General features: G+C 39.9%; 3 protein-coding genes across 5 annotated transcripts; all 3 read right to left on the bottom strand.

Moving 5' to 3' along the window:
* Window positions 1-11,562: 11,562 nt before the first annotated feature.
* On the bottom strand, window positions 11,563-23,610 carry LOC148049499 (membrane-spanning 4-domains subfamily A member 15-like). Its single transcript, XM_087714811.1, has 6 exons — window positions 23,086-23,610; window positions 22,210-22,338; window positions 21,969-22,025; window positions 20,556-20,672; window positions 16,464-16,577; window positions 11,563-13,710 (listed from the first exon to the last, which is right to left on the bottom strand). Exons 1-6 carry the CDS (start codon window positions 23,293-23,295, stop codon window positions 13,597-13,599), a joined length of 741 nt encoding a protein of 246 aa, XP_087570937.1. The 5' UTR covers window positions 23,296-23,610; the 3' UTR covers window positions 11,563-13,596.
* Window positions 23,611-37,800: 14,190 nt separating this feature from the next.
* On the bottom strand, window positions 37,801-47,002 carry LOC148049498 (membrane-spanning 4-domains subfamily A member 8-like). 3 transcript variants are annotated; one of them, XM_087714776.1, is made up of 7 exons: window positions 46,933-47,002; window positions 45,571-45,818; window positions 44,719-44,847; window positions 44,026-44,082; window positions 42,705-42,821; window positions 40,953-41,066; window positions 37,801-38,603 (listed from the first exon to the last, which is right to left on the bottom strand). In XM_087714776.1, the coding sequence occupies exons 2-7, from the start codon at window positions 45,784-45,786 to the stop codon at window positions 38,490-38,492; spliced, it is 747 nt and encodes a 248-aa protein (XP_087570902.1). In that variant the 5' UTR covers window positions 45,787-45,818; window positions 46,933-47,002; the 3' UTR covers window positions 37,801-38,489. The 3 variants fall into 3 exon arrangements, with proteins under 3 accessions (XP_087570902.1, XP_087570908.1, XP_087570916.1); XM_087714782.1 differs by lacking the exon at window positions 46,933-47,002 and adding an exon at window positions 46,362-46,448; XM_087714790.1 differs by lacking the exon at window positions 42,705-42,821 and having other exon boundaries at window positions 40,953-41,104.
* Window positions 47,003-57,728: 10,726 nt separating this feature from the next.
* On the bottom strand, window positions 57,729-66,905 carry LOC148049497 (membrane-spanning 4-domains subfamily A member 8-like). Its single transcript, XM_087714800.1, has 6 exons — window positions 66,613-66,905; window positions 65,750-65,872; window positions 65,520-65,576; window positions 64,083-64,199; window positions 62,082-62,195; window positions 57,729-59,503 (listed from the first exon to the last, which is right to left on the bottom strand). The coding sequence occupies exons 1-6, from the start codon at window positions 66,820-66,822 to the stop codon at window positions 59,390-59,392; spliced, it is 735 nt and encodes a 244-aa protein (XP_087570926.1). The 5' UTR covers window positions 66,823-66,905; the 3' UTR covers window positions 57,729-59,389.
* Between the last annotated feature and the right edge of the window lie 4,825 nt (window positions 66,906-71,730).

Raw genomic sequence — 71,730 nt, 5'->3', positions numbered from 1 at the left:
AAGGGCAGTGATAAATACCTGGTCAGGTCCAAAGACCCAGTTTTGCACAAATGGGTTTTACAATGGATGGTTTTTCAATCTGCAAAAAAACAAAGAGGGGGAAATGATACTAAAGACTTTGATCTCAACTATATTTGTATCAGCAAGTCAAGAATGGATTCTGTTCTGGAATGATGAAAAAAAAATGTTGGAGGAAGCAGGACTAATAAAATGCACTTCCAAGCTTTAGAACTAAATACTCCTTTAGACCATAGGAATAGAGCAAAAATACTTCTGAGATACCCGGGTATTTTGATATGTTGCAAAAAGAATTGAATACAGTGCATTATTTCAACTGATCAGCAGAGGGAATCTTTCCCCAAATAGTACTGCAATTGGCAAGCAACTGATTGATAAGTTGTGTAAATTTACAAAACAAATAAGCATATCTTATCTAACGCTATTAGATTTTTATGTCCACTAAAATCTATTTTGATAAGATCTGCATTTGCATAAATGAACCTTCACCAATCACTATACTAGCTGGGAAATCTTACTTTATTACCCGCTGAGTTAATTTTTTTCCAATTGTTTTGTTTCTAGGCAACACACCTGGTACACTCTACTTATTTTTACTATAACTTTGTGAAGTAGAACAGACTATGAGAAAGTGATGAAACTAAAAGTGATTCAGTGAATTTTGCACCCACATCACATACAAACCTGGATCTGTACATTAATTGTAACCATACACCACCCTGGCAGTTTATTCCATGTCTGTTACAGACAAGGTAAAAGATGAAGGATTGGATGGATGAAAATTATCTCATCCAACTTCTTCATTCAGAGAAGATTCTCTCCCTTATACATGCATAATTAGCTCTTTCAAAAGGTAAAGATTTTCCCTGTCCAGTCATGTCCATCTCTAGAGAGCGATGCTCATCTCCATTTCTTAGCCAAGGGAGCCAGCATGGCCCAAAGACCTTTCCATGGTCATTTGTCCAGCATGACTATATGCAGAGGTGCACGGAAGACTGTTACCTTCCCACTGAACTGCTAGGTTGGCAGCACCTTTGCCTTATCACAACTGTATGATTAATGACATTTGAACCACCATACATTAGCTAAGCTTCATATACAACATCAGCTGTATTTCATAAATACTGATTTCATTCAGTTAAAGTTCTGTTGTTGTGCTCTGTGTGTAATAGCAGTAGCACTGACACTTATACAGCAGTCCATAGTGCTTTACAGCACTCTCTGAGCGGTTTACAAATGTCAGCATATTGTCCCCATCAATCTGTCCTCATTTTTCTTACCTCAGAAGGATGGAAGACTGAGTCAACCTTGAGCCAGGCATGATTGAACTCCTAGCTGTAGACAGAATTTAGCCTGCAGTACTGCACTCTACCTACTGCACCACTACAGCTTATGGGAGAATCAAATACTTCAGGCTATCCCTACCTGGTCCTAACCCCTATCCCCAGTAGACTGGAGGAAATTCTTACGATGCTTATCCAGGTCAGAGAAAGTGACTTGAAATGCAATATGACTGGAAGGTGGTTATGGCTGCCTGGATAACCCTGGCTCCTTCCAAGAAGAAAAAAAGTGCTTTCTGGCAGCAAAATGGCTCCATCAGCTGCTTTGGGGTAATAGCAAAATACATCTAGATATCCAAATTATCTCCTGGACTGTTTACTTTGTCATTTTTTTTCTTTCCATAGTAAATTTGATGCTTTTTCATCACTTATTTAATAGTGCCCCAAAGCTAGAGCTATTGAAGGTGTGGAGGATAATTGTGCATTAAAATTGCAATATGCATCTTGATTTTTCTTGTTGGAATTAAAGCCAATTTTGCTGACCTCCCTGCTGGCCTTTAGGGTTTCCAAGGAATTGCAGCTTTCCATAAAGGATGGATAGGGGCACATGGAGGATGCAGTTTACAAAGTTAATTTTTTTCTTCAGTATAATACATAAAAAAGAGAATTACTTTAAAATACAGAGAGCGAAGCCTTAGAATCTCTGTCAATTCTGGAAGTGATCATTCTAATGCACATAGCAAACATGAAAGAATGTTAACTGGATTTCCCAAAACCAGAATAGGATCAAGTGACATCTTTAACCACGGTGACACAGTGATTAGAGTGCAGTACTGCAGTCTACTTCTACTGACTGACAACTGCCTGCAATTTGGCAGTTCAAATCTCACCAGGCTCAAGGTAGACTCAGCCTTCCATCCTTCCAAGGTGGGTAAAATGAGGACTCATATTGTTGGTGGCAATAGGCTGACTCTGTAAACCGCTTACAGAGGGCTGTAAAGCACTATGAAGCAGTATATAAGTCTAAGTGCCATTGCTATTAACATTAAGATGCCACTCTTTGCACAGGAAATTTCAGAAAACTACATTTGTTTTAGCTCTTTGATTGTCTCCAAAGTGTATGACTGAAATGCCACTTTTCCCTCCAAAGTATATTAGAATAGCCAATCAGGATTCTCCCCAAAGGTGGGAAAAAAGGAAGGACATTTGCTCCCTTGTGCTGCTGTGACTGCTACTCTAGTAATCCCTGGGAAAGCATCAGTTAAGCACAAGATTTTTTGTGACCCAAAGTGCATATCCACCCCCAAGCTCCCATATTACTTCTTTCAGACAAGGACTCAGAAATATCCTCTGCAGTTGCATGCCATCATCTGTATAATATGCTGTACCATTTACTAGTTCTGGATATTTATTTATTCATTACTTGTTATAATACTATGTGTTATTCTAATTTTATGATAAATGTTCTTATGTATCTAAAATATTATTATAATTGTTTTTCAGAGAGAGGGGAGGGAGGGAGAAAGACACAGAGAGTGATGTCACAGTTCTATTACTGAATATTTTACTGTATCTGGCCTGATGGCTACAATAACTCTGATATGACTCTATACATGAACACACACACAGGACTATTCCCCCTGTAGAGTAACAGGAAAAAATCTGCTCTCCATCCCCTTGTGCAGCTGCACGGTGGCGCAGTGGTTAAAAGCAGCACTGCAGGCTACTGCTAGATCAGCAGGTCAGCGGTTCAAATCTCACCGGCTCAGGGTTGACTCAGCCTTCCATCCTTCCGAGGTGGGTAAAATGAGGACCCAGATTGTTGGGGGCAATATGCTGACTCTCTGTAAACCGCTTAGAGAGGCCTGAAAGGCCTATGAAGCGGTATATAAGTCTACTGCTATTGCTATTGCTATTGCAAGTTTTTCAATCAAGATTCTTCCGGTCACTCATCACATCAGGGGGTTTCACCCTCTGCTTAGATTCAGATTGTCGCCGTTCCTAAGAGGTGTGAACATGGCTCTTTCCACTTCATGAAAATCAGGAGTCTAGATAATTAGACATGTCAAAGAAATACTTTGAAAAGCTTTCCTCATCCGTTTCTTGGAATTATACCTGGACTTGTTTCTCATTGAATGGCCATCACACATGATGCATGGACCCCTCCTGGGGAGAATCAGAAGGCAGAAAAGTGAACAATTTCTGAGTATCTTCTATCCACAGAAGGGCAGGAATGGATGGCTCTGACAGCTTTGACAATCTGGTGTGACAAAAAAAAAAGGCCATGTAACAATTGGTCCAGTCCTAATTGTGGGAATCCTATGTTCTTAGGTGGCATCTTCTAAATTATGTCCAGACACAACAAACTTACTTGAATGAAGCCAAGTATATTTTCCCACTAAGAATGTTTGGACAAGCCCATATATCTGCCTACATGGCAGTCGTGCTTTCCTAAGTAAGGCAACCACAGAGTTCCTTCAAATTAGGCATTCTCAGTTCCCTGAGGAAAAAATGTTCCTCTTGATGATCTGCAGTGGGAATATTATGATGATGTCGAACATTTCTTCAATTCTCCAAAGGGAATTCCATCTAAATAAAAGTTCTCTAGGCAAACAATCATCTTTCAACTTGAGGGCCTTAGAAACTCATCTACAATCATGTGTTTCAGAGCCTTTTCTGGAAAATAATTCTGATGTAATAATAAGCTAAGAGATGGAACTCAACATGGACAATTTGTGTGTTCATCATTTTTCTCTAATTGAAGGTACCTAGTAATGTGTTTAGCAAACATATTATCTATATATTAAGCAGCATTTCAAAATAATCTAGTCAAGATGGCATCCCACATCAATCTAATATATATTGTGTAAATAATTTTACAATAGCAGTATGGCCCATGGAACAGCAAAAACTTTGATGCAACAAGAACCAAATAAAAAACTCGTAGAAGAGTTTAAAATAATGCATTAAAAACAAATTGTGTCCAGCATTCTATGTGGGGCAAAGAAAGAGTGACTCTTCCAAAAGATGTCATTGGTAATTGTATGATGGGAAAGCCTCTGTTTCATTCTTCAGTTCACAAAAGGATAGTTTGCAGAAATAAGCTTTCAAGCAATTATGATAGGAACTGTTCCTTGGCTATGGACTTCATCGTCTCTACATGCAGGAGGCCTTTTCATTGATGCAAAAGGTCAAATGAACTGTTGAGAGCATTACATCCCCTTTGGAATGTTGCATCACTTCCTCCCTAACCATAATTTCAGATTTCACCCTTGGTGTCTCCTGATGACTAGAGATCTGACTCTTAATGTATAGTTCCATTAAATTTTCTAGGCAACATTTTCAGAAGCAGCTTGTTGATAATCTCAAAAGTATTTCTGATTTTTCTGTTTATGCCTCAACTGCATGTTGATCAACTCATGATTTAATTAAAAAAACTTCTGGGACATTCCAGAATTGTTCCAGACCATCCAGGTCATTGAGGAAATTAAGAAGACCTATCCCAGCAGATATTTCTCATGCAAAAGCCAGGGGATTCTCCACAGGAATATCTACAGCAGTTGATGTTGGGACCTGTTTGATTTCCACTTCAAGAAACAGAACCAATAAATCAGGTTAAGTTCCTCTAGATAGCTTGCATTCACCACATTCTGTTAAATATTGTTAATAAGATAAGTGCTTTGAACTTGCTATATCCTTCCGACTTTACTTTTAAGTTATTGTAAATGGAATCAAAGTATTAAAGTCTTTGGTGTCCTGAACCTGACAAAAATCTGCCTTAAAAAGAGCAGGAAGCCATTTTTCACTGTTTTATTATAAATTTAATAGGGAAAAAACCACTACAGATGTAAGAAAAATAGGACTTCATATTTTAAAATACTTTCATAGTTGCATTTTTGCGGGGGTTTTAAAATTATGTATTACCTTTTTATTATAAACAGTAAAATGTAGATACATTTGTAATTGAATTAAAAAAAATTGTGAAGTTGAAAACCTTTTCATCTTTGCTTAAATGAGGCATTTTTATGCATAAAACCAACATCTGTGAAGAATTTCCATCCTATGGAGAAAAGCAAAAATGAATTGTGATAGAATCCTTACTCCACATAAAAGAGAACTCATTCTGGATTGCTTAAATGGTGAAAGTTATAAACTTGTCTGGGCCATGGTGCAGTTGTGACTCTGATTGTTGCACCCCAACATGCACCTTATCTAACTGAACCCTCCCTGACTCTCTGACAATGAATGAAAGGAGCTATGTATTGACCAAAAGGCTACCACAAGTGATGGGAAGGAAACATCTTCGCTTGTATAAAATATTATAAAGGTAGTCTTCGGGTTATGACTGTAATTAAGTCAGCAATAATGGTCGCAGGTCACGAGGGTCCTAAAGTGGGTCACCACATAACCCAGATATAATTTTATGACCTTTTTTGTGGTGGTTGTTAAGCAAGCATGTGACCCATTGTTTGTTTGTTTGTTTAGAAATTTTATTTGCTGCCCATCTGTATCCAACGACTCTGGGTGGCTTTCAGCATAAAACATTAAAGAAGAAAAGACATTAAAATCGACAGTCATGGCACACAGCTTATAAAATCTTTCACAATTACAAACCATTAAAACCATTCGGGAAAGGAGGGAGTCAGGTCTTGAGGCTCTTTTGAAATGACAGGGGGGATGAGAGCCAATCTCACCTCAGGGCTTAGGATGTTCCAGAGGGCAGGAGCCACAGCAGAGAAGGTTCTTCTTCTGGAGCCCACTAACCAAAGTTCCTTGCTTGATAATCCTATGAGCATGCCCTCTCTGCCAACGTGGGTAGTGCAGGTGAGTCACATCGGGTCCTCAAGCAGCCTGGACCCATGCCATGCAGGGCTTTGAAAGATGTGACCTACACGTTGAATTACACCCAGAAGCATAGTGGCAACCTGTGTGGCTCCCAAAACAGTAGTGTAATATGGGCCGCTCTAGAGACCCTAAAGACTGTCCTCACTGCTGCACTTATATTCACATATCATAATCATAATCATAAATGTCACGTTAAAAACTATTAAACGTCTCATTATACATGAAGTGGAAGCTTTAAAAAGCAAGTATTTGAAATATTGTTGCTTGCAGATACAGAGTTGTGGTCTGAAAAGTTATTTTCATAGGTAATGCAATATGTATTGAAATGGTAGCTTGAATTGCAGAATAATGCCCCTTGTCAAATGGCTGATTTGTGTAACTGGAAAATCTAAGAGGGCCAAAAATAATCCCCCTCACTCCACATGCTCTATTGAGTCAACTAACATCTTAGGTGGGGTGGGGAGGAAATTTTCACCCCAACCTAGTTTCCCAGACCAAATAAGCTGCCAGTTGGATCTAAAATTATATGTATATGGTCCAAATCTTCCTTCTCCGAAAATCACAACCTCCCAGCATTAAATTATAATTGAAATATGTACAAATTAATGAAAAAAAATAAAATAAAGGCCATAATCACACCGGATGCTGAGAATTTGTGAGATCACATTTGACCACTGTAATCTCACGAGAGATTGCAAAGGCAAAGGTATCAGCAGTTTTAACAATAAGTTAACGGTAAAGGTTCCCCTTGCACGTATGTGCTAGTCGTTCCTGACTCTAGGGGGTGGTGCTCATCTCCGATTCAAAGCCAAAGAGCCAATGCTGTCCAAAGACATCTCCGTGGTCATGTGGCCGGCATGACTAAGAAGCAAAGGCACACGGAATGCTGTAACCTTCCCACCAAAGGTGGTTTCTATTTTTCTACTTGCATTTTCACATGCTTTTAAACTGTTAGGTTGGCAGAACAAGCTTTTATTTTTAAACAATTTTAAACAATATTTTTAACAACAACAGGACATTTTTTTAAAAATCAATTTCATGTTCATTTTAGAAGTCGCAACTGGCACTTTGAGAAGGGTTGATAAATGCCCAGATGTTGTCTCTCCCTGCATTAGAAGCTGTCAGTGGAAACTAACATTAACATAGATGGTGAGAGAATGATAGTTTTCACTAAGCTCTCATTCAAGTTGATAGACTGAACCAGCTGACCTATCCTGAGCATGTTTCATGTTCTTTCCTTCATGGAATGCTGTGTCTACAGAGGTCTAGCTCTACTATTTTTTCTGACTCTGACAGAAAGACCACTGAGCAGAAACCTGGTCCCAAGAATGCCTCACAGGGTGACCTGCCCATTGGGCCTTTTCTCCCCTATCCAAGGCTGACAGAAAGGTCATTGTAGAGAGAGATGGTCACAAAGAATTCCCTTCCTAGAGCGATCTGCCTGTCAGTCAGACAGAAACAGAGCCGACCCACAGAGCAACTGACCTGCCGGGAAATTAAAACTGTGCTGAAAGGAGGCAGATACACAGCAGTTTTGTTTTTTTGTTTGTCTGCACTCTTGGTGGGGCTGCTCTTCTTCTGGGATCATGTCTGTCCAGAATCACAACCACAGATGCCCCCGGATGGAAGTCAGCCGCCATGCTATCAGTGAAGCAATGCAGATTGTGCATATAGCAAGGGCTGTGATAAGGGAAGATGGAAAACATGATTTCCACCTTGAATGAGAGAAAGCCAATGGTAGCTGCCCTCAGCTATGGACTGGAAATGAAAGGGAGGCTGTATCCCACAGATGAGTCCTTAAAGAATGGCTTCAAGAAGAAAGTCAGGAGGCTGTGTGGATGTGCTCATTCTCTCCTAAGCACAAATCTCCTTGGGCTCAGGATGAGGTAGATTGTCTTCCAGCACTCAAGCTACAGGCAGTTCTCATTTAACAAGAGTTTCTGTCACCAAAGGCTTCAGTGAGGCCTACGCCTCCATTTCTAAATGCAAATTTTTGTAATAGGCTGCTGTCAAGCCATCTGTACCCGATGCTTTCCCTGCTTTTAGCTATTTAATGACCTGAAGAATTTCCCCCGAAGTTATTGGTTGGTTCAGTCTTTCTCTCTGCTCGTCTTTAACTATAGGTATTTTTTCTTTATCCAGGTATCTAACTATATCTAAACTTTGGGTTTTATCCTTCGTGTACAATCCTATAAAGAATTCGCGAAAAGCCCTTTGAATCTCCTCCAGTTGGTACACTTCCTTCCCTTTAAAATGTAACTTAGATATATTATGGGACTTCTGCTTTTTCCTGATCAGGTATGCTAGCCATCTACCAGATTTATTTGCATTGCAGAAAGTGTTGTGTTTTGCATATAGCAGATTAGTAGCCACCTGATCTGACATGAACATATTAAATTGCTCCTTTAATAATGTGATTGTTTCTTTAATCTTTTTGTCTCCTGGTTTTAAGATTAGCTCCTGCTCTCTCTTCCTAATTTCATTTTCAAGTTGAACTTTTCCCCCTGTTTGCATCTATATAGTCTATCTATGTTTATCAGAACCCCTCTCATATATGCTTTACTTGCATCCCATACCATTTCCATAAATGTATCCTTATTCATGTTCAAAACAAAATATTCTTTTAACAACTTTTTACATTCATTAATATTCAATTAATTCAGCTTTCAAATCCTTCCTTAAATAAATGACTATACCATTTTTCTTCTCTGTGGCAGAAGCTATAAAATGTTGTCCAAGTCTTGTATTGATCAAGTATTTTTGATCAGTTAATCTAATATGAGTTAGATCAGTTAATCTAATATGAGTTTCTGCAGGCAGATTATATCATTCTTGAATTGTTTAAGATAGTGGTTTATTTTCTTCCTTTTCTGTGGGGAATTTAAGCCATTGACGTTCCAAGTTAGAAACTTAGTTGCCATCTTTAGCTCCCTGAAGCTTTTTAAGAGCCATCTGAACATCTTGGAATTTGGCCTGGCTCCTCCCATTGCTTCTGAAGTAACACCTGTAGGCTCTTGAACGGTGGCTTGTGCTTGTTGCTTTTTTAATTCCTGTTCCATTCGCCTAGTAACCATACGGGTTTGTCTTTGTTCCTTAACTTCTTGTACCTCTGAAAGAACAAGTTTGTCCGCCCTTGTTAATGCTTGAGTGGTTTGCTGTCTATCATGTCCTTCTTGCTCTCCTCTTCTGGATCTAGCGGGGGGGGGGAGGGTGTCCAGCCTTCAGTATGTTGCTGTAGAAATCTTGGGCCTTCCATACTGAATTGAGGCGATATCTTTGTCCACGATAGCTGAATGCAATGCCGGCTGGCGCATCCCATCTAAACTGTATCTGGCGATTTTTAAGCTCTTCGACTAAAAAGCCATAGTCTTTCCTGGATCTCAACATTTTAGGTGGTATCTCCTGCAATACAGTCACCTCCTGACCCCCAATTTGAAGCTTAGTTTTGTAGGCCTCCTGTAATATCGTATTCCTCATATCTCTAGTAGCAAAATACACCACTATATCTCTTGGTAGTTGCTTTTGTCTTGCAAGCCAGGAGTTAATGCGATAAACCTTTTCGATTTGCCAGTCAAAATTCCCTCCTGACCTTCCCATCATCAGGTCAAAGGCTTCAGAGAGAATCTGTTTCAGGTTCTCTTGCGTTTTCTCCAGGTGGCCCCTTATCCTTAAGGCAAATTCCATTTGTCTATACTGTAACATTAGGATTTCATTTTCTGCATCGCTGACCTTTTGCTGGATCACATCCATCTTCATTACCAAGTTCATATTAGAGTCACTAAGATCTTCTAGCTTTTCTTCAAGTCCGAGTGTGTAGCCTGATAGGGAGTTCAAAGCCATCAGGAAGTCCCCTCTAATCACTTGATTACATGTCATAAGCTCTTCCAACATCTGTTTGTTAGCAGCAGATATCTCTTCCTTGATTTTTACTTCCATCGTATCAGCATGGTTTTTTAATGCATTGATTAATTCTTTCTGCAAGATTTCTTTTGTCAAGGGCTCCCCTGCAGAAGTAGGAGGAAGTAATGACTGTAATTTAGTAGAAGGCGCTGGTGAGCTCCCGGCACTTTTCGACATGGGGGGAGGAGGGGGAAAATTTTGCTTAGAAGCAATCTCAGGTTTAATCTTCTTTGGTCAATTAAAAAGTCCAGGCAGTCCAATTATACAGCAGTTGCTATTTAGTTTGATAACAAATCTCTTCTAGGCTTCGCAAAAATGCTATCAGAGTCTCGCCCCTCCTACACAGCTCATACACAGCTCGGTGCCATTTTGTAGATCTTTCAGCAAGTAATTATCAGAGGGAATTCTTTACAAATGGAGCTAAGGATTATACATAGAATTAAAAGTTCACAGGTATTGGTTCAGCTCGGCTTGAAATCTGCAGTAAATCATTCATTGTGCTGAGGATGAGCGAAGACTTTCGTTCTGCAGCAAAAGGCAGAATGAATCCTGTAGCGAGCTGCTATGCTGCCGGTGCCCTCCCCCTTTCTCCCAGATTTTAGGCTGAGAGGTTTAGTTAGAGGGCTTCCAAAGCATAGCTTCTCGCCTCCCCCTTCTGAGCCCGAAGGGGAGGTAAACAAACTGCTAAACAGTTTGATGGATTGCTGTTTAAACAGTTTAACGACGGCAAGATTCGAGAGCTGTTAAAAATAACAACTCCCTGTCAGGCGCCGCCCACCGGAAACTTCTATCTCTGTTCAAGCAGAATGAGGAATCAACATAAATCATAAAGAAATAGTTACCTACAGAGGATCTTTTAGACAAATAAGCACATCTGAGAAGTGGTCTTGAATCCATCTGCCTTAATTTAAATCTAGAAACACTTTGCTCAAAGAGAATGATAATAAGTCTGTCTCCAGGGGTTGATTTGCCCAAAGGAGGTGGGTGGGTGGCAACTCCAGCTGGATTAGGCATCTATTGATCTTTGTATGGCTTAGTTAACAATGAAAGGGATATCATATTCAGAAGCACCCTATTAATCTTGCAGAAGTTACAGAGTGGAACCCTGGATCAAACGAAACCCTGTTCCTTCCATTCATTTGACTCCTATACATCTATAAGAATACTTCTCTACACATTTCTTCTAAGCTGCACCGACTGAATCTACCCACAAAACAAAGCATAAGAAAGGAAATAGGGTGACATCAATTCAGCTGTGGCTAGATTCAGGATGTAACATGTTGAATTTGTTTTCCTGACTAAGTTCATTTGTGAGCTGCAATTAAAATGAAAACAAGCAGTTGCATGAATTAAGTTCTTTATTTTTCACCCAAGAGCAACTACAGCAAGATAGGCAGTTGTTAGCTAGGCAGTTGTAAAGCCCTCCCCCCCCCATCCAACATGGTTATACATATATTATAATCAGCCCTTCTTATAGAATACCATCTGCTACCCATCTCAGCATCCTCCCTCCCTCCCTCCCTCCCTCCCTCCCTCCTTTCCTTCAGCTTATTACTTTTCTGAAAATATATTTAGCTAAAGAGAAGCTATCCCTGGAATGTACACCTTATCTCACTTCCCTGGTCTTTCAAGGCCTGAGAACAGTGGAGAGCAAGGAGGCCAACAAAATCTTAAAAATTCAGAAGCTTAATAAAAGCATAAATGTTTTAATAATATATTTTAATACTATATTCTATAAAATGTTCGGAGAGGCCCATCAACCCAAGCCTCAGAAACTGCAAACATGCCTTTTGCACACCTGCAAAACTCATTGCAATCATCAAACGTTTCACCATGCTAGTATAGAATCTTTCAGAATCTTCTAGGAAATGTCAGGTGGAAGAAAAATCAAGCTCTTTGTGGCTTTATAAATTACTCCATGTAAGTGAACCTAATCTATTCCTATGTATTTATTAATTCAATAATGTGTATCAGTTGGGCTCCTCAAATGTTTCTGTTGCTGGTCTCTTTTTGGTCCCAGGTCAGCCACTAATTGATGCAATCTGTCTAAAGTTCCTAATTTAAGGTAGGGAGGAACTGAGCTGTATGAGAAAGCTAAGATCATTCCAATAGCTGGTTTCTCAAGGAAAAGGATTTACATGACTTAAGTTAGCAATGAAAGGGGTATCTTTTGCTCATTTTCTGAAGCACATTCACACATTTCAAATGAAACCCCATTCCTTCAATTTATTGGATTCCATTCCTAATACTTACACCACAGTTTTCAAGGTGTTACTTCTCAGCTGCACCCAGTGAATCTCACCACAAACTCAGAAGAAAGTAAGAGTAACCTCATTGCAACTGTGGCTAGATTGCATTCATGATGTTGCCTATCAACTTAAACTTCAAAAACTCTGGAAATGTACATTTTGAACCCCTGTAAAAGTCATTGCAGGGGTCAAATTTTTCACCGTAATTATTGATAAGCAAGCAACTAATCTTCTATACATTTTGAGAGTTCAAGTTCACACACGCACAGATACACACACACACACACACACACCTTCTCTGAAAATATGAATGGCTTTGATTTTGGAATTGTATATTTGCACAACTGTAAACTCTTCAAGGATGCAGCTAATGAACAGCTTCCCCTGTTGGAGAGAGAGTCAAAAAATCAAAGAATGGCAATTTGCATGCATTGTATCTGTGTTTTTGATCAGCTAACAATATGGAATATTTTTGTTATATGCAAACTTCTTGTAATCTGTTTTGGGATCATAGTGATTAGCCACCACTATTACAGAGTTCTCAACTTACAACTGATCATTTTGTGACCATTCAAAGTTATAACAGACTTGAAAAAAAGAGACTCATGACCAGTCCTCACGCATAGCAGCATCCCCATGGTCATGTGATCAGAATTCAAGATGCTTGGCAACCAGCATGTATGTATGACATTTCTGGCATGCCAGAGTCAGTGATTGCTATTTGTGACCTTCCCAGCTGGATTTTAAAAAGTCAGTGTGGGAAAACAGATTAACTTAACAACCAGAATAATTCACTTAACAACAGTGGCAAAAAAAAGGTCACAAATCAGGCACAATTCACTTACACTGACTCACTTAGCAATGCACGTTCTGGTCCAAATTGCCGTCATAAATCAAGAACTACCTGTATTGTATCAATGACATGTTTTATTAATAATTTGTGTTTTAATTTAAGTAGCTGTTTTTTATCTGCATCACATCTCCTTAGTTCCATATTTGTCACAAAGAAAACCCGTCATCCAGAGTATAAACAAAAGGATAATAAAAAGCCTCCGTCATCCACTGTAGAGAGAGAACTTCCTCATAAGTACACTGATGATTTCCAACACAAGTTCTTGCTTCTTGGGAAGCATTATAACTAGGTATCAAGTAAAATAGAAGAACTTTCAAAACTTTTCACCATTTAATTTGGTGTTTAAAGGCTACAATTGAAAAATAAACAAGCAAGCTGGACAAAATAAAGTAATATGGAATTCATCTCCTGAAACCTCATTTGCCAACAATTCTCATTTTTCCTTCTTCTTTTACTGAGATTCGGTAACCATATTATCGAAAGTTGGTGGAGCAGGAGGAGGATTTCGTTCAGCTGCGACTGCTCCACCTCTGATGAGTTGGAAAGGCATAAACAGCACTGTGCGCTGTAACAGAAAAGAACAATCAACACAATAAGTACTCAGGGACACATCTGTTCCTCTAGTAGGAGGAATAGATTCTCCAGTTGTTTGTTTTTAACTGTGATGCTACCAGTCTCACCAAGAGGCTGAAACCCTTGATAGTTCAAATTCCTGATAGAGAATTCTTTAAAACTATAAATTAACAGGCAAATGATTTAGTGCCTGAGCATTTAAGTGACTTTTATTGATCAAATCTGCCAGCCTTTATCCACATATTCAGAGAATGTCTGCTCAGGACCTCCCAACAAACCCCCTCTACCCCATCCCCAGTGAGTGTTCTCTGTGTGGAATAGATGATCTTCTGAAATAAAGATGGTACCAATTGGGATGGTCCTCTGGGAAATGATAAGAGAAGTGAACTGGCTTCTCCTGAGCACTTTTGGGGAGTGATATTATTTTTTGCTTTAGTTTTTATTGGAGTTTTACATTGCTTGTATTTTATGTTTTTGTATTGGTTACTCCTAAGATCCAGCTTAATTGAGGAGCAAATAAACAAATAATATTCCTGTGATTTATTCACAAAAACTACCAGATTATTAACTGAAGAAGATGGATTTCCCTCCAGGGGAGGTTATTTTTTGATTTCTGAAATGGCTCCAACTGATAGTGCTGTGAACTGATACAGGAACCGATAAAGGACAATATTTGGAGCTCAGGGTTGAAATGATGGTCTCTGAGCTTGCTTGTTGTTTGCAAATGTTTCACTACACAAATAATAAACCAGCACTTATGATGTTACTTAGTTTGTGTAATGAAACATCAGCATGAAAACAACCAAGCTGGAGACCACCAAGGACCCCAAGACAGGTATCTCTGTATGCTGATTTAGCTGCTTGCAATATTTTTAGAGTTCTTCTGTTTTATAAGGTCCAATCATATCACCCCTTTCAGTCCTTCTTCGGTCCCATTTTCAGCCTCTCCAATTAATCTAAAGCATTTCTAAAAGGTTGAGAGTAGCTTTGTTATTGGTACAAAAAGAAGCCAATTGTGGTTACTGTGGAACAGTGGTGTCAAATTCAATTTCATTGAGGGCCGCATCAGGGTTGTGTTTGACCTCAGAGATCCAAGGGCTGGCCGGGGATATGGTGTGGCCAAGGTGAGCGTGGCCGGGGTCCATGACAGCCATCGGCTTCCTGCCGCACTCTGCCAGCCAAAACGGGGCATGGAGGTTAATTACAAAATGTGGGCTTTGCTTTCTGACATCCAGATCCAATAAGCAAGGGGTGTGAACTGCACAGAAAATATACTTTTGTTTCCTTATGAAGAAACATCCCCAAAGTCAGATGTAGACTAAATGTAGACTGACTTTTAGCTACACCCCTTCCCAGCAAACAGCAAATTTTGAAGCTCCAGGTAAAGAGGATTCATTTTAGGAGGAGTAACCACTTTTTGCATGTTGGAGATTCCTAAAGGAATGCTGGGAAACTCTGTACTTCAAAGAACATTTCAGGGAGGGATGCAGAATAGCCCTTCTCTGCCTTAGGCTGTAGAGACCTGGCACCAATCAAAACACTTTTTTTGAAGCAACTGATCAACACTGACAGGATAAGCCACTAGTACAGCGATGGCGAATCTTTTTTGGCTCACATGCCATAAGTGGGGGAGCTCGGGGGTTGGGGGTCGTGTGCGGGCGTGCCACACCCATAATGCAATGCGTGACCCCTACCAGTGCACATGCCCGCAGTACAGGAGCGACCTCCCTCATTTTTGCATGCTTTTTTCACCCTCCCCAGGCTCCGGAGGCTATATAGGAGCCTGGGGAGGGCGAAAACAGCCTCCTCTGCCCCCCTGGAAGCCCTCTGGAGGCTTCATGGACCTTCAGGAGGTTTCCCTGAAGCCTCTGGAGCAATCAAAACAACCTTCTGAGCAAACAGGAAGTCTGTTCCTGAACTTCAGGTTTGCCCAGAAGGCTGTTCCCGAGGTTTCAGGGAAGCTCATGAAGCCTCCGGAGGGCCTCTGGGGGGCGGGGGAGGCTCTTTTCACCCTCCCAGCCTCTAGAGCCTGGGGAGGGCAAAAATGGGTTTTAAAAAGGGTGAACGCAGCACCTCACGTGCCCTGACAAATGGCTCCGTGTGCCACCTGTGGCATGCGTGCCATAGGTTCGCCATCACTGCAATAGTATATGAAAATAAGAGCAAACTCCACTCCCTTTTAGTACTAATGATGTTACCCAGTTTGGTAATGAAACATCTGCAAAAAAAACCCATCAAGCTCAGGGAGCACTAAGGAACCCACAGTTCAACCCTGAGCTGCAAATAAACTCCTCTATCAATAAACACTTTTTGGTTAGAGGGACTCAGAGCCTGCCTTATATGAGATGGCTCCCAGTCGATTTCAAGGAATGTAGAATTATAATGGCTGAGAATTTGATCCTTCATACATTGAAAAAAAAAAACAAACTGAGGGATAAACAAATAAAAAGCAATTTTTTTGGGGGGGGGGGGAAGCCCAGGAAAGAAAAAGAGTTAAAGTGTATGTAAGAAAAAGGAAAGAAAGAAAACTGAAAAATAATTGCATCCAACTTTTTTTCATACAGTTATAAGTAAAAATATATCAGACTGTTACTCTAAGATTAACAGTTCACGGTAATAGCAAAAAAAACAGCAAATGGTCAGGTTAACTAGAGTGCAGATATAAAGAAGAAAAATTAACAATCTTCTTTACATTCTTTAACAATAACAACAGCTAAAGCTATTATTGGAGTATTAAATATTTACCTGGTCATCACTTAAGCAAGCTGCCTGGCACCCGAAGTGAGCCAGGGAAACAGCGATGCAAAATTCCAGCAGGCTGAATAAGAGCAGCACACTGGAGAGGCCAGAAGCGACATTCTGTGGAGTAGGAAGACATGTGAAAAGATTTACTGAGAAATTAATGTAATGGTATGTATTTTATTTTATTGTATGTGCTACACCATTAAAAGGGATTCCCAGCTGCTCCCTTCGGAAACACTGGGAGGAACAATTGCATTGGGAAAAACAGAGACACTGTACAGGTAACTCTCGATTTAAACCACAATTGGGATCAGAATTTCCACTGCTAAACAAAGCGATTGTTAAGTGAGTTGTTACCTTTTCTGCCACTGTTGTTAAGCAAATCGCTGCAGTTAAGAGAACCATACGGTTGTTAAGTGAATCTTCCCCACCCCAACTGTCTTTCTTGATCAGAAGCTGGCTGGGAAAGTTGTAAAGGAGATGCTGCAACTGTCCTAAATAAATTGCTAGTAGCCAAGCCCCTAATTTTGATCATGTGACTGTGGGACGCTGCAGTGGCTGTGCACACGAGGAGTGGTCATATCTTTGGGTGCCACTGAAACTTTGAATGGTCACTAAATGAATAATTGTTCACTCAGTTAAAGACTGCCTGTACAGCCTATGTGAGATGGGGAAACTGCATCAGGGAACATTGTTAGCATCTCTTATGTTTTGCTGAGTTGCTGAGTCTAGTCAGAGCTGAAGAAGCTTCTTGGATGAGAAACGAAATGTCTCCATGGGAAAACAAGAAAGTCCAATTGCCACCTGAATAAGCACCTTTGGGATGATGGAGGAGAGAGCGGATGGATAGGAGACCTGAAGAAACAAAGTGCTGAAGGGAGAAGGAAAAAGAGAAATGGTTAAGACAGAGGCTGGCTAATCCAAAGAGGAAAAGCGACAGGACTTCCCACTGTCCTAACAAATCCACTCTTGGCCACCTGACTTTTTCTCCAAGATAATGGATGAAGTATAATTATGGGCAGCAATGTGATTTAGAGTCAGCCAGTCTAAGTATATTGTTTCTCCTCCTCAATAAGGATGCAGCTAGATCTATTTTCTTTACCCAACTTCTTTCCAATCATCTCTCAGGCTGGAAAGGGGGAAAGCCCTTTAACAGATTAAACAGATTAACAGAGTTGGAAGGGACCTTATAGGTCATCTACTCCAACCCATTCCCACTCAAGTAGGAGACCCTATGCCATTTCTGACAAAAGGCAGTCCAATCTCTTCCTGATACCCTCAAAGGTAAATTGTTCCATTGGTTGATTGTTCTCACTATCAGAAAGTTCTTTCTGATTTCTAGGTTGAATCTCTCCTTGGTCAGTTTCCATCCATTATTCCTTGCCTGGCCTTCAGGTGCTTTGGAAAATAGCTTGACACCATCCTCTCTGTGCCATGGATGTGATACTACTATGATTTAATACTCAAAAGAAAACAAAGGACTTTACAAAATACTAAAAATTCAAGGCATTGATCCCAGTTATTGCTGTGGTTCTAATCTGTCCACGTTTCAGAATTTACCTAAATTTCTGTTTTCTAAAACTGTCTATCTGTCAGCGTCAACTTCATTTAGTAATCAGGAAAGAAACCACTCAACTCCATTTGAATTGAAATCAAGTGTACTTTTACTAATTATAAATGAACAGTTGCAAAGCTAAGCTGAATCTGGTTAATTAGGCGCGAAAGCGAATAACATCATGTATAACTCAATCCTCTCCCCTTGGCACCCCAGTCCATAGTCCAATTATAATGCACCCAACTGTCAGGTGGGAGATAACTTCAAAAGGCATCACCAAGATGGAATGCTGGACAGTTAACCTTGGCGGGAAACTCCCTTCTTCCACATGCGAAGTAAGATGGTCAAACAGCATCTAGAATCTTCCTCCAGCACATCATGATTCCCCTCCCAAATACCATGCCCCCCCTCCCATTTCAATGGCAGCCGAACCAGCAGCAAGCAGAGGCTGACACTATCTATGGTGTGTGGATGGATGGATGGATGGATGGATGGATGGATGGATGGATGGATGGATGGATGGATGGATGGATAGATAGATAGATAGATAGATAGATAGATAGATAGATAGATAGATAGATAGATAGATAGATGATAGACCGAGCCGAGGTGGCGCAGTGGTTAGGGTGCAGTACTGCAGGCCACTTCAGCTGACTGTGATCTGCAGTTCAGTGATTCAAATCTCACCGGCTCAAGGTTGACTCAGCCTTCCATCCTTCCAAGGTGGGTGAAATGAGGACCCGGACTGTGGGGGCAAGTTGCTGACTCAATTTGCTAAAAAATTTGTAAACCGCTTAGAGAGGGCTGAAAGCCCTATTAAGCGGTATAGAAGTCTAATTAATAATAATAATAAAAATAATAATGATAGATAGATGATGATAGATAGATAGATAGATAGATAGATAGATAGATAGATAGATAGATAGATAGATAGATAGATAGATAGATAGATACCATATTTTTCGGAGTATAAGATGCACCAAAGTTTTGAAGATGCAAATTTTAAAAAAAGTAGGTAGGTAGGTAGATAGAGGGATAGAGAGGGAGAAAAAGAGATATATATATAGTAGGTACGTAGGGAGAGAGAGTAATTATATAGTTAGGTAGATAAGGGGAGAGAGAGACAGAGAGACAGAGAGACAGAGAGACAGAGAAAGAGAATGTAGGTAGGTAGATAGAGGGATAGAGAGAGAAATAGAAAGAGAGGGAGAGAGAGAAATAGAGTGGATAGGTAGGGAGAGAGAGAGAGTAGTTATGTAGGAAGGTAGATAAAGGGAGAGAGAGAGAGAGAACTAGAGAGAGATAGAGAAATACAATAGGTAAGTAGGGAGAGAGAGAGAGTGTGTGTGTGTAGGTAGGTAGGTAGGTAGAGGGATAGAGAGAGAGAAAGAGAGAGAGAGAGAGAAATACAGTAGATAGGTAGGTGTTTCTGCTGGCACAGCACTTGATCAATGTAATTCTCATCAATCAGTTAAAGTGTTTTCCAAAAGGAAAAAAAAACTTTTTTTGTACTCTGCAAACCTCCCAAAAACGGCCCTTATTCACGAAAACAGCCCCGTTTGTTTTCCAAAAAAGGCATGAATAGCCTTGGGGGGGGGGCTTGCAGAGTGGTCCTGGGGGGGTGAGCGGGCAAAACTAGCAAAAAATGGCCCGTTTTTTGTGAAAACTGGCCTGTTTTTTGTCAAAAGAATTGCATGCATAGCCTTTTTTTTTTGTAAATGTGTTTTTTATTTTCCATTTTCATTTTCGTACAGTCACATATATACTGTGCAGAACCGGGGCCATATAACATTAAACAATAAACACAGCCATTCCTCTTGTCAATAATACCCCCAAAAATAGAAACCCAATGTACCTCTTCGACCCTCCATACACCCTTTCTTTCGCCCCCCTCCAACTTTCCATCTTCCCTCCATCATTCCCCTCTACACTACTTCCCCTCCCCCTCTACCACTCCTCTCTCCCGATACGCTCCCTCCCTTCCTTCTCAGAATTGCATGCATAGCCTTATGGAGGCTTATAGAGTGCTGCTGGGGGCTGGGGGGGGGCAAAAAACAGGCCATTTTTTGCTTATTTCTGTCCCCCCCCCCCACAGTTCCCATGAGCTCTTTGAAAGCCTCCATAAGAGTATGCATGGCCATTTTGGTGAAGGGGGCGGGGCTCCGGGAGGCAAAAAATTCTGTATTCAGTGTATGAAACACACCCAGATTTTCAGCCTCTTTTTTTGAGGAAAAAAGGTGCGTCTTATACTCCAAGAAATATGGTAGATAGATAGGTAGGTAGGTAGGTAGGTAGGTAGGTAGGCAGGCAGGCAGGCAGGCAGGCAGGCAGGCAGGCAGGCAGGCAGGCAGAGATATAGATATAATATAGATATAAATATAGACATTCGAATCAAATACAAAACTCTTTGGAACCAAGACTTATTCAAGGAAAGTTTTCAAACAAAAGTCAAAGGGTCTGGGATATCCCAGCTGTATATATAATCTCCATCTGGATTCTGTACTTGAAGCCAAAATTTAAGAAGTGATCGGTTTACTTACGCATGAAGGTTTATTATCACATCCATAACTGTAGAGTATCAGTTCGGATAGATTCAGGAAGCTACCAATTAATGACATTATAGCACTTGCGATGTTCATTCCTGCACTGGATTTCACCTGAAACAGAAATACACCAGAAGGAGAGAAATTACAGTGTCAGCATGAGTCTTATTAAATGCAAAGCATATAAACAATTACCCCAACGATGGTAAAAACACTGACAAAGAAATTTTATGTGGGTGCTTAATGACACATAGCCAGTCAGTGGAGGAACCGGACAGCATCCACTAAGATCAGGAGTAACAAACAATACATTTTCCCACAGTGGAAATGCAAAGCCCTCAAGTCCATTGGCAGGGTTTTCTAAAACTCTCAAATTCCTCCTTCTTTCTGGATGTCAGTCTCCATTGAAGACCAGGTGGTTAAAGGCGACAGGAAACATGGTACAATGTTTTCACCCCTTAACACTTTGCTTAAAGAAATCCCACACAATTTATTGTAAGACGTGAGATACTCTAAGCATTAAATGTTAATGTTAAATGCTCTTTTAGCTATAAAACATTACAGAGAGGCTACTAGAGAGATGGGGATGGAGAAACCCTTGGAACCAATAGTGAGAATACTGAAAATTTAAAAATGGCTCTTTTCAGTTCTCCCTTTTCAGGAATGTAGTATTTTTCTATCAAGACGGTTCTGTTTCTTCTTTTGAATCTATATTTTCTTCCTTTAACAGACAAAAACATGTCTATGTTGCTATGAACAGTCTTTAAATCAAAGAGGTCACAGGGGAGAAGAATGCAAGCTCTTTGCAGGATGGCTACCAATAGCTCTCTCTTCCCTTTGATTCCCATGTGATTCCCACTCTAGTTCCATACTTTGACTCCTAATACACAGGGCTTCTTTTTAATGTTGCTTTCGGGTAGGAACACTTCTGGAACAGGATCCTCTGTGGAGGAGGAGGAGGAGGAGGAGGAGGAGGAGGAGGAGGAGGAGGAGGAGGAGGAGGAGGAGGAGGAGGAGGAGGAGAAGACACCTCTGCTCAGGACTAGCAATAGCAATAGCACTTAGACTTATATACCACTTCACAGTGCTTTACAGTTCTTTCTAAGGGGTTTACAAAGTCGCCATATTGCCACCAACCATCTGGGTAACAAAACAGGGACCAGAAGAGGCTCAAATGCTGGAAGGTTGAAAATTATCTACTGTTGACATAGAACTTTCGATGGAAGCAAGACTTGGAATCAACAGTTGGGCAAAGAAGGAAGTGGGAGGGGGCTTTGGGGTTTGCTTTTCTTTCCTAAATGTTGGTTTAAAACTGAGCAGTATCTAAAGACAATAGACAATAAAAGTAAAAGGATCAGAATGCTTACAAAGAAATAGCATAAAAGAAATTCAAATGCTAAACTTTCTTACCAAAACATGATTTGGACTGTTCGCAGCTGATACACAAAGTGATCCAGAAGAAATAAACTATGGAAAAGGAAAAAGAAGAACAAATGATTCGAGTCCATTGCAGATAAAAGTGGGAAATTGTCAGAAAAATCTGGCACCCATGAAAAGCCAGATAGGCTTCAATGCAAACAGGACTTTTATAGGTAACCCTTAGCCATTACTGCCATGGAGCATGACTCAACAAAAATGTGTACATACTTACAAATATCCCTCCCCAAAAGGGGTAACCTCCAACTGTACACAAGCTGCGGGGGGAGTCAGGAGAAGAAATTGAAGAAAGGGAGACAGCCCCATAGAGGATGTGGATCAGCCCAATCAATATTTGGACAGCCTGCAGAAGGAAAACACAGAGTAAGACAACTTTCTTCGCTGAATCTGAGAAAAAAACATTCTTATTTGTTAGCACTCCAGGAAAGGCATCTCTTTATATCTATCTTTGAAAGGTCCTTCAAAGGTGTTGGGGCTTCTAAGCTGCCAGTGCAGGTGTTGACCCAAGACCTGGTTTCCTATGGTGAAAAATTCAAATGGGGAGAAGGGACAGTTTGAGACCCATTGTCACTATGTACCGGACATTTACTCCAGATTATGATTGAGTTTGACCCTCAGTGGGACTGCTTTTGCCAGAAAGAAGGTCTCTATGACTATCAAGATGGACCTTTGAGAAGAAAATGATACCTCTCACTACAGACTCCTCTGCAGGAGGAAGTTGATCATGGTCATAAGCACAAAGTGACTCCAACCGACTTGGGCTGCAACCAATCCATGACCAGTTTCTGATGAAGAAATGCCCAACAGTTGCACTTCTCAGAGGGAAGGGAGAAAATGAGATCTGGCTAAAACCCTGGCTGAGCTCCACTTTCTCAGTTAAAGAGCAAAGCAAAAGAAATTCATATTGGAGTCAGAATGTTTTGCAGAAACACAAATTAAACCACCAGGAAGAACAGAGGTTTCTGGAGTATATTCCAGAACCAGACAACAGCGAAGCCAAGTTCCAGAACATCAACATGGGGCTCTCAGATCTCTACATAGCTCTAAAACCTTAATGGATTCAAACAGGGACATAGTGACACATGCCTACCCCAAGCACTTTGGGCTCAGCCTTGAGGAATGTCTCCAAAGGACCATTTTGTGGGATTTGTTGAGGAGCATTGGTGGGAATTTGCTGAGCTCCATACTGGGGATATGGAGTTGCTCCAGATGCCTGAAGAGCAACACTGGGCAATCCAGGAGCCATTTGGATTATGTTTGCTTCATTAGAGGGGATGAAAACTGCAGTTCCACTGGCCATTCTTGCTGGAAGTGATGGCCCAGCTAAGTTACCTGGAAACAAACAAGTGAGGAAAAGTTAAGGTCTTAACATCAAGAAGGCAAATTCTGGCCCTTAATGTCACTTTATGAGATAATATTTGCTTGCAGTAAAACTGAAGATTTCCAGAAGTCTTCAGGGAACAGGATAGTAAAAAAATACAACTTTCTCAGGGATAGAAATCCTTCCTTTTGCTACCTTTCAGCCAGAACCGAAGAAGCTTCTTGCTTGAGAAGTGAAATGTTTTCAAAGAAAAAACCAAGAAAGTCCAGTTGCCTTTTGAAAAGCATCTTTGGGACAACCATGTCCTGATTGGTTTTGAATCTCCATGGACACCAGTTGAGGAAAAGTTAATCAGAACACGAGGAACACTACGTTTTTCAATGCAAAACGTCTTTTTCTGATCTTAGCACCACCTCAGATCCCCCAGCTAAACGTCATTTCCATTTGGACAAGGTTTTATTGTACCTGCCCTCCTGTCCTGTTACTGGAAGATGGATCTAAAGGCATCAGGCATGGATGATCATCCAATTTGGACATAACTTACTGTGAAGGACACAAGAGCAGGATCTGTACCCCACCTTTGCTTCACGGATGAGGTGAGGTTTCTTGTCAGAACACAACTGGACCCTCAGCCTGGGTTTCCTAACAAAACAACCCCAGAAAAAAGTGAAGCGATTCAGTAAAGTCCTACATCTAGTAACGGTCCGGTTTTGAAAACTCTGATCAAAGGGTCAGAATTAATCCCACTAGTTAGGATTTGTACAGACCTTAAGAGGAAGCTTCTTCCTTCTTGAGCTGCATTAATTGGAAGTCAACGTGAACGAAAAAACGACCCATTCACCCTCGTCTTTGAACGATGAACTTCAAATATTGAATCTCGGTACATTTATATGGCGCCTTTGCGCGTATTGCGCACTTTCATCAGGGCAAGATTGATTGCAAACTCTTCCCTGTCCGCTAATTCTGCCCTGAAATCCTCCCGTCTACAAGACCTCCATGCAATTTTTTTAAACAAGTAATCAGAATATACTTACGGCGACCGTTCAAGACGAGCAACACCAAAGACTCAGGGGAAACGAAAGTAACATAACAGGAACAAGTGGAGGGCGGGGCTCGTTCACCTACTAAAGGGGGGGATTTACTCATCTTAATCGAAGACGTATTTCTTGCCCCTTTAACTGTTGCAACAAATAAAAGTTTGGGGCTAGGAAGCTTCTCCGTGTTCAGAGATGAGAGGAAAACTCACCAAGATTATAAAGTCCGGTTATTCCCAGGCTAAAACAAATCACTGAAATCAAACTCATCCCTGACATATTTACTTATTTATTCATTTATTTATTTATTTATTTATTCATTCATTCATTCATTCATCAAAAAGTACAAGGAAACAATTATGAAAACACATGAAAAAATGGCTCAAATAAATGGATATAAATAAGCCTTAAACACATAAAAAGAGTACAAATAAATGGGACAGTAGGACAGGGACGATTGGCACAATGGTGAGCTTATGCACGCCCCACCTCTCCCGCTTCTCTCTTTCTCCCAAAGTAACCAAGTGTCCGCGCTTGAAGCGACCCGTTTTCAACCCCTCGGAATCGCCAGAAAGAAAAACAAGAGGACGCGCGTTGCGATCACAGCCTCCGATTGAGCTCCTGGCCAGACTCTCCCTGGAAAAACTTCCAAGGAGCTCAGAGGCCGCTGAAACATCTGGACCAGATCCTTTTGCCAAGAAGCAAATGCTAAAGAAGTTCCCTCCGTGCATTCGCAAAGTTATATTGGGTGAATCTATTACGTTTCCTTTTGCACTTATTCTGTACTGAACATTTGCTCTTTGGTTGACTCCTCCCTAGTATAGAGAGAAATTTCTCTTTATAAGATCATTTATAACAGAATTCGTCTTCATTGGTGAGATAAACTTCTGCTCTGCTAGGGAGTCTCCGATTCCTTCACTATGTATGTTACACGAGAGAGCCCTCTGGAATCCTGATCCTCCTATTGCTCTTTTGTATTGGCTGTTCTACGAACGTCTATGGGGCTGTGGAGAGCAGGTCGCTTCAATGCTACGATAATAGTGTTTTCGAAGGGGAGTCGGCTTCTGCCTCCTCCCCCTCCAGATGACCTAAACTACACCCAGATTTCATCTTTTAAAAAAGCAGCTTCCGTTATCTCTTCTAGAATTCTTCTACATGCCAAGATAATTCCCCTATATTATGACATTCGCTTTTCATGTCCTTAGTTCAATTCATTTCAAGGGGAAATTAGGAGATAACGGAACGTATTAATGGACAATGTGACTTACACTTTTTAATATATCAATATTAATAATGTTATTCTATTGGATAAAACAACAGAATATCAGAAGTACTAATGCAGAGTAAAGGAAACAAACTAAAGGCAAAAGTGCAGAAAAAAAGACCAAAACAGAAAGCAAAAGCTTCCTACATCTTTAGCATCAAATACTAATATAATTCTAAAAATATCTGTGATTACAAAAAATGATCATTTTTCTATTATCTATTTTTTTCTAATCATCAAAAACTCTAGTTACAAATACATTTTTTTCTGTTTCATGCAAAAAGTCTCTAAGGGGTTTCCATTCAGTCCAGTCTTTTCTCTAATCAAGGAAGTCAATTTAGCCTTGTCTGCAAGTCCCATCATTTTCCCCAACCATTCCTCTATTGTGGGTTATATCAAACCTTCCCACTTTTGAGCCTTTTGTAATCTCCCTGCAACTATCATATATAAAAAACAAAATTCCATGACTTTTCTTCTCACTTTCTGTCCATTCATCCTGAAGAAAAGCCTCTGGTTTTAATCATACCTGAGTCTTTAAAATCTTCTGAATTTGTCTAGGTATTTGTATCCTAGATTTTTGAAGCTTTTGTATTTCCAAACAGCCAGATGATGAGAATTACACATTTGACCAGTAAAAATGTTAATGTTTCAATTAAGGCTGGTGTGAAGACATCAGTAAGGAGATTATAGAAGTTGCGTTATGGTTTCTGATCCTCCTCCTCCTTAAAGTATCCTCTAAATTCATCTTCTAGGGGAGGAAGAATACTTGCATATGCAATTGGAATATTCAATTAGCTGGTAGCCCATGTCATACAGACACATTTCATTAGCATTACTCATTCAGATTTTTTGTACATGTACAGCAAATAACAGTATCACAAACCCATAGTGTTGATTTTAATGATATGCAAACTTCAACAAATCTTTTGGGGTCAGAATGATTAAGTAACTGTACTATTGTGCCAATGACACATTTTATTAATAATGTCTACTTTATTTTTGCTGTTTTTCTTTTCTGTAGCATCAGACGTCCTACTCAGTTTAATATTTGCCATAAAAAAGCCAGAATATAAACAAAGCTCTTGCATCAACCATTGCAGAGATTCTTCCTCAAGACAGATGAGGATGAACTGCAGCACAAATTCTTGCTTCTTGGTAAGCATTATAACTTATCAGGTAAGAAGCATCATTTTTAAAATTTGCCTCCATTTAACTTGATACTTAAAGGCTTTTAATTGAAAAACAAACAAGGTGGAGGGCAAAAGTAAAACAACATGAAATTCATTGCTTCTCTTGAGACATCTGGTGCGACACTTCTCACAATTTCTTCCTGGTGTTGGTACAATTTTTTTTGTTGTTGTTTCCACTATGGCTCAGTAACCACATTATCATAGGCTGGTGGAGAACAGTGATTGTGTTCACGTGTGATTGTTGCATCTCTGTTGACTTGACAAGGGCAAAAACCAGGTAGAAGGAATAGTTTCCCCAGTGTATTTTTAACTTTAGCAATATGCTTGCCCGGAAGTCAGAAAGTCCAGAAAGTCATGGGAACATAAAGTGGAAAAAGTTATGGAAAATAAGAAGATGAAGATCTTGTGGGACTTTCTAATACAAACAGATCATCATTTGGAGCACAACACACCAGATATCATGGTTCTGGGGGCCGAAGTGTACAGTTTATTGATATCGCTGTTCCTGGAGATGCCCGAGTCAAAGAAAAAGAACTAGAAAAAATCATGAAATATTGCGATCTGGCCATTGAAACTGCACAGCTATGGTTGAAGCATATAACAGTGATACCCATTGTCATTGGGGCACTTGGCACCATGTCCAAGAATTTTACAAGATACTGCAGCTTCCTGCAATAACACCAGCAGAACTGCAAAAAACTGCGCTATTCGGAACATCTTATATTTTAAGAAGGTACTTGGTTGATACCAAGGACGCTGGCAGCAAACTGTATCAACCATTAGCACCAGTCACTGATATTTGTAATGCATTTTTGAATGTTCAGTTGGCTGAGTTTCATGTTTAATGAATAAAGTATATAATAATAATAATAATTCAGTAGCACAAATGATCCATTGGAATTTGTGCAAAAATTATAATATTAAAACAGCAACAAACTGGTGGGAACATCAGCCTGAAAAAGTCACTGAAAATCAGATGGTCAAGATCTTGTGGGATTTCCGTATACAAACCGACAAAATACTGGCACATAATACACCAGACATCACACTGGTTGAGGAAAATAAGGTCACAATCATAGACATCAAAGGAGGAACATGAAAAAATCGCAAGATACCAGGACTTAAAAATCGAAATTCAACGACTATGGCATAAACCAGCAGTGATAATTCCAGTGGTAATTGGCACATTGGGTGCTATTCCAAAAGCACTGGAATTACATTTAAAACAGTTAAAAATTGACAAAATCACCATCAGTCAAATGCAAAAAGCCGCACTGCTTGGATCTGCACGCATATTACGAAAATACGTTACGATGTCCTAGGCCCCTGGGTGGGGCCCGACTAGTAACCAATGCCAAATCCGGCGAAACAACTGGCCGCTGTGATACAATTGTATTATTATTATTATTATTATTATTATTATTATTATTATTATTATTATTATTATTATTATTATTGTCAGGGTCACTGGGCATCTGAGAACAAAATGTGGGCATTCTCACAAAACGGCTACCATGATAGGAATAGCTAGTTGCAGAACTGTTTAACCATAGCACGCTAATGTGTAAACTATAATTTACAAGTCAAATTGGCTGGAGTCATGCTACATGCTCAGTAATTATTATTATTATTATTATTATTATTATTATTATTATTATTATTATTATTATTATTATTATTATTATTATTATTATTATACAATTGTATCACAGCGACCAGTTGTTTCACCGGATTTGGCATTGGTTACTAGTCGGGCCCCACCCAGGGGCCTAGGACGTCGTAACGTATTTTCGCAAACTCCGCCATTGCCGGTCCCAAGCCCGGATGAGAAAGGAGGAAGGTTGGGATCAGGTTGGCATCTGGTCCCGTAAAAAAAACCCGCCAACCCATACAATATGGTGAAAAAAACAAATAAGAATTCCATACCGCATCGGTCGTCGCGCGGGTTAACAAGGGCCGCGGCGGATGTTGGGGTCCCTGGACATCCCTCGACAAGTGGGCTACAAGTGGACCAGCCAACAAAACGACAAAAATATAGTGCAGATGAAAACCGTGCCATAATGGCCTGTTACTACAACTCAGAGCCAGAAAAAAGAGGCTATTTAAAGCGAATGTATGAATTATTATTATTATTATTATTATTATTATTATTATTATTATTATTATTATTATTATTATTATTATTATTATTATTATTATACAATTGTATCACAGCGGCCAGTTGTTTCGCCGGATTTGGCATTGGTTACTAGTCGGGCCCCACCCAGGGGCCTAGGACGTCGTAACGTATTTTCATAATATGCGTGCAGATCCAAGCAGTGCGGCTTTTTGCATTTGACTGATGGTGATTTTGTCAATTTTTAACTGTTTTAAATGTAATTCCAGTGCTTTTGGAATAGCACCCAGTGTGCCAATTACCACTGGAATTACCACTGCTGGTTTGTGCCATAGTCGTTGAATTTCGATTTTTAAGTCCTGGTATCTTGCGATTTTTTCATGTTCCTTCTCGGCGACCCTGCTATCGCCTGGTATTGCGATGTCTATGATTGTGACCTTATTTTTCTCAACCAGTGTGATGTCTGGTGTATTATGCGCCAGTATTTTGTCGGTTTGTATACGGAAATCCCACAAGATCTTGACCATCTGATTTTCGGTGACTTTTTCAGGCTGATGTTCCCACCAGTTTGTTGCTGTTTTAATATAATAATTTTTGCACAAATTCCAATGGATCATTTGTGCTACTGAATTGTGCCGCAATTTATAATCAGTCTGCGCGATTTTTTTACAGCAGCTGAGTATGTGATCAACAGTTTCATCAGCTTCTTTGCAAAGTCTGCATTTGGCATCATCAGAGGATTTTTCGATTTTGGCCTTAATGGCATTTGTGCGGATAGCTTGTTCTTGCGCAGCCAGGATTAGTGACTCTGTTTCTTTCTTTAATGTACCTGTTTTTAACCATAACCAAGTTTGTTCACTGTCCACTTTATCTTTTATTTTTTCCAGAAATTGACCATGCATTATTATTATTATTATTATTATTATTATTATTATTATTATTATTATTATTACACAATTGTATCACAGCGGCCAGTTGTTTCGCCGGATTTGGCATTATTATTATTATTATTATTATTATTATTATTATTATTATTATTATTATTGGCAACAAACAAATGCAAGTATTAGAAATAACAACTGAGATGGTCAAAAATCGAGTTAAAAAGGTAAAGAATTGGACATCACCTGAAAAGGACCAATTACATGGTTTCTGGCTCAAATATCTGACCAGTTTACATGCAATATTGGCCAGGCAACTGAATGAAATTTTACAAAAGGGCCAAATTGATGAATGGTTGACAACTGGAAAAACATACTTGATTCAGAAAGATGCAACTAAAGGAACAACACCTGAAAACTACAGACCAATAACATGCTTGCCAACAACCTTCAAATTACTCACAGGCATTATTGCAGATAACATGATGGATTATTTGGAAACAAACAACATCTTGCCAATAGAGCAAAAAGGCAACAAAAGAAGGAGCAGGGGCACAAAAGATCACCTCCTAATTGATAAAATGATATTAGAAAATTGTAAGAACAGAAAAACGAACTTGAATATGGTCTGGATTGATTACAAAAAGGCATTTGACTCACTGCCACATAGTTGGATCATAAAATGCTTAGAAACAACTGGCATTAGCAAAAATATTACATCCTTTACTGAAAAGGCGATGAAACAATGGAGGACTGAGTTGGCAGTAGGGAATGAGATCTACGGAATGGTTAATATCAAGCAAGGAATTTTCCAGGGTGATTCACTTTCACCTCTTCTCTTCATCATCGCAATGATCCCACTATCAGTAATCTTAAAAAAAATGAAATTAGGCTACCAAACAGCCAAAGAAGCTGAAAAAATTTCGCATTTACTATATATGGATGATTTGAAACTCTATGGAAAGTCAGAAATAGAAATCCAATCATTGACAAACACAGTCCGAGTATTCAGCACCGATATTTCAATGCAGTTTGGCATGGAAAAATGCACCACTGTATCCATAAAAAGAGGCAAAATCACTGCATGTGAGGGAATTGAAATGCCCAATGGCCAATTAATTAAATGCAAAGAAAATGAAGCCTACAAATACTTAGGCATTCTGCAGTTGGATAACATCAAGCATGGAGAAGTAAAAACTGTTGTCAGGCGAGAGTACACCAACAGAGTTAAGAAAATTTTGAAATCTAAATTGAATGGTGGAAATACAATCAAGGCCATAAATACCTGGGCAATACCACTTATAAGATACACAGCTGGTATAGTTAACTGGACACAAGCTGATTTGGACATTTTGGACCGAAAAACCAGGAAACTAATGACAATGCACTACAGTTTACATCCACGTGGTGATACTGATAGACTATATCTGCCCCGAAAATCAGGTGGCAGAGGATTATTACAAGTGAAGCAAACAGTTGAAGAAGAAAAACATGCACTGGCTGATTATTTAAAAGACACTCAAGAACATCTATTAATCGAAGTAAAGAACAAAAATCTACTGAAGGCCCAACAGACAAAACAAGAATACAGAAAAGATGTGATAAAATCAAGAATGAAGAGTTGGCAGAACAAAGCACTGCATGGCCAATTTCTGGAAAAAATAAAAGATAAAGTGGACAGTGAACAAACTTGGTTATGGTTAACAACAGGTACATTAAAGAAAGAAACAGAGTCACTAATCCTGGCTGCGCAAGAACAAGCTATCCGCACAAATGCCATTAAGGCCAAAATCGAAAAATCCTCTGATGATGCCTAATGCAGACTTTGCAAAGAAGCTGATGAAACTGTTGATCACATACTCAGCTGCTGTAAAAAAATCGCGCAGACTGATTATAAATTGCGGCACAATTCAGTAGCGCAAATGATCCATTGGAATTTGTGCAAAAATTATAATATTAAAACAGCAACAAACTGGTGGGAACATCAGCCTGAAAAAGTCACCGAAAATCAGATGGTCAAGATCTTGTGGGATTTCCGTATACAAACAGACAAAATACTGGCGCATAATACACCAGACATCACACTGGTTGAGAAAAACAAGGTTACAATCATAGATATTGCAATACCAGGTGATAGCAGGGTCGCCGAGAAGGAACATGAAAAAATCGCAAAATACCAGGACTTAAAAAGCGAAATTCAACGACTATGGCACAAACCAGCAGTGGTAATTCCAGTGGTAATTGGCACACTGGGTGCTATTCCAAAAGCACTGGAATTACATTTAAAACAGTTAAAAATTGACAAAATCACCATCAGTCAAATGCAAAAAGCTGCACTGCTTGGATCTGCACACATATTACGAAAATATGTTACGACGTCCTAGGCCCCTGGGTGGGGCCCGACTAGTAACCAATGCCAAATCCGGCGAAACAACTGGCTGCTGTGATACAATTGTATAATAACAACAACAACTCCGCCATTGCCAGTCCCAAGCCCTGATGAGAAAGGAGGAGGGTTGAGGTCAGGTTGGCAACCTGGCCCCATAAAAACCCGCCAACTCATACAACATGGTGAAAGAAACAAATAAAAATCCTATACCACACTGGTCATCGTGCGGGTTAACGATGTTTTTTGCATGAATGTTTGGAGAGAAGCTGTACAAGGCTATTCAGTTAGATAAGATAGTGAGAGAAACACAGAAAAACACAGCTGTTTCTTGGAAATTATCAGTAGCTGAGAAAATTTCTCTGAAAGAATAAACAAAATGTTTCTTTTTAAAGGGAGAAGCTTAGAGTGACCTTGCAAAGGCTTTCACCCTATAAAGACTTTGAACTTTTTTTTTTGCTCCTTTTTGGTGGCAGTGTTTATCTTACCTTGTTTTGGAAACTGTGGTTTCATTCTGTCTACTTCTTCTGTTTTGATTTTGATTTTTTTTCTTTTTGTTAAAGTGTTAAAGGGTGATGGACTAAGGGAAATTTCAACCATTTTTTTCTCCTTTTTATTACCCCCTTCTTCCCTTTTTTCTTTTCATAACTTTTTGCATTGAAGAGATTAAAGAATCTTTATTTTTTATTTTTCATTTTTCTCTTCCTGATTTTTGGTCTTGCATATTTCTCCTGTTTCCCTTCCCTTTTCTTTCTCCCCGCCTTCCCCTTGCCTTTTTTTATTGTTGCCTTAATTATTAGTTACTGCTTTATTTATTTTTTCTCTTTGTCCCTCCACAGTGAAAAACCAAAATATAAAGAGGAAGATGAGCAGAAAAATAGCAACTGTCGTCTCCACAACAACAACTCCCTCCTCTTCACCTGCAGGAAGGCAGACATCAATACAGACGATGCTTCAACAGGAGAAGGAAAAAGACAAGGGCGTAACACTGGAGGCAATTATGCAAGGAATACAAAAACTAGAAGCAAGAGGAGAGAGTATTGAGAAGAGATTGGAGAATATCGAAAAGAGATTAGAAAATATAGAACAAAAGACAAGTAAAACAGAAGAAAAAATTGAAACTATACAACAGTGGATGATGAAATATGAAGATAGACTACAAAAAATTGAAGAAAGGGATGAAGAAAGAGAGAAGAAAATGCAGAATATTGATAGTAGATTGAATATTGTGGGAAAAGACAATAGCGGAATACTGGGATGGGAAATGGATCGGTCAGATTTCTTTTTAAGATTTCAAAACACAGAAGAAGAAAAAGGTGAGGATTTGGCGTAAATAATATCAGAAAGATGTGTTAGAGATCACCCAAGAGAAGATGATTGATGGCATAGACGAGGTGTTTCGAGTCTACACGAGATATGCAGTGAGAAATGGACTCCTGAGGGAAGTCCATGTAAGATTTACTAAAAAATAATTAAATCACAAATTCTACAGAAAACAAGAGATAGAAAATTGGAATATAAAGGGAAGGAGATTGTAGTGTTGAAACAAATCCCAAGAGGAGAGAGAGAGATGAGAAGAACATATCAATTCTTGACTAACTTTCTACTTAAGAAAAGCGTTAACTGCAGATGGCTTATACCAGAAGGTTTAATATTTACATGGCAAGGACAAAGATACAGAATAGACACAACCGATAAGGCAGAAGCATTTTTCAATGAACATCTGAGTGGAAAGGCTGAGAAGACCAGAAGAGAAGATCCATTGGTAGACTTGGAAGAGGCATGTGCAGTTGAGATCAAGGAACTTGAAGGTGCGGTAGGTGGGATTCAAACAGAGGAGGGAGCTACAGGTGGCGTTGACATTAGAGAACAAAGAGGACAGAGATCAACTACAGCTATAAATCCTAATTATAAAATATAGATATGGAAAGAAAAAAATGATCTCAATTAATATAAATGGACTTACTGTAACTCCGCAATTAAAAGAAGAAAAATATTTCATAAATTAGAAAAATTAAAATTGGACATAATCTGTTTATAAGAAGTTCATATTCAAAAACAGCATGAACATTTATTGGTGCAACCAAAATTGGGGAAATCATTTACAGCACTGGCAAGCTGTAAGAAAAGAGGAGTGATCTTCTATGTTAAAGATATAATTCCAGCAAAACAAATTTATATGGATGAGGGAAGAATCTTGATGGTGGAAATTATATGCGAAGATACTTTTAATTGAAATATATGCCCCCAATGACAAGCAAGATGAATTTTACAGAAAAGTACATAGGAAAATAATTGAATTGGACTATACTGATATTTGTGTGATGGGAGATTTTAATGGAGTTGTAGATCAAAATCTGGACTATAAAACAGAAAAAAATTACAAAGATAAATAGAAAACCGCTACCCAAAGCCTATTTTAAAATGACAGATGAAATAAATCTTAGAGATGTTTGGAGTGAAAGAAAACCTACCAAAAAACAATGTACTTTCTACTCAAATAAACATTTATCATACTCCAGAATCGACATGATGTGGGCCAAAACAGAACTGATTTGTAAGGTACAGGAACTTGAAACTGAAACAAGTACTTGGGAAGATCGCAATCCAATTATAATTAAATGGAAAGAATTCTATAAGACTTTTCAAGATTTGTTGTCCATTCCACTACTGAAAGTTATGAACGAGGCAATGTCAGAGAGTAGGATACCCAAATCATGGTCAGAGGCATATATTACGCTCCTACCCAAAGAGTGTAGATTGTAGAAATTCTCCCTATCATTAATAATTGTAAATTTTCCCATTTCATTAGATCAGACGCAATCTGTTGCTTAAGTTTATAATAATTATTCTCTTTAAGAGTGCTACATCTTGTAATTAAATATATCCCTAAATATTTAACCTTGTTTGTAACTTGGATCTTCAATGCTTCTGCCAATTCTTCCTTTTGTCTCAATGTTATATTTTTTTGTCAAAAATTTCATTTTGTCTTTATTTATTTTCAAACCAGCTACATTCCCATATTCTTCTATTCTCTCAATCAATTTAGGTGCTGTTTCAAGTGGATCCTCGAGAATAAAAACCAAGTCATCTGCAAATGCTTATAATTTATCTTCTTTTTTTGATTTTCATTCCTTTTTTTTTTCTTCTCTGATCTTTCTATTTAATACTTAGTAAGGGTGATAATGGGCAGCCCTGTCTTGTACCTTTCTTTATTTCAATGGAATCCAACAATTCTCCATTTATCATTATCTTTGCTGTTTGTTTATAGTATATGGTTCGAATGGCTTGTGTGAATTTCTTACCAAAATTCATCTGTTCCAATTGTAAGAACATAAATTGCTAATTCACATTGTCAAATGCTTTCTGGGCATCTAAGAAGATCAAAGGCATTTGTTTTTCAGGGTGCACCTCATAATATTCCAATGTATTCAAAATTATTCTCATGTTATCTTTAATTTGTCTTTTTGGTAAAAACCCATGTTGGTCAGGGTGAATAAAACCATTTAAATATTTTTAAGTCTTTCTGCTAGTATCGAAGTAAATAAATTATAGTCTGAATTCCAGGGGTGGGTTTCTCCCGGTTCGCACCGGTTCACACGAACTGGATCGTCGGTGAACCCAGAAGTAATTAACTTCTGGAATGCCGGTACCACTCCTGGCCCCTGTCACTAGGTGCCTGCAGGGTTTTTCTTTTTAAAAAACGCCTCTCCGGATGATCTTGAAAACCTGCAAGGTTGCTTTGGAAGGGGACAGATGGGCAGCATTTTCCCCTGCCCCCCTCCCTGGGAGCCTGCAGCCTTAAAGCAAGCCTTTGCACAGTAAAAAAAATCTCATGAGCGAGAGAAGTTCTTAATTGCCTTTACTGTGCAAGTTGCGGAAGCTTCCGAGGCTGCAGGCAACCAGAGATGGGGTGGGGGAATGCTGCCTGTCTTCCCCCTCCCAAAGCAACCTCTTCCAAAGCAACCTCTTCCAAAGCAACCTTGCAGGTTTTCAAGATCATCCGGAGAGGCGTTTTTTAAAAAGAAAATCCTGAAAAGGATTTGGAGAGATGGGCAGCTGGTCTTTTGGGGGGGGGGGGAATCCCCAGAACCAGGAGCGCAACCCGCCGGCTCCTCTGAGTGCAGCCCATTCCCGCTCCCAAGAAGGCCGTTTTCTTTTTAAAAACGCCTCTGCAGAAGCTTCTCTGCAGAAGCTTCCGAGGCTGCAGGCAACAGGGATGGGGTGGGGGAATGCTGCCTTGCAGGTTTTCAAGATCTTCTGCAGAGGTGTTTTTAAAAAGAAAACGGTGTCCTTGGGAGGGGGAATGGGCTGCACTCAGAGGAGCAGGCGCTTGGGGCGCCCTGAAACAACGCATCCCCACCACCTTGTTCTACTCAGCAAGCGGGGACATCCCGTCTGTGCCCGCTTCTGCTGCCGCCACCTCCGCTCCCAAACGCAACTGTCAGCTGCGAGCAGGTGCCTGAAGCTGCTGCTTGCAGTCATTTACGGCTGCAGATTGTGCCTGTAGCAGGAAGCTCTTCGCCCTGTGAGAGCTCTTCTCCAGCACTCCTAGTTTGGTAAATTCATCAGTGCTAGAAGGGAGTGGGGTTGGGCGGGGGGGGGGGGGAAGGAGGAGAAAGTTAGGACAAAAAAGAAAAAGATAAGGAGAGGACTGTGGGGTCCTTTGGTGTTCTCTGAACGTGGTAGTTTTTAATTATTTTAGGGAAAATTTATTTATTTATTATTTATAGAATGTTTATTACAAGAAATGTTATTCCTTTTTGCAGATGATTTATTTGTGATGCAATATGTTGCTTTTAAATGTTCAGACCAGGTTTATGTGTCTCAAAGTGGCTGCTTTTCTATGGGCAGGGCAGGTTTGTTGCAAGGCAGTGTGTTTCACCCTCCTTGTTTAGGTAATTCTGAGGTGGTTGATGGTTCTGTGAGTGCCTGTCCTTTATAATTTTCCACATTGCCTTGGTGGTTTTTATTCCAGTGATTTTGTCTTTCCTGTCCTTAGGCTTAGGAAAAAAAACCTGGTTTCATTGGCAGTTTTTTTTTAGGGGGGGGGGGGAATTCTTATTTTTTTGGTGTTTTCCTAGCATTGTCATAGTTTGTGTGTGTGGGTGTGTAATGTTCCGCAGTTATCTACGCATTAATAATGATCTAGTAATATTAATAATATCTAGTAATTAGTAATATCTAGTAATAACATCGTTTTGGCCACTCCCACCAGGTCACATGGGTGGCAGGCCAGTCCAATCCAGTCACATGGGTGGCAAGCCACTCCCATCTGGTCACATGGGCAGCAAGCCACTCCCACAAAGGAAGCCACGCCCACAGAGTAGGTTCAAACAATTTTTGAAACCCACCCCTGCTGAATTCAGGAGATGGGTCTATAGTTATTTTATTTTTATGTTTGTCTTTGTTTAAAAACAAACAAAAAAAAAATTTTTTAAAGGGCTGTGATAAGGAAGATGAAAAACATGATTTCCACATTGAATGAGAGAAAGCCAATGGTAGCTGCCCTCAGCTATGGACTGGAAATGAGAGGGAGACTGTATCACACAGATGAGTCCTTAAAGAATGGCTTCAAGAAGCCTTTGAGGCAAAGTTAGGAGGCTGTGTAGATGTGCTCATTCTCTCCTTGTTTGTTTGTTTATTGGATTTATATACCGCCCTTCTCCCAAAGGACTCAGGGCAGCGTACAACATTAAAAAAACACATATTACAACAGTTAAAAAGGAAATTAGATAGAGTATCCAAAAACAAACCCAATTAATATTAACCATAACGTTTTAAAAATTAGATTAAAATTAACAATTACATCAATCATTTATTTTATTTTGTTCAGGCCAGGCCTTAAGCAATCTCCTTGTGCTCAGGGTGAGGCAGTGTCTCCCAGCACACAAGCTACAGTCCTCATTTAACAAGCTCACAATTACACCAGTGTGGAAAAACAACTTTTAAGGCCAAGCTTCACATTTAGGGCCTTCAAGGGTTTATAAAGCAAAGCCAATGAACAGAAACAAATCTTGCTTGCAAAGTCACTTTGCTTAATGATTGACAATTCCAAGTGTGACTACCAAACATCGATTTGCATACACTGATGATTTCCAGCACAAATTCTTGCTTCTTGAGAAGCTTTATAACTAGGTATCAAGCAAAATAGAACTTTCCAAACTTTTCACCATTTAATTTGGTGTTTAAAGGCTATAATTGAAAAATAAACAAGCAAGCTGGACGAAATTAAGTAATATGAAATTCATTGCTTCTCCTGAAACCTCTTTTGCCAACAATTCTCAAATTTCCTTCTTGTTTTACTGAGATTCAGTAACCACATTATCATAAGTCGGTGGAGCAGGAGGAGGCTTTGGTTCAGCTGCGACTGCTGCACTTCCGATGACTTGGTAAGGCACAAAAAGCACCGGTGGCTGTAAGAGAAAAGAATAGTCAACACAATAAGTACTCAGGGACGCATCTGTTATTCTAGGTAGGAGGAATAGATTCTCCAGTTTTGTGTTTTTAACTGTGATGCTGCCAGTCTCACTAAGAAATAAAGTTGGTACCAACTGGGATGGTCCTCTGGAAAGTGGTAAGAGAAATGAACTGGCTTCTCCTGAGGATCTTTGAGGACTGATTTTAATTTGTGCTTTAGTTTTTATTGGAGTTTTACATTGCTTATATTTTATGTTTCTGTATTGGTTGCTCCTAAGATCCAGCTTAATTGAGCAGCAAATAAATAAACAAACAAATAAACAAATAATATTCTTGTGATTTATTCACAAAGGCTACCCGATTATTAATTGAAGAAGATGGATTTCCCTCCAGGGGAGGTTATTTTTTGATTTCTGAAATGGCTCCAACTGATAGTGCTGTGAATTGATACAGGTACCGATAAAGGACAATATTTGGAGCTCAGGGTTGAAATGATGGTCTCTGAGCTTGCTTGTTGTTTGCAAATGTTTCACTACACAAATAATAAACCAGCACTTATGATGTTACTTAGTTTGTGTAATGAAACATCAGCATGAAAACAACCAAGCTAGAGACCACCAAGGACCCCAAGACAGGTATCTCTGTATGCTGATTTAGCTGCTTGCAATATTTTTAGAGTTCTTCTGTTTTATAAGGTCCAATCATATCACCCCTTTCAGTCTTTCTTCGGTCCCATTTTCAGCCTCTCCAATTAATCTAAAGCATTTCTGAAAGCTTGAGAGGAGCTTTGTTATTGGTACAAAAAGAAGCCAATTGTTGTTACTGTAGAACAGTGGTGTCAAACTCAATTTCATTGAGGGCCGCATCAGGGTTGTGTTTGACTTCAGAGATCCAGGGGCATCGCTGGGTACCTGGTGTGGCCAAGGTGGGCGTGGCCAGGGTCCATGACAGCAATCGGCTTCCTGCCACACTCTGCCAGCCAAAACGGGGCATGGAGGTTAATTACAAAATGTGGGCTTTGCTTTGTGACATCCAGATCCAGTGAGCAAGGGATTTGAACTGCACAGAAACTACACTTTTGTTTGCTTATGAAGAAACATCCCCAAAGTCAGATGTAGACTAAATGTAGACTGACTTTTACTATACACCTGCCCAGCAAACAGCAAATTTTGAAGCTCCAGGTAAAGAGGATTCATTTTAGGATGAATAACCACAGTTTGCATGTTGGAGATTCCTAAAGGAATGCTGGGAAACTCTGTACTTCAAAGAACATTTCAGGGAGGGATGCAGAATAGCCCTTCTCTGCCTGAGACTATAGAGACCTGGCACCAATCAAAACACTTTTTGTGAAGCAACTGATCAACACTGACAGGGTAAGCCACTAGTATGTGAAAATAAGAGCAAACTCCAATCCCTTCTGGTACTGATGATGTTACCTAGTTTGGTAATGAAACATCTGCAGGAAAACCATCAAACTCAGAGAGCACCAAGGACTCCACAATTCAACCCTGAGCTACAAATAATCTCTTCTTTGGATAAACACTTTTTGGTTAGAGAGACTCAGAGCCTGCCTTATATGAGATGGCTCCCGGTGGATTTCAAGGAATGTAGAATTATAATGGCTGAGAATTTGATCCTTCATACATTAAAAAAAAATACAAACTAAGGGATAAACAAATAAAAAACAGATTTGACCAAAGAAAAGGCTCAAGAAAGAAAAAGAGTGAAAGGTCAGAAAGGAAAGGAAGGAAAACCGAAAAAGAATGACTTCCAACATTCTTTGGTACAGATATAACTAAAATATATATCAAATCTTACTCTAAGATTAACATTTGTCTACACTGTTTCCATAATCCCATATCTAATCATCAAAGCGCCAGATCAACTTTTAATTTCAGTTTCTCACAAAAAGTCCATGGTTCATATAGCTTTAATCATTATTTGTTAAGAAAACCACAACAGATGTACAGTATTTAATTGCACCAAACTCTAAATAAAACAGGATTGGAAAAATCTATACCCTACTAGACCCATGCTTCTCAACTTTGGCAATTTTAAGGTGCATGGACTTCAATTCCAGAATTCCCAAGGTGGCATGAAGTTCGAAACTTGCCAAGACTGAAAAACGCTGATTTACAGATAGGAATTTTTCCATTTCTTTTTTACTATTCTTACTTAAAGTTAGTTATAAATCTTACCCTAAGTAACCAACCTCACCTATTGTTCAGGGTAATACCAAAGAAAAAAGTAAAAGTTGAGGTTAGGTTGAGAAAAATGGACAATCTTCTTTACATTCTTTAACAATGAGAACTGCTAAAACTATTATCAGAGTATCAAATATTTACCTGGGCATCAATACAGCAAGCTGCCTGGCACCCAAAGTGAGCCAGGGGAACAGTGATGCAAAATTCCAGCAGGCTGAACAAGAAAAACACACTGGAGAGGCCATACATGACATTCTGTGGAGTAGGAAGACAAGTGGAAAGATAGTTGTAATCTGTTGAGAAATTAATGTAATGGTATGTATTTTATTTTGTTGTATGTGCTACACCATTAAAAGGGATTCCCAGCTGCTCCCTTCGGAAACACTGTGAGGAACAATTGCATTGGGAAAAACAGAGACACTGTACAGGTAACCCTCGACTTAAACCACAATTGGGGTCAGAATTTCCACTGCTAAACAAAGCAATTGTTAAGTGAGTTGTTACCTTTTCTGCCACTGTTGTTAAGCAAATCGCTGCAGTTAAGAGATCCATACGGTTGTTAAGTGAATCTTCCCCACCCAACTGCCTTTGTTGATCAGAAGCTGGCTGGGAAAGTTGTAAAGGAGATGCTGCAACTGTCCTAAATAAATTGCTAGTAGCCAAGCCCCTAATTTTGATCATGTGACTATGGGACGCTGCAGTGGCCGTGCACACGAGGAGTGGTCATATCTTTGGGTGCCACTGAAACTTTGAATGGTCACTAAATGAATAATTGTTCATTCAGTTAAAGACTGCCTGTACAGCCTATGTGAGATGGGGAAACTGCATCAGGGAACATTATTAGCATCTCTTATGTTTTGCTGAGTTGCTGAGTCTAGTCAGAGCTGAAGAAGCTTCTTGGATGAGAAACGAAATGTCTCCAAGGGAAAACAAGAAAGTCCATTTGCCACCTAAATAAGCACCTTTGGGATGATGGAGGAGAGAACGAATGGATAGGAGACCTCAAGAAACAAAGTGCTGAAGGGAGAAGGAAAAAGAGAAATGGTTAAGACAGAGGCTGGCTAATCCAAAGAGGAAAAGTGACCAGACTCCCCATTGTCTTAACACTCTTGGCCACCTGACTTTTTCTCCAAGATAATGGATGAAGTACAATTACGGGCAGCAATGTGATTTAGAGTCAGCCAGTCTAAGTATATTTTTTCTCCTCCTCAATAAGGATGCAGCTAGATCTATTTTCTTTACCCAACTTCTTTCCAATCATCTCTCAGGCTGGAAAGGGGGAAAGCCCTTTAACAGATTAAACAGATTAACAGAGTTGGAAGGGACCTTATAGGTCATCTACTCCAACCCCTTCCCACTCAAGCAGGAGACCCTATACCATTTCTGACAACTAGCAGTCCAATCTCTTCCTGAAAGCCTGCAGTGATTAAGCTCACACAACTTCCAAAGGCAAACTGTTCCATTGGTTGATTGTTCTCACAATCAGAAAGTTCCTCCTTATTTCTAAGTTGAATCTCTCCTTGGTCAGTTTCCATCCATTTTTCCTTGCCTGGCCTTCAGGTGCTTTGGAAAATAGCTTGACACCATCCTCTATGGCCATGGATGTGATACTTCTATGATTTAACACTCATAAGCAAGCAAAGGACTTTACAAAGTACTAAAAATTCAAGGCATTGATCCCAGTTATTGCTGTGGTTCTAATCTGTGCACATTTCAGAATTTACCTAAATTTCAACATTTCAAATCAAATACAAAACTCTTTGGGACCAAGATTTATTCAAGGAAAAATTTGAAATGGAAGTCAAAGTGTCTGGGATATTCTGGTAGTATATATAATCTCCTTCCGGATTCTGCACGTAAACCCATAATTTAATAAGTGATTGCTTTACTTACACATGGATAGTTATTTCTACAAATATTACGGTATATTATCAGATTAGATAGGTACTGGAAGATACCAAGTAATGACATTATAGCACTTGTGATGTTCATTCCTGCACTGGATTTCACCTGAAACAGAAATACACCAGAAGGAGAAAAATTAAGTGTCAGCATACGTCTTATTAAATGCAAGACATAAAAACAATTACCCCAACTATGGTGAAAACACTGACAAAGGAAGTCTATGTGGGTGCTTATTGACACATAGCCAGTCAGTGGAGGAACCAGACGGCATCCACTAAGATCAGGAGTAACAAAGAACACATTTTCCCACAGTGGAAATGCAAAGCACACAAGTCCATGGAAGGGTTTTCTAAAACACTCAAATTCCTTCTTTTTCTTTCTGTTTTCACCCCTTAACACTTTGCTTAAAGAAATCCCACACAATTTATTGTAAGACGTGAGATACTCTAAGCATTAAATGTTAATGTTAAATGCTCTTTTAACTATAAAACATTACAGAGAGGCTACTAGAGAGATGGGGATGGAGAAACCCTTGGAACCAATAGGGAGAATACTGAAAATTTAAAAATGGCTCTTTTCAGTTCTCCCCTTTTGGGAATGTAGTATTTTTCTCTCAAGATGGTTTTGTTTCTTCTTTTGAATCTATATTTTCTTCCTTTAACAGACAAAAACATGTCTATGTTGCTATGAACATTCTTTAAATCAAAGAGGTCACAGGGGAGAAGAATGCAAGCTCTTTACAGGAGGGCTGCCAATAGCTCTCTCTTCCCTTTGATTCCCATGTGATTCCCACTCTAGTTCCATACTTTTACTCCTAATACACAGGGCTTCTTTTTAATGTTGCTTTCGGGTAGGAACACTTCTAGAACAGGATCCTCTGTGGAGGAGGAGGGGGAGAGGGAGGAGAAGGAGGGGGAGGAGAAGACACCTCTGCTCAGGACTAGCAGTTGCAATAGCACTTAGACTTATATACCACTTCACAGTGCTTTACAGTTCTCTCTAAGGGGTTTACAAAGTCGCCATATTGCCACCAGCCATCTGGTCACAAAACAGAGGACCAGAAGAGGCTCAAATGCTGGAAGGTTGAAAATTATCTACTATTGAGGTAGAACTTTTGATGGAAGCAAGACTTGGAATCAACAGTTGAGCAAAGAAGGAAGTGGGAGGGGGCTTTGGGGTTTGCTTTTCTTTCCTAAATGTTGGTTTAAAACTGAACAGTATCTGAAGACAATAAACAATATACTGTAAAAGGACGAGAGTGCTTATAAAGAAATAGTACAAAAGAAATTTAAATGCTAAACTTTCTCACCAAACCATGATTTGGACTGTTCGCAGCTGATACACAAAGTGATCCAGAAGAAATAAACTATGGAAAAGGAAAAAGAAAAACAAATGATTGGAGTCCACTAGAAATAAAAGGGGAAATTGTCAGAAAAATCTGGCACCCATGAGAAGCCAGACAGGCTCCAATGCAAACAGGACTTTTATAAGTATCCATTAGCCATTACTACAATGGCTAACAGATACTTATAAAAGTAAATATCCTCAAAAGTAAGTACCGTATTTTTCGGAGTATAGGACACACCTTTTTCCCTCAAAAAAAAAAAGAGGCTGAAAATCTGGGTGTGTCTTATACACTGAATACAGCATTTTTTGTTTCCCGAAACCCTGACCCCTTCACCAAAATGGCCATGCAAGCCTTATAGAAGGCTTTCAGAGAGCTCCTGGGGCTGCGTAGAGCAGAAATTTTGGCCTCCCCAGCCCCCCGGAACACCCTATAAACCTCCTAATGGCTATCTATGCCCTTTTTTAAAAATAAGTGGGCCCATTTTTACGAAAAACAGGCCATTTTTGGGACGCTTGCAGAGTGCAAAAACTTTTTTTTTAATTTGACTCTTTAAAAACTTGGAGCATCTTATATTCCAAAAAATATGGTAAGTAAAAGAAAGTAAAGTATGCAAGTAAAAGAAAGTAAGACTCAACAAAATTCGCCGATACTTACAAAAATCCCTCCCCAAAAGGGATAACCTGTAACTAGAGGAATGGGGGCGGGAAAGTCAAGAGAAGGAATTGAATAAAGGGAGACAGCCCCAAAGCCAATGTGGATCAGCCCAATCAATATTTGGACAGCCTGTGGAAGGAAAACACACAAAGTAAGACAACGCTGTTCGCTGAATCTGAGAAAAACATTTTCATTTGTTAGCACCCCAGGAAAGGCATCACTTTATATCCATCTTTGAAAGGTCCTTCGAAGGTGTTGGGGCTTCTAAGCTTCCAGTGCAGGTATTGACCCAAGGCCTGGTTTCCTATGGTGAAAAATCCATATGGGGAGAAGGGACAGTTTGAGACCCATTGTCACTATGTACCAGACATTTATTCCAGATTATGATTGAGTTTGACCCTCAGTGGGACTGCTTTTGCCAGGAAGAAGGTCCCTATGACTATCAAGATGGGCCTTTGAGAGGAAAATATCACCTCTCACTACAGACTCCTCTGCAGGAGGAAGTTGATCATGATCATAAGCATAAAGTAACTTCCACCGACTTCTTCTTCTGGAGAAATGCCCAACAGTTGCACTTCTCAGAGGGAAGGGAGAAAAAGAGATCTGGCTGAAACCTTGGCTGAGCTCCACTTTCTCAGTTAAAGAGCAAAGCAAAAGAAATTCATATCGGAGTCAGAATGTTTTGCAGAAACACAAATGAAACCGCCAGGAAGAACAGAGGTTTCTGGAGTATATTCCAGAACCAGACAACAGCCAAGCCAAGTTCCAGAACATCAACATGGGGCTCTCAGGTCTCTAGATAGATCTAAAACCTTAATGGATTCAAACAAAAACATAGCAATTCATGCCTACCCCAAGCACTTTGGGCTCAGCCTTGAGGAATCTCTCCAAAAGACCCTTTTGTGGGATTTGTTGAGGAGCATTGGTGGGAATTCCAAGCTGCTGAACTCCATAATGGGGATATGGAGTTGTTCCAGATGTCTGAAGAGCAACACTGGACAATACAGGAGCTGCTTGGATTATGTTTGCTTCATTAGAGGGGATGAAAACTGCAGTTCCACTGGCCATTCTTGCTGGAAGTGTTGCGACCACTAAGTTACCTGCAAACAAACAAGTGAGGAAAAGTTAATGTCTTAACATCAAGAAGGCAAATTCTGGCCCTTCTGCTTAATGTCACTTTATGAGATAATATTTGCCTGCAGTAAAACTGAATAAGATTTCCAGAAGGCTTCAGGGAGCAGGATAGTAAAAACATACAACTTTCTCAGAGATAGAAATCCGTCCTTTCCCCACCTTTCAGCCAGAACCAAAGCAGCTTCTTGCTTGAGAAGTGAAATATTTTCAAATAAAAAAACAAGAAAGTCCTGTTGCCTTTTGAAAAGCATCTTTGAGACAACCATGTCCTGGTTGATTTTGAATCTCCATGGACATCAGTTGAGGAAAAGTTAATCAGAACACGAGGAACGCTACGTTTTTCAATGCAAAACGTCTTTTCCTGATCTTAGCACCACCTCAGACCCCCCCAGCTAAATGGCATTTCCATTTGGACAAGGTTTTATTGTACCTGCCCTCCTGTCCTGTTACTGGAAGATGGATCTAAAGGCATCAGGCATGGATGATCATCCAATTTGGACATAACTTACTGTGAAGGACACAAGAGCAGGATGTGTATCCCACCTTTGCTTCACGGATGAGGTGAGGTTTCTTGTCAGAACACAATTGGACCCTCAGCCTGGGTTTCCTAACAAAACAACCCCAGAAAAAAGTGAAGCGATTCAGTAAAGTCCTACATCTAGTAACGCTCCGGTTTTGAAAACTCTGACCAAAGGGCCAGAATTAATCCCACTACTTAGGATTTGTACAGACCTTAAGAGGAAGCTTCTTCCTTCTTGAGCTGCATTAATTGAGAGTCAAAGTTAAGCAAAAACTGACCCATCCTCCCTCCTCTTTGAAGGATGAACTTCAAATATTGAATCTCTGTACATTTATATGGCGCCTTTGCGCGTATTGCGCACTTCCATCAGGGCAAATTGATTGCAAACTCTTCCCTGTCCGCTAATTCTGCCCTGAAATCCTCCCGTCTAAAAGACCTGCGGGGGCTGCGTGGCTGAGAAGACCGCGGGTGGATGGCTGCGGGGGAGAAGCGGCAGGCACGGGAGGGTCCACATAATAATTCCATGCTATTTTGTAAACAAGTAATCAGAATATACTCACGGCGACCGCTCAAGACGAGAAACTCCAAAGACTCAGGGGAAACGAAAGTAACATAACAGGAACAAGTGGAGGGCGGGGCTCGTTCACCTGCTAAAAGGGGGGATTTACTCATTTTAATCGAAGACGTATTTCTTGCCCCTTTAACTGTTGCAACAAATAAAAATTTGGGGCCAGGAACCTTCTGCGTGTTCAGAGATGAGAGGATAACTCACCAAGATTATAAAGTCCTCTTATTTCCAGGCTAAAACGAATCACTGAAATCAAACCCATCCCTCGACCATGCATGTATGTATGTATGTATGTATGTATGTATGTATGTATGTATGTATGTATGTATGTATTTATCAAAATGTGCAGGGAAACAAGTATGAAAACACATGAAAAATGGCACAAATAAATGGATATAAGTAAGAAAAGCATAGCCATAAACACAAAAAGAGTAGAAATAAATAGGACAGTAGGACAGGGACGGGGTAGGCACGCTGCTGAACTTATGCATACCCCACCTCTCCCGCTTCTCTCTTTCTCCCAAAGTAACCAAGTGGCCTTGTCCAGCTTTCGGTTTCCCTCTTTTAGTGGTGGTGGTTAGAATAGAGTATTGCACATTCATTCTACCCACAGCCTGGAGTTCAATCCTGATGGGCTTGAGGTTGACTCAGCCTTCCATCCTTCCAAGGTCAATAAAATGAGGAGCCAGATTGTTGGAAGCAATAGGTTGACATTGTAATCTTAGCAGAGATGCTCTAAAGAAGTATCGGGTGGTATATAAGTCTAAGTGCTATTGCTAAATGTCTGGAGATTCTCAGCCATCCAGGACATCCAGGCTTTTTCAAAAGACAACTGGAATCTCTTGCTGTTGCTATTAAGGATGCAGGGTTTACATGTAATGGGCAACATTGGATCCCCCTTGCATTAGGGCTACTGGAGTCTATGCTCTTTGGAAACCTGTTCTGAAGGCAGATTTCAATAGGTGACAGTACTTGATTAACTTTATTGGCCTCAAAGGCTTAGGAGATTTAGGGCTGAGTAGAATTTGTATGGAAGATAGCTTGGAAGGGTTACTTAAAGAAATGCTTTAGGACAGGAAACTACCTGGATTTGCTCATGTAGGCACCAAGTGTCATCTTGGGCTTGAAGGACACATTATATTTTCAATGGGACGTTAGGGCAAAGGAGGCATGGATTCCACATGGATTTCCCTTCCTCTGCTCTACCTGACTAAAATTATTAGTAAGTGTTGTAAATCAGCTATGAGGATCTGAGGAAAGCATTTAGCTTCTAGCCAACCCCCTCCCTCCTTGATTGCAAGTTTTAATAATAGAAGAAAGATGGTAAAGTAATTTCAAACAGTTCAAGTCTTAGTAGATCCAAGACATTTAGATGAGCTGATTGGACATTGTACATTTGGTTCATTTTATGGGGATTGGTCCATATATCAGTGAAAGTAGAAAACACCCTGGTTCTTCCTTGTATTTATCTTTCCTGGTGACAAATTAGGTTTCATGTGAATTTTATAAAAAATAAAGTTTTATCAGGCTCCAACTGGACTACGTCTGAGTCTCTATACAGAGTTTGCCTTCTGTTGTGGACAAGGTTTTACATAGAGAGATAGGAAATACAGGCTGAATTAGCAACTATGGGAATTTTGATGGAGAAACTTATAAAATCACTTTTAAATCCACTTCACAAATGACCACTATTTTTTTTAAAAGACTGTTTGTTGTAGGCCCAAGAAGAAAGAAAAGTAAGAAAAACAAGAAATTACAACAACAATTTGATTGACAGCATCGTGAATTAAAACAAAGCAAGACTTATCCTAAGAGGGGGGAAACGATATTAAATCCTTTGATCTCAACTACATTTGTATCAGCAAGTCAAGAATGGATTCTCTTCTGGAATAATTAAAAAATTGTAGGATGAAGCAGGACTAATAAAATGCACTTCCAAGCTTTAGAACTACCGTATTTTTCAGACTATAAGATGCACCGGTATATAAGACGCACTAAGATTTTTGAAGAGGTAAATAAGAAAAGAAGTTTTCATCCTCCCCAGCCCCCAGGAGCACTCTGCAGGCTTCAGCAGGGTTTGTGGGAAGGGGAAAATGCCCTTGGTTTTTTTCGCAGAAAAGGGGGGGCTTTTTCCCTTCCCCCAGCCCTGTTGAAGCCTTCATAGTGCTTCTGAGGGCTGGAGGAAGGGGAAAATGCCTCTGTTTTTGTGAAAAACAGCCCATTTTCACCCATTTTTCTCAAAAATGGAATGTTGGAGTGAGGCTTCTCACTCCAAAAATGGCTGTATTCGGTGTATAAGATGCACCAACATTTCCATGCTCTTCTAGGGGGGAAGGTGTGTCTTATATTGGTAATTCTCTTTTTGGGAATTTTTTTTGTAAAAAGTTTTTTATTTTTATTTTCAAATTCATTCTTAGATATACATTCTTATAATTATTTTTAATCATATGTCAATTCATATCATTTTTCCGCCTATATATTTACATTTTAATATTTTTTTATTTCTCCTTCCCCTATATTAATCATGTGACGTCTGAGATACTCATTTCATGTTTTGTCCCTTTTTCTTTCTATTTATACCTTTGTTCAAACCACTCGTAAAATCACCCCCATGTCCTGTAGTACACTGATTCCTCTTTGTCCTTTATTCTCAATGTCAACCTGTTCATTTCTGCGCAATCTAATATCTTCTTTATTACTTCCCATTCCAATGGGATTTTGTCTGCTTTCCAGTTTTCCGCAAATACAATTCTGGCTGCTGTTATTATTTGTACAATCAAATATGAATTTTCGTTACTATATTTCATGGTAGAATACCCAATAAAAATATCTCTGGCTTAAACTCTACGGGTTTATGTATCATTTCTCTAACCATGTTTGTATTTTAACCCAATAGCTTTTTGCATCCCTACACATCCACCACATATGATAGTATGTTCCTGGCAATTGGTGACATTTCCAACATTTAGCTGATTTATCCTTAAACATTTTTGCTAATCTTTCAGGTGTCTTGTGCCATTTATAAAACATTTTATATAAATTCTCTTTATATGCTGTCGCCATTGTCAGATTATAATTCCTTTCCCATAGTTGTTGCCATTTTTCTAGTTCTATTGTATATCCAAAGTTTTTTGCCCATCTTATCATTGTTTCTTTGATCTCTTCTTTGTCTAGGTATATTCTAAGTAAATAACTGTACAATTTTTTGAGAACTTTTTCATCTGTTCCCATGAGTATCCTATCTAATTCTAAGTTTTCCATATTAAAACCATACTCTTTAGCATCTTTCTCATATCTTGTTTGCATTTGCATCTATTTAAACCATCCTATATCAATCCCTTATTCTTCTAATTCTTTCTTCTATTTTAGTTCTCTCTGCACTGTTAATATATCTTTGTACCTAATAACCTTTTTCATACTACTAGTATTTGGATGTGCCAGAGCCTCTACCATTGAAAGCCACATTGGTACTTCCATATATTGGGTTTTTTTACTTTTCCCCATACTATGTATAAACCATTTCTTACATAGTGCCTCTGAAACAGAGGTGGGTTACTCCCAGTTCTAACCAGTTTGGTAGAAGAGGTTCCTCAAATCTACTGTATCGTTTAGAACCAGTTGGTATGGTGGAATAATCCCAGAATGCTGACGCTCCCTTGCCCCGCCCGTTCTGTCGCCACTCACTTGCTCCTCCCGCCTTTCTGCACTATGCTTGCCCCGCCCTCCACTCCCTAATTGGCTGGCTCACTAATCGCCCCACCCACCTCTAAGAGCCCTATTTAAACTGCGGTGCAGATGGCCCACATATCTTTTTGGGTCTCGTGTCCGCTTGCCTTCCCTGATGCTATTGTTGCCTGCCTCCCTCAGCTAAGTAACTAAGCTGCAACTAGGGGTGGAGGAGAGGCGGCAGGCCAGCTGGAGTGGACTGCCGCAGCCCTGCACTATAAGTGAGTCCGCTGATCTTTTGCGGCCTTGCAAGGACCCTGGGTTCCCTTATAGTGCAGGGCTGCATGGCTGCCAGTAAATGGGGGGGGCAGGGCCACATGGCCACCATTAAGTGGAGAGGCAGTAGAAACCTAAGTGGTGCAGTGCGGCCACCTTTCTTGGCACGTTTGGGGCCCTTGCTCTCCGGGCTTGCTCAGCCCACGTGGCCACACCTAAGCATAGTGGGAGGGGGCAGGCCATGGGTGGGGGGCAGCGGCATGCTTGTTGGAGCGGCCTGCCATGGCCCTGCACTATAAGTGACTCCAGTGATCTTTTGCGGCCTTCGCAAGGATCCTGGGCTTGCTTATAGTGCATGGCCGCCAATAAGTGCATGTGGGAGGGGCGATGGCAGCAAGCCAGCTGGAGCCCATCCAAGAGAGAGAGTCCCGCCGCTGCTAAGTCTGAGTCACGAAGTGAGGTGAAGGGGTCTCGGTGCCCTGCCTGATTCTCCATTGCTCACTCGCTTAGCTTTCCACCAGGCTGCCTCAGTGCGGCTATGGCTACCTCCGTCCATGCAGCTGCAGCGACATCATCAAGATGAAGAGCGAGAGGGAAGAGCCCATCCAGGAGAGAGGGCCCTGCTGCTGCTTCATCTGCGTCACGAAGTGAGGCGAAGGAGCCTCGGTGCCCTGCCTGAATCAGGCCCCTTTGTCTCTCTTCACTCCCACTTCATCTTGATGATGTTGCAGCAGCTGCAGGGTGCAGACAGACGGAGGTAGCCAGAGCGGCGCCAAGGCGGGCAGGTGAAAGAGTGAGTGAGCGTCGGAGGATCTGGCAGGGCACCGAGGTTTTCCATGGGGAGGCAGGTGCGAAAATCTCGGGGGAAGTGGGGTTGGGTGGGAGTCGAGGGGGCCTAGGGGTAGGTGCGGCTTTTCCTTCTGGCTCGCTTGGGCGCAACGTCCTGGAAGTGACCACGGGATGCATGGATGTGTGAATGACAAGGGTCAAGGTGAAAGAGTCAGGTTCCTATTTTTAGGGCACCCCCTTGGTGTTGCTTGATGGAAGCTCCTTGAGGGCTGAGAAGAAAAGATGAACGGCAACTAAGAAGCCTTTTCTTTTGTTTATATCCCTTCCCACCTTCCCCATTCCTCAGTTCTGGTGGCTGCGCCTTCTCGCTGCCTTCATTAACTCAGCTCCTCCTTTTTTTAACCTGTGTACGTGGCTTCTTTCGTCAGGCTCCACAATTAGTGTGTTCACTCTTAAGCAATGTGGAAATGACCCTGGCTCTGGCTCTTTCAAAGTAGATGTATACTTTCTCTTGAGAGCAAACAACACCATTTTATTTTTAATAGATGCCAACCAGTGTGCTCACCGTAAAGACATGACAACAAAGTTACCTTAACCTGGAGGGTTTTATAAGAGTAGATTGAGGGGATAGCAGAGGAGTTATTCCTCCTAATCCGTCCCATCTCCAAACATTCACAGTTAAAGGGGCTACCTCTAGAGCAGTGTTTCTCAAACTTAGCAACTTTAAGATGTGCAAACTTCAACTCCCAGAATTCCCCAACCGGCTATGCTAGTTGAGGAATTCTGGAAGTTGAAGTCCACAAGTCTTAAAGCTATTTGAACACCCCTGGAGTTTTTTTCTAAAGGGTTAGGGGTGCAAGGGTCTTGTAACTTGACAGCTTGTGTGTTTCAAATGCCAGAGTTTCTGAGCCAACATTTTGGTTGCAAAGCAAGAGCCTTGTTATGTGAGTTTCACCACATTTTACAAGTTGGCCATGCCCACCCAGTCACATGACTGCCAAGCCACACCCACCCAATCACATGACCACCAAGCCACTCCCAACTGGTCACATGACTACCAAGCCACTCCCACCCAGTCACATTACCACCAAGCCACTCCCACAAAACAGGCCACACCTACAGAAGAGGTTCTAAAAAATTTTGAAACCCATCACTGCTCTGAAAGTAACCATGTAATCTATTTTTCCCATACCACAAAATGCGTGCCAACCCAGTTGCATATTGTGTCCCTCCAAGGATAGTAACCTTGCATTTTTTAGTAGTATCCATTATTTTATCCATGTTAGAGCTGCCACTTGATAGTATAATTCCCAGTTTGGTACACCAAATTCACCTCTAATCCTAGAATCTTGTAGCATTCTTATATTAATTCTCACTTTCTTTCCTTGCCAAATATATTTTCCTATTATTTTATTTAGTTTTTTAAAGTATTTTTTCCCAGTTTTATTGATATTGTTTGGAATAAAAATAATATTCATGGTAGTATATTCATCTCAATTACCGCTATTCTACCCATTAGTGATAGCTGTAAGTTTTTCCATTTCTCTATATCCATTTCAATTTGGTTTCTTAGTTTACAATTATCTTCCTTAATAGTTACACATCTTGAGGCCAACTGTATTCCGAAATATTTCACTTTTTTTTACTATTTGAATATCTAATTTCTCCGTTATTTCCCTTTTCTGTTTCTTGGTTATATTTTTCACTAACATTTTTGTTTTACCTTTATTAATTTTTAATCCTGCCACTCCTCCATATTCTTCTATTTCTTCTAGTAGTCTTGGACCTGCTTCTATTGGATCTTCAATAATAAATACCAAATCAACTGCAAATGCTTGCAATTTATATTCTTCCTTTTTAACATTCATTTCTTTTATATCTTTATCGGATCTTATCTTTCTGTTCAAAACTTCTAGTGTCAATATGAATAATAGTGGACATAGTGGGCACCCTTGCCTGGTCCCTTTTCTAATCAGCACTTCTTCTGTCATACCTCTATTTGCCATCACTTTAGCCTGTTGTTCTTTATAAATAGTTTTAACCATATTTATAAATCCCTTCCCAAAGTCCATCATTTGCAGTTGCATTAGCATGAATTTCCAGTTAACATTATCAAAAGCTTTTTGTGCATCCAGAAATAACAATGCCATTTGTTTCCCAGGGTGTACTTCATAATATTCTAATGCATTCAATATAATTTTCATATTATCTCTAATTTGTCTCTTGGGTAAAAAGCCATTTTGATCTGAGTGTATAAATTCACTTAACAGTCTTTTAAGTCTTTCCGCCATTGCCTATGCAAAGATTTTATAATCCACATTTAATGAAGAGATTGGTCTATAGTTCTTTATTTGCTGCAAGTCCGCTTCTTCGTTTGGGATAAGAGTTATATAGACCAAGAATCTGGTATTTTTGCTTTCAGTAACACCTCTTTGAATACTTCTAGTGCATCTTATAGTTCTAAAAATATGGTGTATGGTCCAAATCTTCCTTCTCTAAAAATCACAATCTTCCAGCATTAAATTATAATTGAAATATGTACAAATTAATAAAAAATAAATAAAGACCATAATCATATGGGAAGCTGAAAATTTGTGAGATCACATTTGACCACTGAAATCTCATGAGAGATTGCAAACTCAGGTATCAGCTTTTTTAACAATAAGGTAAAGGTAAAGGTTCCCCTCGCACATATGTGCTAGATGTTCCTGACTCTAGGGGGCAGTGCTCATCTCCGTTTCAAAGCCGAAGAGCCAGCGCTGTCCAAAGACATCTCCGTGGTCTTGTGGCCAGCATGATTAAACGCCAAAGGAACACAGAACGCTATTACCTTGCCACCAAATGTGCTTCCTATTTTTCTACTTGCATTTTTACATGCTTTTGAAATGCTAGGTTGGCAGAACAACGTTTTATTTTTAAACAATTTTAAACAATATATTTTTAACAAAAACAGGACATTTTTAAAAAATCAATTTCGTTTTCATTTTAGGCGTTACAATTAACATTTTGATAAGGGTTGATAAATGCCAAGATGTTGTCTCTCCCTGCATTAGAAGCCATCATTGGAAACTAACATTAACACAGATGTTGAGAGAATGATAGTTTTCACTAAGCTGTCATTCAAGTTGATCGACTGAACCAGCTGATCTATCCTGAGCATGTTTCATGTCCTTTCTTTCATGGAATGCTCTGTCTACAGAGGTCCAGCTCTACTATTTTTTCTGACTCTGACAGAAAGATCACTGAGCAGAAACCTGGTCCCAAGAAATGCCTCCCAGGGTGACCTGCCCATTGGGCCTTTTAACCCCTATCCAGGGCTGACAGAAAGGTCATTGTAAAGAGGGATGGTCACAAAGAATTCTCTTCCTAGAGTGACCTGCCTGTCAGTCAAGACAGAAATGGAGCTGACCCAGAGAGCAACTGGCTTGCTGGGAAATTAAAACTGTGCTGAAATGAGGCAGATACACAGCAGTTTTTTGTTTTGTTTTTTTGGTTTTCTACACTCTTGGTGGGGCTGCTCTTCTGCTGGGATCATGTCTTAATTTAAATCTGGGAACACTTTGCTCAAAGAGAATGATAATAAGTCTGCCTCCAGAGGTTGATTTGTCCAAAGGAGGTGGGGGGGGGGGCAACTCCAACTGGATTAGGCATCTATTGATCTTTATAGGGCTTAGTTAGCAATAAATAGGATATCATATTCAGAAGCACCCTATTAATCTTGCAGAAGTTACAGAGTGGAACCCTGGATCAAATGAAATCCTGTTCCTTCCATTCATTTGACTTCTATACATCTATAAGAATACTTCTCAACACATTTCTTCTAAACTGCACCCACTGAATCTACCCACAAAACAAAGTATAAGAAAGGAAATAGGGTGACATCAATTCAGCTGTGGCTAGATTCAGGATGTAACCTGTTGTATTTGTTTTCCTGACTAAATTCATTTCTGAGCTGCAATTAAAATGAAAACAAGCAGTTGCATGAATTAAGTTCTTTATTTTTCACCCAAGAGCAACTACAGCAAGATAGGCAGTTGTTAGCTAGGCAGTTGTAAAACCCTCCCCCCCCCATCCAACATGGTTATACATATATTATAATCAGCCCTTCTTATAGAATACCATCTGCTACCCATCTCAGCATCCTCCCTCCCTCCTTTCCTTCAGCTTATTACTTTTCTGAAAATATATTTAGCTAAAGAGAAGCTGTCCCTGGAATGTACACCTTACCTCACTTCCCTGGTCTTTCAAGACCTGAGAACAGTGGAGAGCAAGGCCAACAAAATCTTAAAAGTTCAGAAGCTTAATAAAAGCATAAATGTTTTAATAACATATTTTAATACTATATTCTATAAAATGTTCCAACAGGCCCATCAACCTAAGCCTCAAAAACTGCAAATGTGCCTTTGGCACACCTGCAAAACTCATTGCAATCATCAAACTTTTCACTATGCTAGTAAGGAATCTTTCAGAATCTTCTAGGAAATGTCAGGTGGAAGAAAAATCAAGCTCTTTGTGGCTTTATAAGTTACTCCATGTAGGTGAACCTAATCTATTCCTATGCATTTATTAATTCAATAACGTGTATCAGTTGGGCTCCTCAAATGTTTCTTTTGCTGGTCTCTTTTTGGTCCCAGGTCAGCCACTAATTGATGCAATCTGTCTAAATTTCCTAATGCAAGGTTGGGAGGAGCTGAGCTGTATGAGAAAGCTAAGATCATTCCAATAGCTGGTTTCTCAAGGAAAAGGATTTACATGACTTAAGTTAGCAATGAAAGGGGTATCTTTTGCTCATTTTCTGAAGCACATTCACACATTTCAAATGAAACCCCGTTCCTTCAATTTATTGGATTTCATTCCTAATACTTACACCACAATTTTCAGGGTGTTACTTCTCAGATGCACCCAATGAATCTCACCACAAACTCAGAAGAAAGAGTAACCTCATTACAACTGTGGCTAGATTGCATTCAGGATGTTGCCTATCAACTTAAACTTCAAAAACTCTGCAAATGTACATTTTGAATATTTATTTTATTTCTTTAAAAAAAACACAAATATTTCATCATTTGTCAATCATTAAGACATTGAAGTACAATTTTTTTTGTGTGCCCCTCCCTCCCTCCACCCCCCCAACCCCCTCCTCCCCCCCACCCCCGACTTCCCAGAACCCGTACACGGTATGGATTTTTAACTAACACAGTCTAAAATCTATTGAGAAAAAAAAAATAAAGAAATTAATGACATTCTGCATTGACCTTAGCTTCTTCTTACTGAACTAACTTTTAACAGTTTAAATCATTTCTGATCTTAAGCATAGGCTAACTGGAATTTCTTGGTCCCGTATTTATTTTGTATATAGTCAATCCATTTTTTCCAGTCTCGTTTATATCTCTCATTTGAATGATCTTTAAGATATGCCGATATTTTAGCCATCTCGGCTAAGTTTGTCACTTTCAATGTCCATTCTTGGATTGTAGGCAAGTCTTCCTTCTTCCAATATTGCGCCACCAACAGTCTTGCTGCAGTTATTAGGTGCAGAATCAAATTAGTCTCTACCACTGTAAAGTCAGTACATATACCTAGTAAGAATAACTGAGGAATAAACTTTATCCTTCTTTTAAAAATATTTTGCATGACCCACCATATTTTTATCCAGAATGCCTTAACCTTTTGGCAGGTCCACCATATATGATAATATGTAGCATCGAGAGAACCACACCTCCAACATTTAGGCTGTACATTCGGATACATAGAAGCCAACTTTTTAGGATCTAAATGCCATCTATAGAACATCTTATAAAAATTTTCTCTCAGATTTTGAGTTTGTGTAAATTTCACATTTCTTACCCAGATTCTTTCCCATGTATCCAACATTATTGGTTCCTCAATATTTTGAGCCCATTTTATCATACAATCTTTAACTAATTCTGTTTCCGAATCCATCTGTATTAATACATTATATATCCTCTTTATATGCATTAAGCTTTGATCTCTTATTTGTTTAAACAAATTTAAACTTATTTGATTATCCTCAACTTGGATAAAACCAATTTTTGATCTATTTTCCACCTAGCCTGTAATTGCCCATACTGGAACCACGTTTGAACTACCTTCTCCTCTTTTAATACCTCTAAAGATTTTAATTGTAATACCCCCCTTTCCGAGGTAAGAAGCTGTCTGTAAGTAATTCTGTCCTGTTTTTGTGCTGTATTCATATTTTCAATTGCGTGTCTAGGAATTGCCCACATGGGTATCTTGTCATTTAATTTATATTGGTATTTCTTCCAAACCCGCAGTAAAGCATTTCTTAAAATATGACTTTTAAAATTCTAATCCAATTTTTTGTTGAATAACAGGTAAGCATGCCAGCCAAATACCAGATCGTGTCCCTCAATATTCAATATTCTATCATTGGTTAAATGAGTCCAATCACTAATTACAGATAATGCCACTGCATCATAATATAGTTTTAAATTAGGCAGTTTCAATCCTCCTCTCTCACGTACATCTTGCATTATTTTCATCTTTACCCTCGGCTTCTTTCCTGGATTAGAATTGCAAATGTACATTTTGAACCCCTGTAAAAGTCATTGCAGGGGTCAAATATTTCACCGTAATTATTGATAAGCAAGCAACTAATCTTCTATACATTTTGAGAGTTCAAGTTCACACACACACAGATACACACACACACACACACCTTCTCTGAAAATATGAATGGCTTTGATTTTGGAATTGTATATTTGCACAACTGTAAACTCTTCAAGGATGCAGCTAATGAAAGACTTTACAGCTTCCCCTGTTGGAGGGGGAATCAGAAAATCAAATGGCGGCAATTTGCATGCATTGTATCTGTGTTTTGATCAGCTAACAATATGGAATATTTTTGTTATATGCAAACTTCCTGTAATCTGTTTTGGGATCATAGTGATTAGCCACCACTATTACAGATAGTTCTCAACTTACAACTGATCATTTTGTGACCATTCAAAGTTATAACAGACTTGAAATAAAGAGACTTATGACCAGTCCTCACACACAGCAGCATCCCCATGGTCATGTGATCAGAATTCAAGATGCTTGGCAACCAGCATGTATGTATGACATTTTTGGGATGCCAGAGTCAGTGACTGCTATTTGTGATCTTCCCAGCTGGATTTTAAAAAGTCAGTGTGGGAAAACAGATTCACTTAACAACCAGAATAATTCACTTAACAACAGTGGCAAAAAAAAGATCACAAATCAGGCACAATTCACTTACACTGACTCACTTAGCAATGGACGTTCTGGTCCAAATTGCCGTCATAAATCAAGAACTACCTGTATTGTGTCAATGACATGTTTTATTAATAATTTGTTTTAATTTAAGTAGCTGTTTTTATCTGCATCACATATCCTACTTAATTCTATATTTGTCAAAAAAAAACCCATCATCCAGAGTATAAACAAAAGGGTAATAAAAAGCCTCCGTCATCCACTGTAGAGAGAGAACTTCCTCATGAATACACTAATGATTTCCAACACAAGTTCTTGCTTCTTGGGAAGCATTATAACTTGGTATCAAGTAAAATAGAAGAACTTTCAAAACTTTTCACCATTTAATTTGGTGTTTAAAGGCTACAATTGAAAAATAAACAAGCAAGTGGACAAAATAAAGTAATATGGAATTCATCTCCTGAAACCTCATTTGCCAACAATTCTCAAATTTCCTTCTTGTTTTACTGAGATTCGGTAACCACATTATCGTAAGTCGGTGGAGCAGGAGGAGGATTTGGTTCAGCTGCGACTGCTCCACCTCTGATGAGTTGGAAAGGCATAAACATCACCGTGTGCTGTAACAGAAAAGAACAATCAATACAATAAGTACCCAGGGATGCATCTGTTACTCTAGGTAGGAGGAATAGATTCTCCAGTTGTGTGTTTTTAACTGTGATGCTGGAAGTCCCACCAAGAGGCTGAAATACTTGATAGCACAAAATCCTGATAGAGAATTCTTTAAAACTATAAATTAACATGCAAATGATTTAGTGCCTGGGCATTTAAGTGACTTTTGCTGATCGAATCTGCCAGCCTTTATCCACATATTCAGAGAATGTCTGCTCAGGATCTCCACACCTACCTATCAACAGGTGTGAGAGGAAAACAAACCCCTCCACCTCATCCCCAGTGAGTGTTCTCTGTGTGGAATACAAGTGAAACTCAAAAAATTAGAATATCGTGCAAAAGTTCATTTATTTCAGGAATGCAACTTAAAAGGTGAAACTAATATATGAGATAGATTCATTACATTCAAAGCAAGATAGTTCAAGCCGTAATTTATCATAATTGTGATGATCATGGCTTACAGATCATGAAAACCCCAAATCCACAATCTCAGAAAAGTAGAATATTGTGAAAAGGTGCAATATTCTAGGCTCAAAGTGTCCCACTCTAATCAGCTAATTAAGCCATAACAAAGAGTTCCTGAGCCTTTAAATGGTCTCTCAGTCTGGTTCAGTGGAATCAAAATCATGGGAAAGACTGCTGACCTGACAGTTGTGCAGAAAACCATCATCGACACCCTCCATAAGGAGGGAAAGCCTCAAAAGGTAATTGCAAAAGAAGCTGGATGTTCCCAAAGTGCTGTATCAAAGCACATTAATAGAAAGTTATGTGGAAGGGGAAAGTGTGGAAGAAAAAGGTGCACAAACAGCAGGGATGACCGCAGCCTGGAGAGGATTGTCAGGAAAAGGCTATTCAAAAGTGTTGGGGATTTTCACAAGAAGTGAACTGAGGCTGGAGTCAGTGCATCAAGAGCCACCACACACAGATGGATCCTGGACATGGGCTTCAAATGTCGTATTCCTCTTGTCAAGTCACTCCTGAACAACAAGCAACGTCAGAAGCGTCTTACCTGGGCTAAAGAAAAACAGACCTGGTCTGTTGCTCAATGGTCCAAAGTCCTCTTTTCTGATGAAAGCAACTTCTGCATCTCATCTGCAAAAGGGGCCCAAACCAAGTACTGAGTACATATGCATTCTTATACTTTTCAGAGGTCCGATATTGTTCTATGTACAATCCTTCTTTTATTGATTTCATGTAATATTCTAATTTTCTGAGATTGTGAGTTTCACCTTTTAAGTTGCATTACTGAAATAAATGAACTTTTGCACAATATTCTAATTTTTCGAGTTTCACCTATAGATGACTTTCTGAAATAAAGATGGCACCAACTGGGATGGTCCTCTGGAAAGTGGTAAGTGGTAAGAGAAGTGAACTGGCTTCTCCTGGGGACTTTGGGGACTGGTTTTATTTTGTGCTTTAGTTTTTATTAGAGTTTTATATTGCTTGTATTTTATGTTTCTCTATTGGTTACTCCTAAGATCCAGCTGAATTGAAGAGCAAATAAACAAATAATATTCTTGTGATTTATTCACAAAAGGTTCCTAAAGGAATGCTGGGAAACTCTGTATTTCAAATAACATTTCAGGGAGGGATGCAGAATAGCCCTTCTCTGCCCGAGGCTGTAGAGACCTGACACCAGTCAAACACTTTTTGTGAAGCAACTGATCAACACTGGCAGGGTAAGCCACTAGTATGTGAAAATAAGAGCAAACTCCACTCCCTTCTGGTACTGATGATGTTACCTAGTTTGGTAATGAAAATCATTAAGCTTAGAGAGCACCAAGGACCCCACAGTTTAACCCTGAGCTACAAATAATCTCTTCTATGGATAAAGACTTTTGGGTTAGAGGGACTCAGAGCATGCCTTATATGAGATGGCTCCCGGTGGATTTCATTCTAAATCTTGATATGATTTCTATAAATAAGGAATGTAGAAATATAATGGCCGAGTCTTTGATCCTTCATACATAAAAAAATCCCACAAAGCTAAGGGATTAACAAATAACAACAGATTTGAAAAAAGAAAAGACTCAGGAAAGAAAAGAGTAATCATCAAAGCTGCAGGTCAACTTTTAATTTCAGTGCCTCACAAAAAGTCCAGTAATGGTTTATTATCACTTTAATCACTATTGGTTAGGGAAACCACAACTGATTTATTTAATTGCACCAAACTCTAAATTAAACAGGAATGGAAAATCCTAAACTCTAGTGTAGACCCATGCCTCTCAACTTTGGCAACTTTAGGCTTCCAGAATTCCCAAGGCAACATGAAGTTCACCCATCTTAAACTTGCCAAGACTGAGAAATGCTGATCTACAGATCGGAATTTTTCCACTTTTACTATTCTTACTTAAAGTTAGTTATAAATCTCACTGGGTACCCTAAGTAACCAATCTCACCTATTGTTCAGGGTAATAGCAAAGAAACAAGTAAAAGGTGAGGTTAGGTTGAGAAAAATTGACAATCTTCTTTACATTCTTTAACAATGAGATAAATAAAGATATTATCAGAGTATCAAATATTTACCTGGCCATCAATACAGCAAGCTGCCTGGCACCCAAAGTGAGCCAGGGAAACAGTGATGCAAAATTCCAGCACACTGAACAAGAGCAGCACAATAGAGAAGCCACAACTAACACTCTGTAAAGTAGGAAGACATGTGGAAAGATAATTGTAATCTGCTGAGAAATTAATGTAATGGTACATATTTTATTTTATTGAATGTGCTACACCATTAAAAGGGATTCTCAGCTGCTCCCTTGGGAAACACTGGGAGGAACAATTGTATTAGGAAAAACAGGGACACTGTACAGGTAACCCTCGACTTACAACTACAATTGGGGTCAGAATTTCCACTGCTAAACAAAGCGATTGTTAAGTTAGTTGTGCTTAATTTTACCTTTTCTGCCACTGTTGTTAAGCAAATCTCTGCAGTTAAGACAATCATACAGTTGTTAAGTGAATCTTCCCCACCCTCACTAGCTTTGCTGATGAGAAACTGGCTGGGAATGTTGTAAAGGAGATGCTGCAACTGTCCTAAATAAATTGCTAGTAGTCAAGTCCTAAATTTCGATCATGTGACTGTGGGACGCTGCAGTGGCCGTGAATATGAGGTGTGGTCATATCTTTGGGTGCCACTGAAACGTTGAATGGTCACTAAATGAATAATTGTTCATTCAGTTAAAGGCTGCCTGCACAGCCTGTGTGAGATGGGGAAACTGCATCAGGGAACATTATTAGCATCTCTTATGTTTTGCTGAGTTGCTGAGTCTAGTCAGAGCTGAAGAAGCTTCTTGGATGAGAAATGAAATGTCTCCTTTGGAAAACAAGAAAGTCCAATTGCCACCTGAATAAGCACCTTTAGGATGATGGAGGAGAGAGCGGATGGATAGGAAACCTCAAGAAACAAAGTGATGAAGGGAGAAGGAGAAAGAAACGGTTAAGACAGAGGCTGGCTAATCCAAAGAGGAAAAGCGACAGGACTCCCCACTGTCCTAACAAATCCACTCTTGGCCACCTCACTTTATCTCCAAGATTAGGGGTGAAGGGAAATAGATTTTATACACCTTGAGGCTTTTGTTGGATGGGATCAGAATAAGAGCAGAGGAAAAGACTAGTTTTATACTAGTACAGCTAACGATGACTTACTCACATCAGGTGTAAATCTTACTCATGGGATGGTGATAAGGTAAAGAAAATCTCATGGGAAAATTGGCATCAAGAGAATATGGTTAAGGGCAGCAACGTGATTTAGATTCAGCCAGTCTAATGTATATTGTTTTGCCTCCTCAATAAGGATGCAGCAAGATATATTTTCTTTACCCAACTTCTTTCCAATCATCTCTCAGGCTGGAAAGGAGAAAAGCCCTGGGTGTGATATTTTTATGATTTAACTCTCAGAAGAAAGCAAAAGACTTTACAAAATACTAAAAATTCAAGCCATTGATCTCAGGTACTGGTGTGGTTCTAAACTGTCCACACTTCAGAACTTACCTAAATTTCAGTTTTCTAAAACTGGGTGGCAAATGCAAAGAAGGGATGAGGATGTGGGGGTGGCAGGAAAACATGGTATAGATTTCAACATGTACAGCTGCATTCTATGCGATATAGAATTCTCAAGCATTCTTTTGCTTTGTGTGAGCACCCAAGCCCTACCGTAAAACAGCCAAATGTTTACAGTGTACAGAGACATAGTAAGAAGGTATGTCTAAAACATATTTACTACTTTTTAAAAAAAAATGTTCCCCTCCCCACCAAAAAGACAGAAACTGGAGAAGAAAAAGAAATCGATAGGTTTCTAAGCACTTTGCACCTTGATGACCATAAGGTTGCTTGCCCGTATCTAACACATATATGTATATGTAAAAAATTCAAATGAAATAGAACACATCTCTTTGGGACTGAGACTTATTAAAGGAAAAGTTTCAAAGAAAAGTCAAAGGGCATGAAATATCTCGGCTGCATATCTAATCTCCTTCTCGATTCTGCACATGAAGCCAAAATGTAAGACAAGATTGGTTTACTTACGGATAAACGGTCAGTGGCATATGGACGGCTATATATTATCAGATCGCCTATGTACAGGAAGATACCAACTAATGACATTATAGCACTTGTGATGTTCAACCCTGCACTGGATTTCACCTGAAACAGAAATACACCAGAAGGAGAGAAATTACAGTGTCAGAATAAGTCTTATTAAATGCAAAGCATATAAACAATTCCCCAACTATGGTAAAAACACTGACAAAGAAATTCTATGTGGGTGCTTAATGACACATAGCCAGTCAGTGGAGGAACCAGACAGCATCCACTAAGATCAGGAGTAACAAACAACACATTTTCCCACAGTGGAAATGCAAAGCCCTCAAGTCCATTGGAAGGGTTTTCTAAAACTCTCAAATTCCTTCTTTTTCTTTCTGGATGTCAGTCTCCATTGAAGACCAGGTGGTTAAAATCAACAGGAAAAATGGTACAATTTTTTTCACCCCTTAACACTTCGCTTAAAGAAATCCCACACAATTTATTGTAAGACGTGAGATACTCTAAGCATTAAATGTTAATGTTAAATGCTCTTTTAACTATAAAACATTACAGAGAGGCTACTACAGAGATGGGGATGGAGAAACCCTTGGAACCAATAGGGAAAATACTGAAAATTTAAAAATGGCTCTTTTCTGTTCTCCCCTTCTGGGAATGTAGTATTTTTCTCTCAAGATGGTTGTGTTTCTTCTTTTGAATCTATATTTTCTTCCTTTAACAGGCAAAAACATGTCTATGTTGCTATGAACAGTCTTTAAATCAAAGAGGTCACAGGGGAGAAGAATGCAAGCTCTTTGCAGGAGGGCTACCAATAGCTCTCTCTTCCCTTTGATTCCTATGCGATTCCCACTCTAGTTCCATACTTTTTCTCCTAATACACAGGGCTTCTTTTTAATGTTGCTTTCGGTTAGGAACACTTCTGGAACAGGATCCTCTGTCGAGGAGGAGGAGGAGGAGGAGGAGGAGGGGGAGGAGGAGGAGGAGGAGGAGGAATAATGATGTTTTGAGGTCCGCTTCAAGACGAGAGCATGCAAGAAGACACCTCTGCTCAGGACTGGCAATAGCAATAGCATTTAGACTGATATACCACTTCACAGGGCTTTACAGCCCTCTCTAAGGGGTTTACACAGTTGGCATATTGCCACCAACCATCTGGATCACAAAATGGGGACCAGAAGAGGCTAAAATGCTGGATGGTTGAACATCATCTACTGTTGACATAGAACTTTCGATGGAAGCAAAACTTGGAAGCAATAGTTGAGCAGAGAAGGAAGGGGGAGGGGGATTTTGAGTTTGCTTTTCTTTCCAAAATGTTGTTTTAAAACTGAGCAGTATCTGAAGACAATAGACAATATACTGTAAAGGACTAGAGTGCTTACAAAGAAATAGCATAAAAGACATTCAAATGCTAAACTTTCTCACCAAAGTATGATTTGGACTGTTTGCAGCTGATACACAAAGTGATCCAGAAGAAATAAACTATGGAAAAGGAAAAACAATTGTAGTCCACTGAAAATAAAAGGGGAAATTGTCAGAAAAATCTGGCACCCATGAGAAGCCAGATAGGTTCCAATGCAAACAGGACTTTTATAAGTATCCATTAGCCATTACTACCATGGACCATGACTCCATAAAAATGTGTACATACTTACAAATATCCCTCCCCAAAAGGGGTAACCTCCAATTGCAGAGACTGAGTGAAATTCAGGATAATTTGAAAGAAGCAAGACAGCTCCAAAGCCTATGTGGATCAGCCCAATCAATATTTGGACAGCCTGCGGAAGGAAAACACACAAAGTAAGACAACTTTGTTCTCTGAATCTGAAAAAAAAATCTAATTTGTGGGCACCCCAGGAAAGGCATCACTTGTATCCGTCTTTGAAAGGTCCTTCAAAGGTGTTGGGGCTTCTAAGCTTCCAGGGCAGGTTTTGACCCAAGGCTGGTTTACTATGGTGAAAAATCCAAATGGGGAGAAGGGACAGTTTGAGACACAGTTGTCATTGTGTACCGGACATTTACTCCAGATTATGATTGAGTTTGACCCTCAGTGGGACTGCTTTTGCCAGGAAGAAGGTCTCTACCGAGATGGGCCTTTGAGAGAAAAAATATCACCGCTCACTACAGACTCCTCCGCAGGAGGAAGTTGATCATGATCATAAGGATAAAGTGACTCCAACCGACTTGGGCTGCAGCCAATCCATGTCCAGTTTCTTCTGGAGAAATGCCCAACAGTGTCACTTCTCAGAGGTAAGGGAGAAAAAGAGATCTGGCTGAAACCTTGGCTGAGCTCCACTTTCTCAGTTAAAGAGCAAAGCAAAAGAAATTCATATTGGAGTCAGAATGTTTTGCAGAAACACAAATGAAACCAACAGGAAGAACAGAGGTTTCTGGAGTATATTCCAGAACCAGACAACAGCCAAGCCAAGTTCCATAATTTCAACATGGGGCTCTCAGGTCTCTACATAGCTCTAAAACCTTAATGGATTCAAACAGAGACCTAGCAATTCATGCCTACCCCAAGCACTTTGGGCTCAGCCTTGAGGAATGTCTCCAAACGACCATTTTGTGGGACTTGTTGAGGAGCACTAGTGGGAATTTGCTGAGCTGCATAATGGGGATATGGAGTTGCTCCAGATGCCTCAAGACCAACATTGGGCAATCCAGGAGCCATTTGGATTATGTTGGCTCCATTAGAGGGGATGAAAACTGTAGTTCCACTGGCCATTCTTGCTGGAAGTGATGCCACAGCTAAGTTACCTGCAAACAAACAAGTGAGGAAAAGTTAATGTCTTAACATCAAGAAGGCAAATTCTGACCCTTCTGCTTAATGTCACTTTATAAGATAATATTTGCCTGCAGTAAAACTGAATAAGATTTCCAGAAGGCTTCAGGGAGCAGGATAGTAAAAACATACAACTTTCTCAGGGATAGAAATCTTTCCTTTTGCCACCTTTCTTCCAGAATCAAAGAAGCTTCTTGCTTGATAAGTGAAATGTTTTCAAATAAAAAACCAAGAAAGTCCAGTTGCCTTTTGAAAAGCATCTTTGGGACAACCATGTCCTGGTTGATTTTGAATCTCCATGGACATCAGTTGAGAAAAAGTTAATCAGAACACGAGGAACGCTACGTTTTTCAATGCAATTTTTTCCCCCTGATCTTAGCACCATCTCAGACCCCCCAGCTAAAAGGCATTTCCATTTGGACAAGGTTTTATTGTACCTGCCCTCCTGTCCTGTTACTGGAAGATGGATCTAAAGGCATCAGGCATGGATGATCATCCAATTTGGACGTAGGTTACTGAGAAGGACACAAGAGCAGGGATCTGTACCCCACCTTTGCTTGCCGGATGAGGTGAGGTGTCTTATCAGAACCCTCAGCCTGGGTTTCCTAACAAAACAACCCCAGAAAAAACTGAAGTCCTACATCTAGTAACGCTCCGGGTTTTGAAAACTCTAATCAAAGGGTCAGAATTAATCCCACTAGTTAGGATTTGTACAGACCTTAAGAGGAAGCTTCTTCCTTCTTGAGCTGCATTAATTGAGAGTCAAAGTTAAGCAAAAACTGACCCATCCTCCCTCCTCTTTGAAGGATGAACTTCAAATATTGAATCTCTGTACATTTATATGGCGCCTTTGCGCGTATTGCGCACTTCCATCAGGGCAAGATTGATTGCAAACTCTTCCCTGTCCGCTAATTCTGCCCTGAAATCCTCCCGTCTATAAGACCTGCGGGGGCTGCGTGGCTGAGAAGACCGCGAGTGGTTGGCTGCGGGGGAGAAGCGGCAGGCACGGGAGGGTCCACATATTAATTCCATGCTATTTTGTAAACAAGTAATCAGAATATACTCACGGCGACCGCTCAAGACGAGAAACTCCAAAGACTCAGGGGAAACGAAAGTAATATAACAGGAACAAGTGGAGGGCGGGGCTCGTTCACCTACTAAAAGGGGGGATTTACTCATCTTAATCGAGGACTCCAGAAAAAATGTCTTTCTTGCCCCTTTAACTGTTGCAACAAATAAAAGTTTGGGGCCATGAACCTTCTGCGTTTTCAGAGATGAGGGCAATTAGGACTACTGGAGTCTATGCTCTTTGGAAACCTGTTGTGAAGGCAGATTTCAACCGGTGACAGTACTTGATTAATTTAGGCTTAGGAGATTTAGGGCTGAGTAGAATTTGTATGGAAGATTGCTTGGAAGGGTTACTTAAAGAAATGCTTTAGGACAGGAAACTACCTGGATTTGCTCATGTAGGTACCAAGTGTCATCTTGGTCTTGAAGGACACATTATATTTTCAATGGGATGTTAGGGTAAAGGAGGCATGGATTCCACATGGATTTCCCTTCCTCTGCTCTACCTGACTAAAATTATTAGTAAGTGTTGTAAATCAGCTATGAGGATCTGAGGAAAGCATTTATCTTCTAGCCAACCCCCTCCCTCCTTGATTGCAAGTTTTAATAATAGAAGAAAGATGGTAAAGTAATTTCAAACAGTTCAGGTCTTAGTAGATCCAAGACATTTAGATGAGTTGATTGGACATTGTACATTTGGTTCATTTTATGGGGATTGGTCCATTTATCAGTGAAAGCAGAAAACACCATGGTTCTTCCTTGTATCTATCTTTCCTGGTGACAAATTAGGTTTCATGTGGATTTTATAAAAAATAAAGTTTTATCAGGCTCCAACTGGACTAAGTCTGAGTCTCTGTACAGAATTTGCCTTATGTTGTGGACAAGGTTTTTACATAGAGAGATAGGAAATACAGGCTGAATTAGCAACTATGGGAATTTTGATGGAGAAACTTATAAAATCACTTTTAAAACCACTTCACAAATGACCATTATTATTTGTTTAAAGACTGTTTGTTGTAGCCCAAGAAGAAAGAAAAGAAAGAAAGAACGAGATTACAACAATTTGATTGATTGACAGCATCTTTAATTAAAACAAAGCAAGACTTATCCTAAGAGGGGGGAAACGATATTAAATCCTTTGATCTCAACTACATTTGTATCAGCAAGTCAAGAATGGATTCTCTTCTGGAATAATTAAAAAATTGTAGGATGAAGCAGGACTAATAAAATGCGCTTCCAAGCTTTAGAACTACCATATTTTTTGGACTATAAGATGCACCGGTATATAAGACACACTAAGATTTTTGAAGAGGTAAGTAAGAAAAAAGTTTTCATCCCCCCCCCCCCCCGCCCCCAGGAGCACTCTGCAGGCTTCAGCAGTCCTGCAGTCCTTCTCTTTTTGGGAATTTTTTTTGTAAAAAGTTTTTTATTTTTATTTTCAAATTCATACTTAGATATACATTCTTGTAGTTATTTTTTATCATATGTCAATCCGCTTATATAGTTACATTTTAATATTTTTTATTTCCTCTCCCCCTATATTAATCATGTGATGTCTGAGATACTCATTTCATGTTTTGTCCCTTTTTCTTTCTATTTATACCTTTGTTCAAACCACTCGTAAAATCACCCCCATGTCCTGTAGTACACTGATTCCTCTTTGTCCTTTATTCTCAATGTCAACCTATTCATTTCTGTACAATCTAATATCTTCTTTATTACTTCCCATTCCGATGGGATTTTGTCTGCTTTCCAGTTTTGTGCAAATACAATTCTGGCTGCTGTTATTATTTGTACAATCAAATATGAATTTTCATTACTATATTTCATGGTAGAATACCCAATAAAAATATATCTGGCTTAAACTCTACGAGTTTATGTATCATTTCTCTAACTACGTTTGTATTTTAACCCAATAGCTTTTTACATCCCTACACATCCACCACATATGATAGTATGTTCCTGGCAATTGGTAACATTTCCAACATTTAGCTGATTTATCCTTAAACATTTTTGCTAATCTCTCAGGTGTCTTGTGCCATTTATAAAACATTTTATATAAATTCTCTTTATATGCTGTCGCCATTGTCAGATTATAATTCCTTTCCCATAGTTGTTGCCATTTTTCTAGTTCTATTGTATATCCAAAGTTTTTTGCCCATCTTATCATTGTTTCTTTGACCTCTTCTTTGTCTAGGTATATTCTAAGTAAATAACTCTACAATTTTTTGATAATTTTTTCATCTGTTCCCATGAGTATCCTAGCTAATTCTAAGTTTTCCATATTAAAACCATACTCTTTAGCATCTTTCTCATATCTTGTTTCTATTTGCATTTATTTAAACCATCCTATATCAATCCCCTGTTCTTCTAATTCTTTCTTCTGTTTTAGTTCTCTCTGCACTGTTAATATATCTTTGTACCTAATAACCTTTTTCATACTACTAGTATTTGGATGTACCAGAGCCTCTACCATTGAAAGCCACATTGGTATTTCCGTATATTGGTGTTTTTTTTACTTTTTCCCATACTGTGTATAAACCATTTCTTACATAGTGCCTCTGAAACAGAAGTGGGTTGCTCCCGGTTCTAACCAGTTTGGTAGAAGATGTTCCTCAAATCTACTGTATCTTTTAGAACCAGTTGGTATGGTGGAATAATCCCAGAATGCTGACGCTCCCTTGCCCCGCCCGTTCTGTCGCCACTCACTTGCTCCTCCCACCTTTCTGCACTAGGCTTGCCCCGCCCTCCACTCCCTAATTGGCTGGCTCACTAATCGCCCCACCCACCTCTAAGAGCCCTATTTAAACTGCGGTGCAGATGACCCACTTATCACTTATCTTTTTGGCTCTCATGTCCGCTTGCCTTCCCTGATGCTATTGTTGCCTGCCTCCCTCAGCTAAGTAACTAAGCTGCAACTAGGGGTGGAGGGGTGGTGGCAGGCCAGCTGGAGTGGCCTGCCATGGCCCTGCACTATAAGTGAGTCCACTGATCTTTTGCAGCCTTGCAAGGACCCTGGGTTCCCTTATAGTGCAGGGCTGCATGGCCGCCAGTAAGTGGGGGGGCAGGGCCACCTGGCCACCAGTAAGTGGAGTGGCAGTGGGAACCACTGCGCGGCCACCTTTCTTGGCAAGTTTGGGGCCCTTGCTCTCCGGGCTTGCTCAGCCCACGTGGCCACACCTAAGCGCAGTGGGAGGGGGTGGGCCATGGGTGGGTGGCAGCGGCATGCTTGTTGGAGCGGCCTGCCATGGCCCTGCACTATAAGTGACTCCGGTGATCTTATGTGGCTTTCGCAAGGATCCTGGGCTTGCTTATAGTGCATGGCCACCAATAAGTGCATGGGGGAGGGGTGATGGCAGCAAGCCAGCTGGAGCCCATCCAGGAGAGAGGGCCCGGCTGCTGCTAAGTCTGAGTCACAAAGTGAGGCGAAGGGGTCTCGGTGCCCTGCCTGATTCTCCGTTGCTCACTCGCTTAGCTTTCCACCGGGCTGCCTCGGTGCGGCTATGGCTACCTCCGTCCATGCAGCTGCAGTGACATCATCAAGATGAAGAGTGAGAGGGAAGAGCCCATCCAGGAGAGAGGGCCCTGCTGCTGCTTCATCTGCGTCATGAAGTGAGGTGAAGAGGCCTCGGTGCCCTGCCTGATTCAGGCAGGGTACTGAGGCCCCTTTGCCTCCCTTCACTCCCACTTCATCTTGATGATGTTGCAGCAGCTGCTGGGTGCAGACAGATGGAGGTAGCCAGAGCGGCGCCAAGGCGGGCAGGTGAAAGAGTAAGCGAGCGA

The sequence above is a fragment of the Thamnophis sirtalis genome, unplaced genomic scaffold, assembly GCF_051295495.1.
Source record: "Thamnophis sirtalis isolate CommonGarterSnake01/CBP01778 unplaced genomic scaffold, rThaSir2_p1.2 scaffold_1, whole genome shotgun sequence".
Lineage (NCBI taxonomy): Eukaryota > Metazoa > Chordata > Lepidosauria > Squamata > Natricidae > Thamnophis > Thamnophis sirtalis.
This window is presented reverse-complemented; position numbering and strand designations above follow the sequence as displayed.

Bases quoted from the DNA above. Each gene is read 5' to 3' on its own strand.
- LOC148049499 (XM_087714811.1), bottom strand. From the start codon at position 23,295: ATGGCCAGTGGAACTGCAGTTTTCATCCCCTCTAATGAAGCAAACATA. The intron at 22,339-23,085 runs GTAGGCATGTGT...TTCCTTCTGCAG, and splicing joins CTGAGCCCAAAGTGCTTGGG to GCTGTCCAAATATTGATTGG. The intron at 13,711-16,463 runs GTAAATATTTAA...TTTCTGTTACAG, and splicing joins CTTGCTTAAGTGATGACCAG to CGCACAGTGCTGTTTATGCC.
- LOC148049498 (XM_087714776.1), bottom strand. From the start codon at position 45,786: ATGGCCAGTGGAACTGCAGTTTTCATCCCCTCTAATGAAGCAAACATA. The intron at 41,067-42,704 runs GTAAGTAAAGCA...CCTACTCCACAG, and splicing joins GTAGAAATAACTATCCATGT to AATGTCATGTATGGCCTCTC. The intron at 38,604-40,952 runs GTAAATATTTGA...TTTCTCTTACAG, and splicing joins CTTGCTGTATTGATGCCCAG to CCACCGGTGCTTTTTGTGCC.
- LOC148049497 (XM_087714800.1), bottom strand. From the start codon at position 66,822: ATGGCCAGTGGAACTACAGTTTTCATCCCCTCTAATGGAGCCAACATA. The intron at 62,196-64,082 runs GTAAGTAAACCA...CCTACTTTACAG, and splicing joins ATGCCACTGACCGTTTATCC to AGTGTTAGTTGTGGCTTCTC. The intron at 59,504-62,081 runs GTAAATATTTGA...TTTCTGTTACAG, and splicing joins CTTGCTGTATTGATGGCCAG to CACACGGTGATGTTTATGCC.